Source organism: Haliotis cracherodii, unplaced genomic scaffold (genome assembly GCF_022045235.1).
Source record: "Haliotis cracherodii isolate W230 unplaced genomic scaffold, xgHalCrac1.p SCAF_2, whole genome shotgun sequence".
Lineage (NCBI taxonomy): Eukaryota > Metazoa > Mollusca > Gastropoda > Lepetellida > Haliotidae > Haliotis > Haliotis cracherodii.
This window is the reverse complement of record NW_027266275.1, coordinates 64,620,822-64,692,910: the sequence shown is the minus strand read 5'-3', so window position 1 is coordinate 64,692,910 and position 72,089 is coordinate 64,620,822. Positions and strand designations below refer to the sequence as shown.

The 72,089-nt window shown below is 39.7% G+C and overlaps 3 protein-coding genes across 4 annotated transcripts in view; all 3 read right to left on the bottom strand.

Moving 5' to 3' along the window:
- The window catches only part of LOC139468358 (myosin heavy chain, striated muscle-like), a 10,784-nt gene extending 2,493 nt beyond the window's left edge, over positions 1–8,291 (bottom strand). Inside the window, exons 1-22 of the mRNA XM_071250274.1 lie at positions 8,094–8,291; positions 7,798–7,941; positions 7,418–7,574; positions 6,450–6,477; positions 6,194–6,299; positions 5,976–6,068; positions 5,701–5,764; positions 5,437–5,535; positions 5,087–5,190; positions 4,126–4,527; positions 3,846–4,016; positions 3,383–3,686; positions 3,173–3,246; positions 2,869–2,956; positions 2,609–2,726; positions 2,185–2,442; positions 1,485–1,950; positions 1,162–1,371; positions 860–1,005; positions 610–700; positions 365–421; positions 38–124 (exon numbers count right to left, since the gene is read on the bottom strand). Coding sequence (XP_071106375.1) covers positions 38–124; positions 365–421; positions 610–700; positions 860–1,005; positions 1,162–1,371; positions 1,485–1,950; positions 2,185–2,442; positions 2,609–2,726; positions 2,869–2,956; positions 3,173–3,246; positions 3,383–3,686; positions 3,846–4,016; positions 4,126–4,527; positions 5,087–5,190; positions 5,437–5,535; positions 5,701–5,764; positions 5,976–6,068; positions 6,194–6,299; positions 6,450–6,477; positions 7,418–7,574; positions 7,798–7,941; positions 8,094–8,291 — 3,465 coding nt within the window. The remainder of the gene's footprint in view (positions 1–37; positions 125–364; positions 422–609; positions 701–859; positions 1,006–1,161; positions 1,372–1,484; positions 1,951–2,184; positions 2,443–2,608; positions 2,727–2,868; positions 2,957–3,172; positions 3,247–3,382; positions 3,687–3,845; positions 4,017–4,125; positions 4,528–5,086; positions 5,191–5,436; positions 5,536–5,700; positions 5,765–5,975; positions 6,069–6,193; positions 6,300–6,449; positions 6,478–7,417; positions 7,575–7,797; positions 7,942–8,093) is intronic.
- A 12,838-nt stretch (positions 8,292–21,129) lies between these two features.
- LOC139468357 (myosin heavy chain, striated muscle-like) lies at positions 21,130–32,557 on the bottom strand. The gene is made up of 29 exons (XM_071250273.1): positions 32,360–32,557; positions 31,984–32,127; positions 31,414–31,570; positions 30,966–30,993; positions 30,696–30,801; positions 30,488–30,580; positions 29,927–29,990; positions 29,604–29,702; positions 29,157–29,260; positions 28,561–28,962; positions 28,220–28,390; positions 27,740–28,043; positions 27,515–27,588; positions 27,246–27,333; positions 27,019–27,136; positions 26,574–26,831; positions 25,993–26,458; positions 25,427–25,636; positions 25,099–25,244; positions 24,867–24,957; positions 24,650–24,706; positions 24,056–24,142; positions 23,728–23,894; positions 23,352–23,430; positions 23,020–23,265; positions 22,675–22,871; positions 22,441–22,534; positions 21,826–22,026; positions 21,130–21,282 (listed from the first exon to the last, which is right to left on the bottom strand). Exons 1-29 carry the CDS (start codon positions 32,555–32,557, stop codon positions 21,130–21,132), a joined length of 4,602 nt encoding a protein of 1,533 aa, XP_071106374.1.
- Positions 32,558–42,456: 9,899 nt separating this feature from the next.
- On the bottom strand, positions 42,457–69,438 carry LOC139468356 (myosin heavy chain, striated muscle-like). Of its 2 annotated transcripts, none has more exons than XM_071250271.1 (35): positions 69,375–69,438; positions 67,489–67,746; positions 66,914–67,057; positions 65,423–65,579; positions 65,020–65,047; positions 64,482–64,593; positions 64,305–64,397; positions 63,872–63,935; positions 63,534–63,632; positions 62,885–62,988; positions 62,199–62,600; positions 61,906–62,076; positions 61,461–61,764; positions 60,723–60,802; positions 59,925–60,012; positions 59,643–59,760; positions 59,265–59,522; positions 56,466–56,931; positions 56,084–56,293; positions 55,679–55,824; positions 55,132–55,222; positions 54,787–54,843; positions 54,122–54,208; positions 53,250–53,416; positions 52,442–52,520; positions 51,939–52,187; positions 50,763–50,959; positions 50,200–50,332; positions 49,625–49,841; positions 49,122–49,362; positions 48,479–48,671; positions 47,526–47,786; positions 46,339–46,578; positions 45,409–45,609; positions 42,457–43,615 (listed from the first exon to the last, which is right to left on the bottom strand). In XM_071250271.1, the coding sequence occupies exons 2-35, from the start codon at positions 67,684–67,686 to the stop codon at positions 43,466–43,468; spliced, it is 5,805 nt and encodes a 1,934-aa protein (XP_071106372.1). In that variant the 5' UTR covers positions 67,687–67,746; positions 69,375–69,438; the 3' UTR covers positions 42,457–43,465. The 2 variants fall into 2 exon arrangements, with proteins under 2 accessions (XP_071106372.1, XP_071106373.1); XM_071250272.1 differs by having other exon boundaries at positions 60,723–60,799.
- Between the last annotated feature and the right edge of the window lie 2,651 nt (positions 69,439–72,089).

Sequence of the window (72,089 nt, the reverse complement as noted above, 5' to 3'; positions counted from 1 at the left end):
ATATGACAGTTGTAGATGTATAGATAAGAGTTTGTACCTGTGACTTAATGGTGCTGTTACATTCTTCAATGTGCTGAGACATACTGTCAATTTCAGTGGCAAACTGGGTTCTCTGTTTCTCCACCTGAAATGTATTTGTTTGAGTGATTAAAATAGCTTTACATACTATAACTATACATATCATGGTCTGCCTTTATGTCGATCATACATTATATGCACGTGATAAAAAGCATTAGGTATTATCAATGTATCACATATTTATGTAATAACAGTGGTGTGATTGTTACGTAAGATAATCATATGTTGGAAGAACATTTTACAATAGCTTTCATGGGATCAGCTTTACACATGTCTTTCAACAAACCTTAGACCTTGTCTGTTTCTCTGATTCGAGCCGTTCTTGACATTCGTCAAGATTGTTCTGTCAAGGCAAAAAACAATTGCAATAAAATTCAAAGATCATCTTTAGAATTATTCATTTACTTTTTTCACCATTCCTTGAAGCATTTAAAACAAAGATAGTTATATGAGTCGCGACTATCCATGATAAATGCTTATTTTTTTATATATGGTATGCTCATATAGATGTAAAATGAGAGCATCATTTACCTGCAGATCCTTGTTTTTCTTCTGTTGTTGAATACCATGTGCCTCGGAGTCCTCAAGTTCAGAGGTAAGACCAGTGATGTCTTTTTCTTTCCTAAACAAGGCAAATGATTTGCTTTTATCAAATTAGTTTAACAATACGGAGAGTACCTTGAGTACAATGAATAGTTCATACAAATGGGGAACGTTTTATTTACTTGTGAACATCTTTTCACACAAATGATGTTATATGTCTCTTTCCTTATTTACTTACTTCTTCAGAGTCTCTTCAAGATCGGTCTTTATGTGACAAAGATCTTCACAGTTGTCCTTAGAGGCCTTCAGATCCTGTTCCAACTTCCTCTTGACCTTCTCAACTTCAGCATGAACCTTCTTTTCGTGGTCAAGCATATCTTCCAGCTGCCAATTGCAAGCATATATTGATTTCATCAGATTCGGAATAGTAGAAAATATATTCTGTAGAATTATTTGCTGTTGTACTCACAGCAAATATAAATTTTAAGAATGAATCATTTTAATTATATTATCTCTAAATATGCATTTCAAGATTCCTACCTCAACAATGGCACCTTCAAGCTTTTGTCTGAGTTTATTGAGATTGGCATTTTTGTCCTCCTCGGTTTCTAGACTAGACTTAGTCTTGGCAAGCTGATCCTCAACATCCTTCTTGCCCTTTGTTAGTTTGGCAACCGTTTCATCCAATTTGGCCATTTCGTCGTTGAGAGTTCTGATTTGACCATCCTTCGTTTTGATGTCATGTTGACACTGATGAACAAAATAGTTAATGAATAATTAGCGATATGTCAGATGTTTTAGTGTTACAAAATCAGCGTTATCGGATATATATGTATAATTTAAGAGAAAAGCAATATGAATACCTTTGATACAGTTCCTTCAAGAGATTCGACGTTTGTCTTGAGACCACAGATTTCAGTATCCATCTGTTTTTGCTTTTCAGTTAGCATGGCGTTGTTAGATTCTTCCTCTGTTAAACGATCATTGAGTTCCTTCATTTGGACATCTGTCTCTTCTTTTTGCTTCAGGAGCTGCTCAATCCTCTCTTCACAGTCATCGATGGTATCTTGTTGGGTTTGAACCTGTAAGAACAAGTTGTTCTTGGCCTCTGTTAAGGTAACGCTCTGTTCCTCAAGATCTTTGCACCTCTGCATGATCTTCTCAAGTTCACCCTTTGTTTTACCAAGTGCTTCTTCCTTCTGTTTCATCTCGTCTTCAGCAGCAGCAACACTCAGGAGTGGCTTGACCAATGTGTAGAATCTCCACCAGCACCAGTTCCTCATGGCAAGCCACTTTCGGATGTTCTTTTGGATTAGTTCCAAGGAAACTCTGAAACATAGAATAATATTATATAAAAATATACATATTTAAATGTGATAACTTAAATCAAATCTGAATATAAATATGATTTTTCTCATATACTTGTTTGAAAATATAAAACGTTAATGCAAGTGAATAAACAGTCCTCCGAGGAAATAGATTCGACTGGGCGTAAAAGACAAAGAAATGCATGAGTATGCTAATATGTGATTTATACACATTAAAGAATTGTGTTGAACCAACCTCTTGTCATGAAGATTCTTGAGATATTTCCTCATCAGGTAGCCACGAATGTGAGCTTGGAACAAAGCCACAATAACCGATAGACGTTCATCACGGATTTCTTCCAGGTAACCAAGAACACCCGCCTTGAAGAACACCTTTGTGTTGCCTAGACGATATTCATCTTGGCCCAACTCCAGAGCTTCCAGAATCTTTCCAGATACGACCTTGCCCTCAACAAATCCTTCAGGGATAGCATTGGGAGCCAGGATGGAGTACCTTAAAAGATACGTCATGAATTTCAGAATCAACAATATACAATGAGAAAACAAATTGTTAGAATGGCACCACTGTATTTCAATTAGGTTTTGTAAGGTTCAATTACAGTAACCAGTGTTGACTGTTTTGATGACTCTAAATCAAAATGCAGTATTACTATACACACCTTTGTTTGAATTCAGAGTAGATGATCCTGCTCGGGAATCCCTTTCTGCATATACGAATACCCTCAAGTACACCGTTACACTGCAGCTGATGGAGCACAAGTCCAGCATCAATCAGACCTAAACCAGACACATACATGTAAAAGTTCAAACCGACGTATAAAGGAAGGCTGTAAGATTACACCATTAACCAGAAGGACAAAGTTGACATAGTGTGGGATTTTTCATGTCATAGCAAAAGTCAACCACAAATTCTTCATACCTGGTGTCTTGGTCTCGTTTGGAATGATACACCGCACAAAATGGGGATGTGTGGAGTATAGATTTTTCATCAGCTTGTTCAGAGATTCCTGTAATGAAATGAACATTGGTTTATAATTTAGATCCATATAATCCATAAAAATATACCTATCCTTGAAACTATGTTTTTCTAAATATGACGAGTATCAAAGACATTCGTTGAACATTGTTTCTGTTTTAAGAAGAATTACTACGATTTAGCCACATGATTATGTGCAAGGGGACAGACACACAAGTCATGCAATCTATTGATGTTTACATCATACCCTGTGGGTAGCAGAGATTGTCTGGAAGGCAGAGCTCTTCTTCTTCTTCTTACCACCGCTGGCCTCAGCAGCTTCTGCAACATTCATTTTCATTATATGTTACAGTACATACATATATACCCAATAGCCCGTACAATCAACCTGGTGAGTATTTGGAAATAGTATTCCTTTGAAGTAAAGATAGGGATACAAGATATGCAGGCAACGAACCTCCTGCAGGTGGAGAGAAGAGCAACTGGACAAGTGGCTCCTTAGACTGTTTTAGGAGTTCCACAATGGTCTCATTGACAGGGTCCTTGTTCTTCTCCAGCCAGCCTCCGATGTTGTAGGGAACTGTTCCGGCGTAGTGTTTCAGGGCGAAGTCACCATGTTGGCCACCCTTCATGGATTTACTAGGCTTGAGGAAGTTGGGAGATTTGCCCATGTGGTTCTGAGTCAGTTTGTCCTTGAAGGTCTTGTCAGATGCTTTGGGGAACATGCACTCTTCTTCTAAGATTGACAGGATACCAAGAGGCTACAATGTAGGCAAAACATTGTTGATAAGTTTAAACTAATTCAACAGGAATTATAAGGGATGTCACTGATAAGTTTATTCAGTTGGCAAAAGGATCCTATTGACAAAGTGCATTTGCTAAAGGCATGAAAGATGTGCATTGAAATATGTAATGCTTACCTTCTCGATGAGTTCAATGCATGCTTGTAAATCCATGCCAAAGTCAATGAACTCCCACTCAATGCCTTCTTTCTTATATTCTTCCTGTTCCAGCACAAACATGTGGTGGTTAAAGAACTGCTGAAGGCGCTCGTTGGTGTAGTTGATACACAACTGCTCGAAGCTGTTGAACTGAAAGCAAAATTGTGGTATTGGTTTCGATGGACGTCATGTACCGATTAAAGACAGAATGGAACATAAATGATTAGAGCGGTTGCAACTGTTAAATGTTTTTCCTTACATCGAATATTTCGAAGCCAGCAATATCCAGTACACCAATGAAGAACTGCCTGGGTTTCTTGGTGTCCAGGGAGTGGTTGACTCTCTTGACCAGCCAGTTGAACACACGATCATACAGGGACTTGGACAGGGCACCGATAGAATAGAGAACCTGATCCTTGGTTCGTCCTTGGGTGACGTAATCCATGGCCACCTTGATCTTGGGTTTACACAAAGCCTTCAGGAAGTCACCACAGTTGACGCCCAATAGGAAGGAAACCTTCTCAGCCTCAGCAGTTCCATCAGGCTCAGCCTGTTCACCCTTCTGCTTGAACTGCATCTCACCCATATGTAGGATGGAACCAGTGCATTTGTAGGCGCTGTTTTTCTCATCTTCAGTGAAGCCCAAAACATCAAAGGCAGCCTGTAATCAGGAAAATAACGTTGTTGATTGGGAACTAGGTGCAGGACACATGACAGTACCAGCAGATGTGATTTAAGTAAATTAAACCCCCACTTTATTTGTCAACGAACTCAATTTTTCAATATGTGTATCTGACTGTTCAAAGGCTAAATGTAGCGCGTTTAATCTGCAGGTGACCTTGCTCTACATTGAAAACATGGTATATTTATCTCTCTTCCGAAAGAAGGAAACGCCGATACAAGGCTATTAACAAAGTATGGCGCTGATTGTGCTCAATTATAACGTCACGCCGCTCAAATGACAAACTTACTGTTTCCCCAAAAACAGAAAATATACTCTCCAATACCTGTTGTTTTACATACCTTGAACATTGTGTTAATCGAAACTCTGCCTTTTGTAACTTATAGTTATAGGTATCGGCAATGAGACAATGATTCAGAAAGATATTTATTTATAAATAGATTCGGTCGTCAAATCAGCTGTTTTGATCGGACATGGTTATTGTGATTTGAAACCTGATTGACCAATGTCAGAATTGGAAATAAACAGGGATTATTACGTCTGTCATCTTCATCTCCTCAACATCGTCGATGCCGTTGACTGTGAGAACTCCTTGGTTGATGAAGGTAAACAAACCAGCATCGGGATTGGCCAATATCCTCTCTGAAATAGCAAGGTACTCCTAAAATACACACATACTAATCATTTCTTAATTTGCTTGCCAGAATTATTGCGTTATAGTTATCACTGATAACTATTTGTTTTATGACATGGGCCATAAATAGTTTTCCAAAGACAATATTTAGGCGCTGGAGCTATTCATTAACTCTAATAATATTGTATAACTCATGTTAATGATTATCATTACTATAACTCAATGTTGCTTTGTTACTGTGTGACTGTACGTACCTGCAACTGATGGTATCGCTCCAGACAACATCTGATAGAAGATGTGGTAGTTCCTCTCAACAGATTGCTGGTAAGTGACACGGGATTTCTCCAATAAATCTGTAATGAGATATAGTAAATGAATACAGAGCCAAAAGATTATTAGTCATCTTAACTGATACTACATCATTAATTTATTATATGCTAAACGAGAAATTCAGTTTGAGTATGCCATTAGGGGCCAGTAGTTCTGTAATAGAGAAAGGCAGAAGACATTTTACTCACATGTTTCAATGTCGGCACCAGCAATTTTTCCAGAAGACGCGAAGTGAATCCGAACAAATTTACCCTGTATAAAATAGAACGTTATTTAAAATAGAACGTTTTTAAGCAGCAAGTTCAGGATGAATGTGGATTGTCATCAACAGTCTCATTGTGCTTAGAAATATACATTAATGGGCGCAAGAGGATTAGTGGTAAGGTATAACAAATTAAATTACTCTTAAAATACTTTGTACATTGCTAGTTATTATGACAATTATCGAAGTATGTTAACTTACGAATCTGGAGGAGTTGTTGTTACGGGATGTCTTGGCGTTACCGTAGGCCTCAAGGACAGGGTTAGCCTGCACGATCTGATCCTCGAGAGAACCCTGCAAGAAACGGCAAATAGATTGTATGATCTGTGTGTAATCTGAATGTAATAGACGTGAACATCATTAAAGTGATTTATATATTTTTTGTGACAAAATATAACATTGTGTCCACATGTATATACCTTCGTTTCCTCTTGTTCCCCTTCTCCCTTGGAGGCGGCGGCGACAAAGGCGAAGTAGGCGATGACCTTCTTGGTGTTCTCAGTCTTTCCGGCGCCAGATTCGCCACTTTATAAAGCAAAATACATGTTAAGTGTATCTCTTAGATTTTGTATTATTTCATCTGGGCGTCAAATTGAACTATGAAATGATACACTATTAAAGTGACATATTCACAGGAGTGAGAGACTGTTGCACATTCGTAATGTATATACTTACGTAATCAGCATAGACTGATTCTCCCGATCTGTAATAGAAAACGGTTGCAGCATTATTATAATATACAGATTAAAATATCAAAACTGCAGCAAAGAGGGTTTGGATGGTCCTGGCATGGTCCAGCTGGTTAGGCTCATCAGCAGCTCAGGGCCATTACCCCCTACAGTCCAGACAGCGAATGGGGATGCGCTGCCTGGACGAACACACCCAGAACTTTTCGAAGAACTTTTCGAAGAAGGCTCCCCAAGACTGCAGCCTTCTGCATTTTCATGATTGTCAGAAGAACTGTATTCCTGGCAGCCAACCCGAGTACTCTTCCAAAGTCATGCAATAGATTGGGAGGTACCAAACATAAGGCACAAAACCACAAGCACGGCGAAGACGGCAATAAAAGGATCAAGTCATGCCATCATGTCGCTTGAGATTCTCTGTTTGTGCCAAAGCTGGGCTTCCACTGACAATGTGTTGGACAGTCTCATTAAATTCATTGCATAATCTACAGTTCATATTTACATTTTGATGCAAAATAACACATTGGCGATTTCGAGTGGGAAGTGACTGATCCTGAGCAGCAAACAGAAAGCCTTGTGTTTCACTTTCCAGTGGAGCCGACTTCATCCAAGGGAAGAACTCATCCCTCTGATTGCTGCTCTTTTCGAAACATTGCATATAAACGTTGCTGTTGATTTTATTGTGAGAGGAAGCCCACAGTATGTGACGTTGGTCATTTTTGCCATTTTACACGGACTTTGTTCTAAAACGGTCGAAACGTAGACGTATCTGGAATTCGACCCAACAACCAGCAGGTCCTGGTACAACTAGCGGACGCTACTTATCAAGACAAACTCAAGTGTGTGTCGTCGTCCCGATTAGGCTATCGTTTATGTTGTAGTCTGTTGATCAATTGATCAAGGGTATATTATTTGGATTAAAATCCTTATATATCTCTTAAATTGAAAAGTGATTACCTTGCACCATAAACTGGTAGGCGTTGTCAGAGATGGAGAACAAGTGAGGGGGCATCTCGGTCTTCCTCTTGCCTCTGTACTTGGCAACGATGGACGGGGTGTAGATTGGGAGACGGCGGTAGGGGTTGATGGCGATACAGAACAGACCAGAGTAGGTCTGAAATATATGTCATTCTTCCAAAATCTAGAGTCTTTTCATTGGTGCAACTTTCAATATCTCATAAGAAATTGGTACAAAACAGAATACAAATCACCTGAAAACTTGAATGAACTGTAGGTTGACTTATGAAAGTGACAAAATCCCTTCATTAATCATAATAAAAGTTAGCGTTATATATGATGAGAGTAAGAGCCTATAAGTCTGAAAGAGGGTTACTCACATAGATCAACCCAGAAGTGTATCTGGCTCTCAAGTTGTACAGAACGCAGGACTCATTGAGGAAGGTCATGTTGGCGATGTCCTCGATCTTTTCATACTTGGGAGGGTTCATCGACTGGATGTCGTCCTTCTTAAACGTCTTCGTCTGAAAATGAATGAATAAACTATATATTTGTGACATCTTTTCAAAATGATAGATGATAGTAAAGTAAGCACGATCTGTAATGTTACAAATATCAAAAAGGTCTTTCAAGGTTATTGTGTATTTATGAATTTACAAGAATTGAATGAACGCACCTGTTTGGAGTCAACAAGGAGGACTGTGACGTCGTCTCCTGTTGTGCTCTGTATTTCAGCAGCCACAAATCCCTGCTCTGCATCGGGCGCCCAGCAAGACTTCTTGGCATCAAATGACTGGTTCTGCTCCTTCATCAGCTTCTTGCGGTCCACAGCAAGATACTGCATCTCAGGGTCGGCAGGATCGTATGAAGCCATGTTGACTTGAGTCGAAATACGTCGAAATCAAGAAAGACTGCAGTCGGACAGCTCTGAAGGAAGAAGTATTACAATTACACAACTTAATGAGATTGAGGTAATCTGAGCATGTGATTAATCCTGTTTTGTTTATTTACAGCATTAATTGTTTATTTTTCGGAAAGTTTTTCTATACAGCCTTTGTTATTTGCAACTACGAGCCAACTTGTCTTGCATCAAAACACGGGCTGTGTACTCGCGGGCAGATGACCACGGAGTACGCTGGTCACTGAGTGATTTTTGTAATTTGTTGCAAATTAAGTTTGAGTGCGAGACTGTCGGATTAACGGGTCTAAATAACACTGATTTAATCGGTTCCCATCATTTGTGTCGGATGAAGCCGATTGTCGGATTAACGAGTGTTGGATTAACGAGACTTGACTGTATATTTTTGCAGTATATACGGTTGAACGTGAGTGGGTGAATTGGATTTAACGCCGCTTTGAACAGTATTTCAGTTATATCACGGCGTGTCAGCTTAATTTGGGAGGAAAGCTCGAAGTGATGCAGGTCTCAGACGTTTACCACTTCGGTGGAACCCAAGATCACGGATATGGTGCTGACACCAACTTATTAACATAATCTGGTCGAACCGTCATTCGAACCACGATCATAACTTTCTGGTGTGACCAAGGGACGCAATTCTTAACAGCGAATTGCGGCGCCTTAGACAACTGGGCCACTCGTTCCTCCCGCGGTTGAAGGTATCTCAATTGATCAATTCCAATAAAAATGACTGGATGTGCCAATAGGTTAATCCATGCAACCATAACAATTGTATACACTCTATATTTCCTCCCCTGTACTAAAACCAAAGCCATGCCAATAACTAAAGTAAACCTCCATTCATGCCAATATGTTATTCATATGTATTGTATATAATATGACATGAATCAGAAATAGTTGATTGTTTTGGAGTGTGTATAATCTCTCTCTCTCTCTCTCTCTCTCTCTCTCTCTCTCTCTCTCTCTCTCTCTCTCTCTCTCTCTCTCTCTCTCTCTCTCTCTCTCTCTCTCTCTCTCTCTCTCTCTCTCTCTCTCACACACACACACACACACACATACACATTCACCAAAACTCAGAAATAATCAGCAATAATTTATCTATATCTGAATCGATCGTCACGCGTAGTAAGTGCGTATAGGAAGTACGCATCATCTATTTACAATATTTGTACGTTTTACTTAACCATAGTCGAACGTTGTTCACATGATAGACAAGCTAATGGGTTTTACGAAAGTGGTACACTTCTAAGACCTACGTCCACAACCTGGCACGCCGCAATATAACTCTTATAGTGAAATAGTGCTCGAATACCAACTCACTTACTCATTGAACGTTAATACATATTTTTGCGAGAAAATATGCACAGTTGTAATTTGTTCAAAAACGATATTTGAGTCTGCGTCTTAAACAATAAATATACAAACCCAATGTTTATGACGAGAGCTGGTGTGTCTCCTGTTCTGCTACGGTTAATGTTGATCAACTGTCCTCTCATAGATTCTACCCCTTCATATACCCAGCGTTTGTTGGATCTGTTATGTCAGCTAGCATCTGATTGGTTCTATTCCAATGTGAGACAGCGGAACGTCTTACGGTATATGGTATCACGCAGTGACCAGCAGTGATGGAAGCAGCAGGGCACGTGTATCTCTGAGTGACTTCGTAATGGCATTGATAACCTTGTAACAACTAGTTTCTATTTATTGTTACTGGAAGTATAATGTTATGCATTCCTGCTTCAAATATGTCTACAAATTGTAAAGCGTATACATTGATAATTATAGCACATTATCCTGTGCTTTTTCTGCGAATATTTTAAACATTCATGTAAATTTATTATTTAATTTCATTCGATGAATATTTGAATTATTGTGTTGCAAATGTATACATGTATTTCATTTACTGTTAGCCATGAAATTTCGGCTCTTTCAAAGCCTCTTCGGGCCATGTAAATTTACAAGAATCTGCAAAACTCATGAAGACTTGTATATAAAGAATATTATTTCATATAATATGTGTAATTGTACAAATACGATTTTCATGTTCGTGTCTCGTCAGTGGCCCATTTTTGTTCCATGTTGACATTTAGATATATTTTTTAGTTATCAGATTTGGGGGAAATTAGTTCCAGTTAAAATTTAAAAAGATATTTTTATACTGTATTGAACTGCATGTACTTCAGAGTATGCAGATTATTAACAGATATATAACGCCACATAGTACTGCAGCCTAATGGACAGGTATGCACTTCTTGTTGATTGTGAGCATTGTATCATGTCCAGATAGATGTTTATATGCAAATGAAAGTGACAAAACCCTTTTCATAATCATAAGAAAAATATTTACTGCTTTTCACATCATAGTGTAATGAATTGTTTACGTAATAAATTTGTATAAATATCAAACATTATTTGCATGTATGTACATTTTAGAAATGTGTGTAAGTCCTAAACACAAACCTATGCACGTTCCCCGTCCCGTACTTTTAACGCGTTTCAAGGCCCAAACAAGTTAAGATCCTAAACACAATGCTAAACATGTTTATGCCTCCAAAAGCGTTACAGATATGGGACAAGGATCGTGCCTAGTTTTTGTGATTAGGATCTAAACATTTTGTTTTACATTTTATGGTGTATCGCCGCAAATTAATTTGGTTTATACGATATTATAGATAGTAATGATACAGTATTTAGCCTCGCATCCGTATGATTTGTGTGTATTGAAAATAGACTGATTATATAAAGGCTTCATCACCCACAGAAATGGTTAACGCACTTGACTATTCGCATATAGTGAATTTCTCTACAGAAAGATTGCTAGCTACTATTATTGTATACTACCAATGCGACACTTAGCGTACAATGTCTATAATATATCCCATTCAATGTACATATTTTGAACAGTTTGACATATGAAATGGTTTGAAAAATGTCAAACTACATTTGTGTACAATTGTTAACAGATAAACATGAGCATATAATTAAAAGTGTCATGGCGTTTGTCTGAAAAACGCAAAACTGACGGGGCCACACATTTGAGGAAAGTCCCGAGCGGTAATGAGGCGAGGAGGAGTTACATGACACTAGGTAATAGATGACGCAATATACCCAAGACCCCGACGTTCTCGCTGCAGCAACATGGAATCGGCTGTTTGAGGTAGATATCGTTTTACTTATCCTCCCCAGCCATTGAGAACACGTCATTTGTCAGGTCGTACATTGTAGTGATATGTAAACATCGAAAGTAGGGAAATCATGAACTTTACCCCTTTTACAAATTGAATATAAATGCTATCGCAAAATATACACGAATAAAGAAAGTACATTTATTTTGAAATATTAAGTGCTACACCTTCATAGATTATCATTGTTCAAACATCAGAGAGATTTTAACTTTGATCGAAAGATTGCCATTAATATATTGTGTGTTAATGTAATTTGACAATTCACATGGGAAGATACACGTATGTTAATCATAATAGATTTGTCAGCACCATACCCGTGTTCGTAGGTTTCACCAAAGTGGTACACGTCCAAGACCTGCATCACTTCGTGCTTTCCTCCATAATCAAGCTGACACGGCGTGATGTAACTGCAATATTGTTACATTACAACCAGTTATATTTTTTCATGGACATATAATAAGTAATATGATAAATATTTTAATAAACGTCCATGGGTAATAGACAAAAATGACTTACAGGTATTAAGCTTGGATATTTTCACATATATATCCTCAGATTTAATATGAACAAATAAATAGGAATTGTTTATCGATCTTGCAAGACCTGCTCTTAATCTTAACAGAATGTTTTCAAAAACGAATATTGTAAACATTCATGTAAATTTGTTATTTAATTTCATTCGATGAATATTTGAATTATTGTGTAGCAAATGTAGACATGTATTTCATTTACTGTTAGCCAGAAGACTTGTCTTCATTTTTCTTACATTCAACCGAAGACTTGATAACACGAAGAAGAAATGTTTCATGTTCTTGTCACGCAAATGGCCCATTTTTGTTCCATGTTGACATTTAGCTATATTGTTTAGTTTTCAGATTTTGGGAAAATTAGTTCCAGAAAAATGTATTTAATACTGTATTGAACTGCATGTACTTTAAAGTATACAGATTATTAACAGATATATAACGCCACATGGTGCTCGTCAACATCTGCAACCTAATGGACAGGTATGCACCGCCCGTTGACTGTGAGCATTGCATCATGTCGAGACAGATGTTTATCTGCAAATACAAACGATACAACCCTTTCCATAATCATAAGAAATGTATGTTACTGCTTAACATAAGTTTTCACATCATAGTTTTCACATCTCGTCATTTGTGTCTGCTTTGATATATACAACTGGTTTGGGTTAAACTATTGTGGATTAAACATGTTTTAGTTGTCGAATTTAATTATAAGCATTGACTGTGTATTTGTTTCGGTATACAGTTTGCACATCGGTTTTTCGATTCATACCTCAATGAACCAAAAAAATTACACAGTCAATCCTTAAAACAAATGTAGATCCTAAAAATGTTTTCAAAAAATTCTGTCAGATAAGATAACTTTTAGATTCTATATATAAACAGTAATGTGTGGCGATCATAGTTATCTAAATACACTATAATGTTATTGGCCTTTTTAAATATTATGTCTTATACATTATATATCGGAAAGCAACCTGTTTCTCAATATACTATTTCAGTTGGGATTTGTAATCCGACATTCAGAAACTATTTACACGCCTGTAGATGGATATTGATGTGATAACTCAGAACCATATAATAGAATTTGTTGCATTTGCGTATCGAATATCTTTGAAAATGCCGTAGTTAAAACAATGGCTACATTACATAAAGATATTTTAATTTCAAGGAGTGATGTTTTTCTCTTTATTGCTAAATCTGATAACCTTTTGCTGTATTGAATGAGGAGGAACTAAAGATTAAACAACGATCTCTGTAGCTGGATACAACTTCAATTAATTCCCCTTTATAATGCAAATATTCTCTCTCGAAAAAGCTCCTCCCCGTCCGAATATAACATGTTTTGGTTTTATTCAAATTTACCTTTTAGTTCCACTTATCGAAATGAGTATGAAAAATATTTAATCACGTCTTTTGGCGCTGTCAGATACTGAAACAACGTCGCGAAATATATGAAACGGTTTTTTTAAATCGACTAAAACACATAAAGTTTGCATTTCATTTGGTACCATAGGATGCCATGTACGTATATCCCCGTCTAAAGCCGGCTTGAATTTCTGGTGTTTGATTCATTATGTTTGACCAGAGCGTTATTCTTCTACATAGTGTAGTGATGGAGACTTTTCCTTTAGAACGGGGCGGTCGGGTAGCCTAGTGGTTAAAGTGTTCGCTCGTCACGCCGAAGACCCGGCTTCGATTCCCGACATGGGTACAATGTGTGAAGCCCATTTCTGGTGTCCCCGGCCGTGATATTGTTGGAAAATTGCTCACTCACTCACTCACTTTACCTAAGCCGCTAAGAAGCGAGATACAACGGGAGTTACCTGGATTACTACGTGTGAATTACCTTTGTGTGAACAGAGACAATAACTACTCCAGTCCAAACATCAGGAAAGGGTATAAAGGAAAGTTAAAGTCTGTACATGATTCTCAAGCTTAATGAAATACTGTTCAAAGCAGCGTTAAGTCAAATTCACTAACTCATTCACTCCGTATGGCCGTACACATTAATAGGTGATGGAGGAACATACACACGTAGTGTATACAAACCTGTCAATTATTGACGATGGGATAGAAGAACCTATTGTATATGAGCCTGTGAAGTATTGATGATGTGATGGAGGGGCGTTGTGTATACACATCTGTAAAGTATTGATGATGTGATGGAGGAGCGTTGTGTAAACACACCTGTAAAGTATTGATGATGTGATGGAGGAGCGTTGTGTAAACACACCTGTAAAGTATTGATGATGTGATGGAGGAGCGTTGGGTAAACACACCTGTAAAGTATTGATGATGTGATGGAAGAGCGTTGTGTAAACACACCTGTAAAGTATTGATGATGTGATGGAGGAGCGTTGTGTATACACACCTGTAAAGTATTGATGATGTGATGGAGGAGCGTTGTGTAAACACACCTGTAAAGTATTGATGATGTGATGGAGGAGCGTTGGGTAAACACACCTGTAAAGTATTGATGATGTGATGGAGGAGCGTTGTGTAAATACATGTAAAGTATTGATGATGTGATGGAGGAGCGTTGTGTAAACACACCTGTAAAATATTGATGATGTGATGGAGGAGCGTTGTGTATACACATCTGTAAAGTATTGATGATGTGATGGAGGAGCGTTGTGTAAACACACCTGTAAAATATTGATGATGTGATGGAGGAACAATGTGTAAATACATGTAAAGTATTGATGATGTGATGGAGGAGCGTTGTGTAAATACATGTAAAGTATTGATGATGTGATGGAGGAGCGTTGTGTATACACACCTGTAAAGTATTGATGATGTGATGGAGGAGCGTTGTGTATACACACCTGTAAAGTATTGATGATGTGATGCAGGAGCTTTGTGTATACACACCTTAAAGTATTGATGATGTGATGGAGGAGCGTTGTGTAAACACACCTGTAAAGTATTGATGATGTGATGGAGGAGCGTTGTGTATACACACCTGTAAAGTATTGATGATGTGATGGAGGAGCGTTGGGTAAACACACCTGTAAAGTATTGATGATGTGATGAAGGAGCGTTGTGTATACACACCTGTTAAGTATTGATGATGTGATGGAGGAGCGTTGTGTATACACACCTGTTAAGTATTGATGATGTGATGGAGGAGCGTTGTGTATACACACCTGTAAAGTATTGATGATGTTATGGAGGAGCGTTGTGTATACACACCTGTAAAGTATTGATGATGTGATGGAGGAGCGTTGTGTATACACACCTGTAAAGTATTGATGATGTGATGGAGGAGCGTTGTGTATACACACCTGTAAAGTATTGATGATGTGATGGAGGAGCGTTGTGTATACACACCTGTGAAGTATTGATGATGTGATGGAGGAGCGTTGTGTATACACACCTGTGAAGTATTGATGATGTGATGCAGGAGCGTTGTGTATACACACCTGTAAAGTATTGATGATGTGATGGAGGAGCGTTGTGTATACACACCTTAAAGTATTGATGATGTGATGGAGGAGCGTTGTGTATACACACCTGTGAAGTATTGATGATGTGATGCAGGAGCGTTGTGTATACACACCTGTAAAGTATTGATGATGTGATGGAGGAGCGTTGTGTATACACACCTGTAAAATATTGATGATGTGATGGAGGAACGTTGTGTATACAAGCCCGTAAAATGTTGACGATGTGATGGAGGCACGTAGTGAAGTGTTGATGATGTGATGGGAGGGGTGAGTGAGTGAGTTGGGTTTTACGCCGCTTTTACCAGTATTCCAGTTGTATCACTGCGTGTCAGCTTCATGTGGGAGGAAAGCCTGAAGTGATGCAGGACTCTGCCGTTTACCACTTCGGTGAAACCCACGAGCACGAGTGCTGACAAAGCTAGAAACATAATAAGGGCGAACCGGATTCGAACCCACAATCATAGGTTTCTGGCGTGCCCAAGGGACGCACCTCTGCACAGCGAATCGCGGCGCCTTAGACGACTGGGCCACCCGTGCCCCCTGTGATGGGAGGAACGTAGTGTATACAACCCCTTAAAGTATTGACGCTGTGAATGAGGAAAGTGGTGCATACAAAACCCTAAAGTATTGACGATGTATTGGAGGGACGTTGTGTAAACAAACCCGCAAGGTATTGACGATGAAATGGGGGAGATAAGTGTGTACAAGTATTGACATAGTGTAGTGTTGACGATGTGATGGAGGAACGTAGTGTAGTGTTGACGATGTGAAGGAGGAACGTAGTGTAGTGTTGACGATGTGAGGGAGGAACGTAGTGTAGTGTTGACGATGTGATTGAGTAACGTAGTGTAGTGTTGACAATGTGATGCAGGAACGTAGTGTAGTGTTGACGATGAGATGGAGAAACGTTGTGTAGTGTTGACGATGTGATGGAGGAACGTAGTGTAGTGTTGACGATGTGATGGAGGAACGTAGTGTAGTGTTTACGATGAGATGGAGGAACTTAGTGTAGTGTTGACGATGTGATGGAGGAACGTAGTGTAGTGTTGACGATGTGATGAAGGAACGTAGTGTAGTGTTGACGATGTGATGGAGGAAGGTAGTGTAGTGTTGACGATGTGATGGAGGAACGTAGTGTAGTGTTGACGATGTGATGGAGGAACGTAGTGTAGTGTTGACGATGTGATGGAGGAACGTAGTGTAGTGTTGACGATGAGATGGAGGAACGTAGTGTAGTGTTGACGATGAGATGGAGGAACGTAGTGTAGTGTTGACAATGAGATGGAGGAACGTTTTGTAGTGTTGACGATGTGATGGAGGAACGTAGTGTAGTGTTGACGATATGATGGAGGAACTTAGTGTAGTGTTGACGATGAGATGGAGGAACGTAGAAGAGTATTGACGATGTGATGGAGGAACGTAGTGTAGTGTTGACGATGTGATGGAGGAACGTAGTGTAGTGTTGACGATATGATGGAGGAACGTAGTGTAGTGTTGACGATGAGATGGAGGAACGTAGAAGAGTATTGACGATGTGATGGAGGAACGTAGTGTAGTGTTGACGATGTGATGAAGGAACGTAGTGTAGTGTTGACGATATGATGGAGGAACGTAGTGTAGTGTTGACGATGTGATGGAGGAACGTAGTGTAGTGTTGACCATGAGATGGAGGAACGTTTTGTAGTGTTGACGATGTGATGGAGGAACGTAGTGTAGTGTTGACGATGAGATGGAGGAACGTAGTGTAGTGTTGACGATGTGATGGAGGAACGTAGTGTAGTGTTGACGATATGATGGAGGAACTTAGTGTAGTGTTGACGATGAGATGGAGGAACGTAGAAGAGTATTGACGATGTGATGGAGGAACATAGTGTAGTGTTGACGATGTGATGGAGGAACGTAGTGTAGTGTTGACGATGAGATAGAGGAACGTAGTGTAGTGTTGACGATGTGATGGAGGAACGTAGTGTAGTGTTGACGATGAGATGGAGGAACGTAGTGTAGTGTTGACGATGAGATGGAGGAACGTTTTGTAGTGTTGACGATGTGATGGAGGAACGTAGTGTAGTGTTGACGATGAGATGGAGGAAGGTAGTGTAGTGTTGACGATGTGATGGAGGAACGTAGTGTAGTGTTGACGATATGATGGAGGAACTTAGTGTAGTGTTGACGATGAGATGGAGGAACGTAGAAGAGTATTGACGATGTGATGGAGGAAGGTAGTGTAGTGTTGACGATGAGATGGAGGAACGTAGTGTAGTGTTGACGATGAGATGGAGGAACGTAGTGTAGTGTTGACCATGAGATGGAGGAACGTTGTGTAGTGTTGACGATGTGATGGAGGAACTGAGTGTTGTGTTGACGATGAGATGGAGGAACGTAGTGTAGTGTTGACGATGTGAAGGAGGAACGTAGTGTAGTGTTGACGATGTGATGGAGGAAGGTAGTGTAGTGTTGACGATGTGAATGAGGAACGTAGTGTAGTGTTGACGATGTGATGGAGGAACGTAGTGTAGTGTTGAAGATGACATGGAGGAACGTAGTGTAGTGTTGACGATGTGATGGAGGAACGTAGTGTAGAGTTGACGATGTGATGGAGGAACGTAGTGTAGTGTTGACGATGTGATGGAGGAACGTAGTGTAGTGTTGACGATGTGATGGAGGAAGGTAGTGTAGTGTTGACGATGAGATGGAGGAACGTAGTGTAGTGTTGACGATGAGATGGAGGAACGTAGTGTAGTGTTGACAATGAGATGGAGGAACGTTTTGTAGTGTTGACGATGTGATGGAGGAACGTAGTGTAGTGTTGACGATATGATGGAGGAACTTAGTGTAGTGTTGACGATGAGATGGAGGAACGTAGAAGAGTATTGACGATGTGATGGAGGAACGTAGTGTAGTGTTGACGATGTGATGGAGGAACGTAGTGTAGTGTTGACGATATGATGGAGGAACTTAGTGTAGTGTTGACGATGAGATGGAGGAACATAGAAGAGTATTGACGATGTGATGGAGGAACGTAGTGTAGTGTTGACGATGTGATGAAGGAACGTAGTGTAGTGTTGACGATATGATGGAGGAACGTAGTGTAGTGTTGACGATGTGATGGAGGAACGTAGTGTAGTGTTGACCATGAGATGGAGGAACGTTTTGTAGTGTTGACGATGTGATGGAGGAACGTAGTGTAGTGTTGACGATGAGATGGAGGAAGGTAGTGTAGTGTTGACGATGTGATGGAGGAACGTAGTGTAGTGTTGACGATATGATGGAGGAACTTAGTGTAGTGTTGACGATGAGATGGAGGAACGTAGAAGAGTATTGACGATGTGATGGAGGAACATAGTGTAGTGTTGACGATGTGATGGAGGAACGTAGTGTAGTGTTGACGATGAGATGGAGGAACGTAGTGTAGTGTTGACGATGTGATGGAGGAACGTAGTGTAGTGTTGACGATGAGATGGAGGAACGTAGTGTAGTGTTGACGATGAGATGGAGGAACGTTTTGTAGTGTTGACGATGTGATGGAGGAACGTAGTGTAGAGTTGACGATGTGATGGAGGAACGTAGTGTAGTGTTGACGATGTGATGGAGGAACGTAGTGTAGTGTTGACGATGTGATGGAGGAACATTTTGTAGTGTTGACGATGAGATGGAGGAAGGTAGTGTAGTGTTGACGATGTGATGAAGGAACGTAGTGTAGTGTTGACGATGTGATGGAGGAACGAAGTGTAGTGTTGACGATGAGATGGAGGAACGTTTTGTAGTGTTGACGATGTGATGGAGGAACGTAGTGTAGTGTTGACGATGAGATGGAGGAACTTAGTGTAGTGTTGACGATGTGATGGAGGAACGTAGTGTAGTGTTGACGATGAGATGGAGGAACGTAGTGTAGTGTTGATGATGTGATGGAGGAACGTAGTATAGTGTTGACGATGAGATGGAGGAACGTAGTGTAGTGTTGACGATGTGAAGGAGGAACGTAGTGTAGTGTTGACGATGAGATGGAGGAACGTAGTGTAGTGTTGACGATGAGATGGAGGAACGTAGTGTAGTGTTGACGATGAGATGGAGGAAGGTAGTGTAGTGTTGACGATGTGATGGAGGAACGTAGTGTAGTGTTGACGATATGATGGAGGAACGTAGTGTAGTGTTGACGATGGGATGGAGGAACGTAGTGTAGTGTTGACGATGAGATAGAGGAACGTAGTGTAGTGTTGGCGATGTGATGGAGAAACGTAGTGTAGTGTTGACGATGTGAAGGAGGAACGTAGTGTAGGGTTGACGATGTGATGGAGGAACGTAGTGTTGTGTTGGTGATGTTATGGAGGAAAGTAATGTTTACAACCCCCTCAAGTATTGACGCTTTGGTGCGTACAAGCCCGTATAATATTGACAATAAATTGGAGGAACGTTGTATATATAAGCCTGTGAGGTATTAACGATGTTATGGAGGAACGTAGTGTATACAATGTATGGCACAATGATGTTGTCAATAATACTCGTTTTGATATCTTTTCTTTCAAGACAAATACGAAACACATTCACTAGGAATCACGTAACACTGCTACAATGACCCCAGGGAGTGACGCTATTCCACAATCTTCAACATGGAGTCTCAACAGTCTATGTATCATCAGGAGTATGTGAGTGAGTTTGGTTTTATTGCTACTTTGAACAGTATTGAACTAAACCGTTTTAGATTCAAAAACACAGATCACCCAAGGATTCAAACGCATGACCTGCCGATACTTGGGTTATTTCAAGGGATGGACGAAAACTGTAACACTGTTTTCAATTATGTACAACAATGAATAGCTGATATACCCTAGCTCTTATTGGTGACACTCTGAAGGCAGGATCATATGCTGTGTTTACATACCAGAAGCTGTCTAACATGGGGACTGGACGGCTACAATCTATAACCTGATGATCATCTTACTTCATCAAATCGCAAACAGAATCTTTCGAAGTTGTATTCGTGGATAGTATGTCAACGGCCTGATAGATTGAGAACTTAGAAGCTCATTTGTATACAAGGATTACTTTGTAACAAGTAACGTTTCAGAACGCCACGATGGTGTAATGTACTGCTTCTTATGACGATTATTTCCTATATGTAAAGTGGTAGATCGCAAGTGACATTATCACTGAACGACTTGATGATATTCTTGAGAGATCCCAGATGTACAGATATCGATTTTGATTCTAACATCTGTCTCACCTAAATGTATATTTGTGCAGAGATCAAAAACAGTCAAATAAAGATCGCATATGGCCCTGGTCTGTAGATCGAACCACTAAAATTGTTATCATTGATGAAGGCTGGGCTGTCTCACAAACAACATCACAAGAAGAATGAGGCAATAAATATATTTATTTCATATATTACAGACCGTTCAGTTGCAGAGCAGATTGTCTCATGACACAAATATCTTTGAATATATTACGGCTATTCGATAAGGAAAGAATATTTGATAAGGAAAGATCATTGTCTTCAGAGAAAACGACTCAATACATGAAAACCATTGCTCATTCAAAACCTGGTGAATCATGCATCTTCTTTAGAACGTGATGGGCATTACATTGAGATTCTCAAAGGATCATCTTTAATCATCTGAGCTGGAACCATGACCTAGTACGAGTTGTCGGAGTAGACGGTGTAGGGGCGAGTCTTCCTACTGTAACTTGCCATAGTTTCTTCAGCCATGTTGACCCTGGTCTCAGCATCCTCCAACTCCTGTTTCACCTTGCGGTATTTGTTCATGTTCATGCTCGCCATTTCCTCCTTCAAAGAAAGAATACAAGTAAGTGGGAGAATGCAAAATACTTTTACAATGTATCATTGTATCGTTAGTATTCCAAGCGTTGAAACTGTGGAAAGAATGTAATATGGCTTGACAGAATTTCAAACGTCAACGCCAGATAATACCAGTGTCGATAATCTGCCGAAACAGATTCCTTTAGACGTAAAAGGCAAACTAGTGATAGAAATTATATGAATAGTTCACTGAAAATCGGTGATGACAATCGGTGTTCATGAAAAAGTGAAGCGTGTCCCACGCATCGCTAGCACCCCCCACTCACACACTTTCCCCAAAAATAAGTGTTTGTTTGTTGGATAACGCCGCACCCAGCAATACACGACAGCGGCATGGAAACAATCGAGTCTCGACCAGACAATCAGTATCTAGTGATCAGTATCCTGAGCAATGATCCACGTCTTTGTGTTACCACGTTACGCTGTCAACCACGTTTCCAAGCTTGGAAATTATTTGTTTCTGTGGGTATCGTTCAATTGCGTAGTTTCCGTTTAACACGTGATACTTACAGCATCCGCCACCTGGGATTTGTACATCTTCATCTGGCCGCTCTGCTTATCTATGATGTCCTGCAGTTTGTCAATGGTCTTCTTGTCTTCATCCACCTTGTAGGTCATCTCCTTCATACGACGTTCGTATTGACGGCAGTTCTTGACGCACTCGCCAAGGCGCATCTGTTCCTTCTCAAGCTCATCCTCGAGATCTCTTACCTTGGAATACATAATATTTCCTCTTAAAGAATGCATGAATATTGTTTACATAAAATCCGTCCATACCACAATGCACGTTTCTTGAAGTTGGCGATACATTGCCAGTCACGTTATGCTAATATTGTTGTAAGAAATTCAATTGTTTCATTGTTTGTTTGCTGTTTTACGCCGCACTGAGCAGTATTCCAAGGCAGTCTTAATAATCGATAATAACCCAGATATTGACATCATGAGCATCGATCTATGCAATTGGGATCAACAAAGTCAGCAAGCCTGATACCCCAACTCCGTTAGTTGCCTCTTATGACAAGCTGAAGACCAATTCTTACCGGGATCGATGGTATTTATATTTCAATAAGCAGAACATTTATGTAAACCATGTATGCAAAGGTATTTAACTTCAATATAACCTACCATCTTGGCTTTGCTTATCTCAAGAGAACTGGCCTTAGAATAAGCAGTTGACAAGTCATGTTCAGCTTCAGTAAGTTTGGCGTGGACTCTGCGTCTGTGAAGTTTGATAATGATAATTCATTTACTTATAATGTTATGCACAATCGAGTTATACAACGACAGGTTGACATACTAAAATACTGATAATTTATCAAAACTGTTAATTGAAGCAATTGTTTTACTTTGTGTGCTTACCTTGCTTCTTCAAGCTCTTCGACCCTACCAGAGCCTTCAGTCTCATACTTGGATCTCCACATTAGCATCTCCTGGTTTGACTTGGACAACTGGCGCTGTAGAGCTGCCCGGGCCTCCTGCTCCTCCGTAAGCTGTTCTCTGAGACTGACCATGTCAGTGTTCATGTTCCTCATCTCAGTCTGGAGTCGCTGACGCACCTAATGAGACAAATAGTATATAGTGTTACCCTTAACAAAACACCACAATATTTAGATACCAATATAATCGGAGAAAATATATATGGTTATTTCCAGGTCTTGTCGTAAAGCTAGCTTACACAAACATATTGTCATTTAAGAAACTCACTCTCTGCTCGTCATCAGAGGTACGTCTAATATCTTCCATCTGGACACTGAGAGATGATTTGTCCTTGCTAAGTTTCCCAATTCTGTGTTCAGCTTCTTCCAGCTGACGGGTGAGGTCAGCTGACTCTGTCATCAGTCTGTTCTTCTCTATCTGCATCTCACTGATCTGCTGGACACTTTCCTCAACCTGGGTATTGAGGTCTGTCATTTGGGTTTGCATTTGCTTGGACATCACACCGGAACAGCCCTGGAAAAGAGATTAATAGAGGGAATAAACGTATATGATATACAGATTTAATTTTTTTTTTTTTTTTTTGATGTGCACATACATACCTTGTTTTTCTTGGCGTGTTCCACCTCATTGTGGAGTTCATCAACATCAGCCTTCAGTTGGTTTTTCTCCTTCTCCAACCTGGAAAGCAATTTCAAAATATTTCACTGAAAGCTGATATTACTGAAGATTGATGTTTTGGTGTCTAGACTGCCTCGTAATCACCTCTGTGTAGTAAATGGGTAAGCATGTACTACAAGATTTTAAATTAGAAAATCAGTACTGGATGTGCGGACAGTGGCTTTTACTAACAAATCTCAATATATATGACTCTTCCACCCAAGTATTCCGCTGTGGACTCAAAATTAAATCAGTCATGTTTATCCACATCAGCAGCCCATCAAATCATCAAATCAATTTTTGAAATTGCTACATTACCTTTGTTTGACTTTCTGAAGCTGTTCCATCTGATCATTCATCTCAGTCATGGCGTCCTTCTGCTTCTTACGGAAGCTGACAACCTGCGCCTCATGCTGGGAAGATGCTTCTTCCATGTCGTGCTTCAGCTTTTGGATCTCCATGTCACGCTTCTTGATGACGTCCGACTGTTTATTAGTTAGACAATTTATGAAGTAAATCGTATGACCTCATATATTTAACATTATCGGAATTCAGAGTTAAAGCTCGTTATATGTTTCATAAATTTGACAAGAAAAAAGACAAATCACTACGACTTTGAAATTAAGAATATCAGCGTTTTTGTCACCTGTGAAGCAATTGTGCTATTGGTTTCTTCAAGGAGCTGAGACATATTGTCCATTTCGTTTGCATACTGGGTTCTCTGCTTCTCCACCTGAAATGTATTTATTTTTATACTGTTTTAGATTCTTAAGTCTTTTTTTCTAACATGACCAATATTCATTATGTATGACATATTTTGAGGCGCTAAGACTTGGTGACGAGCCAGGTAGTATGAAATGACTAAGATGGATTAATATACTTTATAAGATGCTGATTTACCAAGCCAGATAAGTTTCGAGCTTAAACATTAGAGGCATTTGCTGATAACTTGGAAATTCGAAGACATTAATTAATGTATACAAGACACTGTTCTGTTTGACATGAATCGCAATGTTGCTATAGAGGACATAATTGCGAATAAGACCATTGTATTATTAAGTATATCAAGATTATAGGGTGCAGTAATAACATTAATAACCCACTGTCGCATTGAAAACGTCATGCATGTCCTGCAAAAAGGGACAGTTGTGCGTTTTGTGAAATATCATACAAAGTGTTTGGTTTGGATCACTGCAGACCCATGTTTAAAATCTATAAATCTATATGTTATTCATCATACCTTGGACCTTGTCTGGCGCTCAGATTCGAGTTGCTCCTGGCATTCCTCAAGGTAATTCTGGTGAGAACATAAAGTAAGTGCCTTAAAAGTTATATGCACAGGGACGACGTTATCATTTGATAACATTGTGTATCTGTAAATGTACATACTAAGAGAATAATGCAATTGATAACTGTTGATAGATCATAATTTTCCTGATCTAGGTTATCTCATTTACCTGCAGATCTTTGATTTTCTTCTGTTGTTGAATACCATTAGTCTCAGAGTCTTCAAATTCAGAAGTAAGAACAGTGATCGCTTTTTCCTTCCTAAACAAGGCAAACAATTTGATTTTAACAGATGTCACAAATATAAAGTGCAACTTATCCAAAATGAACGATGAATGTGGCAGGGAAATAAAACCTTCCATTTGAATGTAAATATATATATCTCTTTCTTTCTTTACTTACTTCTTCAGAGTCTCTTCAAGGTTGGTCTTCATGTGACCAAGATCTTCACAGTTGTCCTTAGATGCCTTCAGATCCTGTTCCAACTTCCTCTTGACCTTCTCAACATCAGCATGAACCTTCTTTTCGTGGTCAAGCATATCTTCCAGCTACCAATTACAGATCCATATTGAACTAACAGTTTTTGATTTCATGATCATTTCAATTAAACTTGAAATTCAAACAATTAATTTAGATTACTAATATGTGCTTTGCTATAGTACTCATAGCTTAATATGTATTTCGTGAACGCTATAAATCTATTTCAAATGTCACATTTTAAGAGTCCTACCTCAACAATAGCACCCTCAAGCTTCTGTCTCAGTTTATTGAGATTGGCATTTTTGTCCTCCTCAGTTTCTAGACTAGACTTAGTCTTGGCAAGCTGATCCTCAACATCCTTCTTGCCCTTTGTTAGTTTGGCAACCGTTTCATCCAATTTGGCCATTTCGTCATTGAGAGTTCTGATTTGACCATCCTTCGTTTTGATGTCATGTTGACACTATTGAACAAAGGATTTAATGAATGTTCTGAATGACATCACAAAATGATATGGTCAATATAAATTGTCAATGCAAAAGAATAAATTACCAGTCTAGATAATGCACCAAAACATATTCCAATTGGCGTAAACGGCAAACTAGCTGTGAAAGTTATGTAAATAGACCATTGAAAATCAGTGATGACACCAGGTGTTCGCGAAAGGGTAAGCATGTCCTGCCCCACAAAGTTTAAACAAAGTTTATTATTTTTATTCTAATGAAAAAAATCAATGTAAAATGAAATATTGAAAATATATATATTATATTTATATTATTTTAATATTTATATATTAGTTGGAAGAGCAAAAACACACACCTTTGATACAGTTCCTTCAAGAGATTCGACGTTTGTCTTGAGACCACAGATTTCAGTATCCATCTGTTTTTGCTTTTCAGTTAGCATGGCGTTGTTAGATTCTTCCTCGGCTAAACTATCATTCAATTCCTTTATTTGGACATCAGTCTCTTCTTTTTGCTTCAGGAGCTGCTCAATTCTCTCTTCACAGTCATCGATGGTATCCTGTTGGGTTTGAACCTGTAAGAACAAGTTGTTCTTGGCCTCTGTTAAGGTTACGCTCTGTTCCTCAAGATCCTTGCACCTCTGCGTGATTTTCTCAAGTTCACCCTTTGTTTTACCAAGTGCTTCTTCCTTCTGTTTCATCTCGTCTTCAGCAGCAGCAACACTCAGGAGTGGCTTAACCTTGGTGTAGAATCTCCACCAGCACCAGTTCCTCATTGCAAGCCACTTGCGGATGTTCTTCTGGATCAGTTCCAAGGAAACCCTGAAACAGGCAATAGTGTTCCGAAATGTTGCATATACATACGACAATATCTAAACAATAAGTATCTTAGGGTTAGATTAAATAGTCGCAGGTTGGTCATCATGTCATCACCTACCTTTTGTCATGAAGATTCTTGAGATATTTCCTCATCAGGTAACCACGAATGTGAGCTTGGAACAAAGCCACAATAACCGATAGACGTTCATCGCGGATTTCTTCCAGGTAACCAAGAACACCCGCCTTGAAGAACACCTTTGTGTTTCCAAGACGGTATTCATCTTGACCCAACTCCAGAGCCTCCAGAATCTTGCCTGAAACAACCTTTGCCTCAACAAATCCCTCAGGGATAGCATTGGGAGCCAGGATTGAGTATCTGAAGAAGAAAATATATAAAGAAACTTCAGGACCAAATTGGGATCTCGTCATGTGCTAGCATAGCCAGAACAGTAATTGTAGTGCCATTTCATCACTCTGCATAAACATGGTAAGAAATACAGCAGCACTTTATTACTTCCAATCGAAATTACTTTTATAAAAATAAGGTAATATTAAAGACAAACCTCTGTTTGAATTCAGAGTAGATGATTCTGCTGGGAAAGCCTTTCCTGCAGATACGAATACCCTCAAGTACACCGTTACACTGTAGCTGGTGGAGCACAAGACCAGCATCAATCAGACCTGGAATAGATTCGTATGAGTTAATATATTTCTTTGAGTAGTTGGCAAATTGATCTCAGCTAAATGCAGAGGCAGCAAATCAATTATCTGTTAACATTTCTTTCCATACCTGGTGTCTTGGTCTCATTGGGGATGATACATCGCACAAAATGGGGATGTGTTGAATAGAGATTCTTCATCAGTTTGTTCAGAGATTCCTAATAGAAACAAAAATGGTGTTATTTTGCCTAAGCTGACATACACACTCATATCCTTGAAACTACATGATTTAAGGCGTTATGTTAATAGAAAATAAATACTGTTTTGTATTCCGAGCATGGGTTGTAAATTATTTCACTTTGTTTTGCTAGGTTAATGGCATTACTGTTTAAATCATACCCTGTGTGTAGCAGATATGGTCTGGAAGGCAGAGCTCTTCTTTTTCTTCTTACCACCGCTGCCCTCAGCAGCTTCTGAAATAATCATTTTCATATTTTAGAATGATCTGAAAATATTTCTGTAATAATATATAGTGCATGTTAACGAGTTGCAGTTTACATAATATTGTTCAAGAAAAGCCAAGATACAGATATATTTTTTTTAAATTTTACAATTAAAACTAACCCCCTGCAGGTGGAGAGAAGAGCAACTGGACAAGTGGCTCCTTAGACTGTTTTAGGAGATCCACAATGGTCTCATTAACAGGGTCCTTGTTCTTCTCCAGCCAACCTCCGATGTTGTAGGGAACTGTTCCAGCGTAGTGCTTCAGGGCGAAGTCACCATGTGCGCCGCCCTTCATAGATTTGCTAGGCTTGAGGAAGTTAGGAGATTTGCCCATGTGATTCTGAGTCAGTTTGTCCTTGAAGGTCTTGTCAGATGCTTTGGGGAACATACATTCTTCTTCCAAGATTGACAGGATGCCAAGAGGCTACAAACAGGCAATACATGCACAAACTATCATACATGGGTGTACAGTGTAGGCAAAGGGTGTAAAGTTATTATGAAAAATTAACTTTGAAACGTCATAAATACATTAGAAGAACTTTTGACTAGATGTATGCAAAGGAACAAATGTTATCATTATTATACGATGCCAATGCCTACCTTCTCAATGAGCTCAATGCAGGCTTGCAAATCCATGCCGAAGTCAATAAATTCCCACTCAATGCCTTCTTTCTTGTATTCTTCCTGCTCCAGCACAAACATGTGGTGGTTGAAGAATTGCTGCAGGCGCTCGTTGGTGTAGTTGATGCACAGCTGCTCGAAACTGTTGAACTGGAATTAAGTTTGTGTACTTTTATAACGATAATGCAAATTGTTTCTTGGCCATCTACAATTGGAGTAATAGAAATAATGTGTGTAACCTTCTGTTATAAAATATCAAAGGGGTCATTTTTGTAAATAAGTAAAATATATAAATACTGACATATAATTATATTGCTTACATCAAAGATTTCGAAGCCCGCAATATCCAGTACACCAATAAAGAACTGCCTGGGTTTCTTGGTGTCCAGGGAGTGGTTGACTCTCTTGACCAGCCAGTTGAACACACGATCATACAGGGACTTTGCCAGGGCACTGATAGAATAGAGAACCTGATCCTTGGTTCGTCCTTGGGTGACGTAATCCATGGCCACCTTGATCTTGGGTTTACACAAAGCCTTCAGGAAGTCTCCACAGTTGACACCCAGCAGGAGGGAAACCTTCTCAGCCTCAGCAGTTCCTTCCGTTTCAGCCTGTTCACCCTTCTGCTTGAACTGCATCTCACCCATGTGGAGGATAGAGCCAGTGCATTTGTAGGCGCTGGTTTTCTCCTCCGGAGTGAATCCCAGGACATCAAAGGCAGTCTGGAATAAGAAACAATTTATATATCAAGATTGACAATAGGTTTGTGAGTGTAGGGAATACTCATAAGAATTTAGAACAATCAAACATTGAGAAATTGAAAGTAAAATGACGGAATGTGTAATCAAGGCATGGTGCATGAAATAGTGATATCTAATGTGATTACAAACTTATTTCAAAATGAATTAGATCTTACATCAGTCATCTTCATTTCTTCCACATCATCAATCCCGTTGACAGTAAGGACTCCCTGGTTGATGAAGGTGAACAGACCTGCGTCGGGTTTGGCCAGGATCGTCTCTGGAACCACATAGAATAATTCGATGTAAAAACAAATAAAGTAGTCCTTTACCAAATGTTTGTTGTGAGAGCCGACTAATTTCTCGCACCCTGACGTCATGGATCATTGTTCATGCCAGGGTTTTACCTAGCCCTGGTTTGATTATTTATGGAACGCCGTGACTTTGGTGTAACATTCATTCACTCACAGGAGATAAACACATATACCATCTGCTAAAAGCTGCGATATTATTGATTTCAGTATGCATTTTATAATATTGTTTTTTATGTTATAAAGTTAATGGCAAACTGCCGTCTTTGTTAGCCTTGTTATTTCGCTATCAAACCTCTGCCTACTACTTACCCGCAACTGATGGCACAGCTCCACACAGCATCTGGTAGAAGATATGGTAGTTTCTCTCCACAGACTGTTGGTAGGTGACACGGGACTTTTCCAATAAGTCTGTTGTTGAAAGACATAAACGTATATGTAATTTGTTTATCAGAAGTGGCAAATATATGTATTTATGTATATATATGCTATATCGACGTATCACAAATAATCCTTACAATTATATATTTTGATCCATGTTTTGAATGCATATTTCGCATATTATCAACTGTAAACCATTGTATGAGTATAAGTATTGTATGATTAGAATACAGATTTAAAGTTGTATTACTTACACGTTTCAATGTCAGCACCAGCAATTTTTCCAGAGGAGGCAAAATGAATTCGGACAAATTTACCCTAAAACAGATAAAAATAAAACTTTGTACGTCACAATCACAAACGAATCGTTCAATGCTCATCATTTTCACCCCAAGATTTATGCGTCTTAGTATAGGAGGGGGCACGGGTGGCCCAGTCGTCTAAGGCGACGCGATTCGCTGTGCAGAGTTGCGTCCCTTGGGCACGCCAGAAACCTATGATTGTGGGTTCGAATTCCCATTCGCCCCGATTATGTTTCAAGGTTTGTCAGCACCATACCCGTGGTCGTGGGTTTCACCGAACTGGTAAACGTCTAAGACCTGCATCATCTCGGGCTTTCCTCCCACATTAAGCTGACACGCCGCGATATAACTGGAATACTTATAAAAGCGGCGTTAAACCCAACTCACTCACGCACTCACTTTGTAGAGGAGCGATCCAAATACAAAGTCTTGTGTTCAAAAGGAAGTATTATATGTTCGGATTTACATGACTATTTGAATAAAAACAACCTTTTGAAATAATCGGCCACTTACGAATCTTGAGGAGTTGTTGTTACGGGATGTCTTGGCGTTACCGTAGGCCTCAAGAACAGGGTTAGCCTGTACGATCTGATCTTCGAGGGAACCCTGGAATCAGACATGACGATTATGAATAACGCTTGCTTTTGCCATCATTTCATCATCAGAAACGGTTTCTTTAGAAACAGTATTAATTATCAATAAGAATAAATTCATTTTTCACCTTATTTTCCTCTTGTTCCCCTTCTCCCTTGGAGGCGGCAGCGACAAAGGCGAAGTAGGCAATGACCTTCTTGGTGTTCTCAGTCTTTCCGGCGCCAGATTCGCCACTTAAGAAAGCAAAATACATAATTCGCCTGAGAGTAAGTAAACAGCAATGGTTGCAGTATAAAAGATTGCATGAGGTCACCGAAAAACCAGAACGGAATGGATAAGTTTTCTTGTCATTTTCTTTTATATTGGGGGGAACCACGACTATTAGTTATATACTTACGTAATCAACATGGACTGGTTTTCACGATCTTAAATGAAAAGAATTATATGGTAGAATGGATGATGGTATAAAAGAAATTTCAAGTCAATTAACATATCCGACGGGGCAGGGTGTCCCAGTCGTCTAAGCGCAGCAATTCGATTCCTAGATTCGCCCCGATTATGTTTCGAGGTTAGAAATCACTATACCTGTGTACGTAGTTTCCACCAAAGTGGTAAACATCTACCCAGGCTTGCATCATTGCGGGATTTACTCCCACACTAAGATGATACGCCGTGAAATAACTGATATACTGTTAAAAACGGCGTTAAACCCACCTCACTCACTCACTCACTCACCCGTATATTTGAAAAGTTAAACTAATAATGCACTTCTATAATGTTTAACATAGGTGTTCAACTACCTGAAGAGAATAAAGAGTATTACTTTAGTGTGCTGCGTTATTTACCTTGCACCATGAACTGGTAGGCGTTGTCAGAGATGGAGAACAAGTGAGGAGGCATCTCGGTCTTCCTCTTGCCTCTGTATTTGGCCACGATGGACGGGGTGTAGATGGGGAGACGACGGTAGGGGTTGATGGCAATACAGAACAGGCCAGAATAGGTCTGTAACAATGCGGTTAATATTGGTGTGATATTTGTCTAGGGGATACAATTGTCTCATATTCATTGTTAATTAATTCACATGTATTAGTTTATGGTTGATGTAGATATGAAAAGAAGCAAACAAACTGTTGAATGTAATGCTCAAATAACAGTATGGCCTGATGAGACTCATACGTGGTACGAGCTTAAAGCGCTAGCCAATTAAAACTGTGTTCGTTCTTAGTCCACTTATTTAATTTTTAGATATTTAGATATTTTGTAGACAACATTGAAACGATATTTCGATAGAGATTCCACTGATGATGGAGACAAATGCAATATAAAAGACAGTGTCAAGGTTAACCTTTGATCAATTTATGATCACTGCATGATCGTTAACGTTCCTAACTGTACACAATACATGGTTTACTCACATAGATCAAACCAGATGTGTATCTAGCTCTTAGGTTATGCAAAACGCTGGCCTCGTTGAGAAAGGTCATGTTGGCGATGTCCTCGATCTTCTCGAACTTAGGAGGGTTCATCGACTGGATGTCATCCTTCTTGAACGTCTTCGTCTGTAAAGCATAGGCATCCTGTACATTTGCACATATATAAAATACTTCCTTCTACAACACATGTTTCAAAGTATTTACCCCCGTAGCTACAAAGTCTCATAAACATACGCATAAAAATATTTAGATAACTGCACATTAAATGTTCCCTCCCTTTGCACGTGAGCTTGTTTTGTGATAGGTCATCATAATTCCATGTGTTGGAGATAAAATAATTTCTGATATTTTTTCATACCTGCTTGGAGTCCACTAGGAGAACTGTTACGTCGTTCCCGGCTGTGCTCTGTATTTCTGCGGAAATAAAGCCTTGCTCTGCATCAGGGACCCAGCACGATTTTTTGGCGTCAAAGGACTGGTTCTGCTCCTTCAGCAGCTTCTTGCGGTCCACAGCAAGATACTGCATCTCAGGGTCGGTAGGATCGTAGGAGGACATGTTGATATTGCAGACGAAGATACGTCGAAAGTAAGAAGAATGACTGTCGATCAGCTCTGCAACTGAAGCGAGAGATCCAATTTGAATACATATTCACTTTTAGATGTCAAGTTTGTACAATATACATATTTTTTAAATATCAAGAAATTCCTGAATGTTCTTAAGAGGCACCAAATTAATCAAAATCAAACAGGTTGTACGTCAGTAGTGTGGGTCGTCGTCGTAGTCACATACAGAAAAAATGAAGAAAAATGAAAATTAAGAAGAAGGAAGTAATAGGTTGAATGAAATCTTGAGATGCATCATATTCACTTCACCATGAACACAGAACAGAAGAGTTGCAAGACTTACGATTAGAGCCGTTCTGTTCTCCTCACAGATTCTACCCGTCTATATACCCTGAGCTTGGTTAACGTATTATGTAAGCAAGCACGCGATTGGTCCGGTCCCATTGTTAGACCAATGACATTACCTCTTACCGAAAACGGTATCATGCGGATACCAACAGCGGTGGACACAGAAAGGTATCAGATTCCACATCCTGAGAAATTCGTTTTGAGTAGTCTGTTCTGCGAGATATGAGAATGTTCATTGCATCTATGAATTTTCATCTTGGCAGATTCTCTTCCTATTTCATCTGTCTGTATAAGAGTGTTCTATCGAGCCATTATATCATCTGAGCGTTATGGATACTTTCCCTGATTAATTATTCGTCAAAAACATAGTTAACAGGGATATATATTGTAAAGCGTTGATTTGTAAGAAACAAAACATGTGACATTTCCGTAATTCCCCAAAACAAACCGTCCACGTTAATGTTTGGAAAGCATTCAATAATATCAATAATATATTTTTGGCAAATAAATACCCAATATTCACCCACGACTGTATTATTGCATCGGTTAGTATTTCTTTTCATTGAATGTCAAGATAGTGTGCGTCTTCGTGTGCATTAGTTCGTTCATTGGTGATGTAGGGATGTCAGAACGACTGACAGGGAAAGGAAGAAGTCAACGCTGGATGTTGTTCCTGTCGCTGCGTCTGTCTTGCTGGCACTCGGTGTATTGTATCGCCAAATCACAAGGAAAACAGGTAAGTGAATGAAAACCTGTTGCACTTTTTGAATCCTTCTATCAACTGTACCTGTTCTCACCTGTGTGCATAATACGACTTTATTATACAGTGAAATAATCTGAAATAGTGGATAAAAAACTGTCTATTAATGTATTTATACATGTTGAAGAAGCAATACAATTAGGTTGTTCGCATTTTAGCAGTTTTTTATGGAAACATGTACATTTAGAAAAGGAGTAGACGGACGAATATATTACATAACATAGTTGGTGAGAAAACGTACCCTTGGAAAATCGACAACGAATATGATAGTAAGTGAAGATTATATAGTAAACCATTTTGCTCGATATTTCCAACATAGATCTTTTTAAACATTAAAAAATCGTCATAAGTTCATATATGTAAAACGCACATTAATTATGTACATAGATCCTATCCGTTTAAAATATTTTGAGATATTTTATAAATGTCACAATCAACTTTTCATTTATATTAGATATATTTACATTACATGAATTTGTTAAGCCGTGAATATTGCTAATGTGGCTATAAACAACGCTCACTTGTACACATAGCTAACGTATTCAGAAGAACATCTTGTTCATTCGGGTTACCCTATTATTCTTATTTGAAATGTTTAATCGAATGCGACTTCTGTGTCCGTTATTTGTATATAATTAGGAGACAAACCAACTGTGTTTACAATGTAGAAGTTTCGAACGTAAAATCGAAACTTCCACATTGAAAGCATAGTTGGTCCTTTTCCATACTACCATGACGTAATGACAAAACAAACGCGAAGTCTTTGATTATAGCCTAAATGATTAGTGATATTGCATTGGTTAAGCTTTATATTTTCTGAAGATTGAAATGGCGAATTGAGGGATCGGTAAAGATGGGTTGTAATCTGCATGTATGATCAAAACTATAATTTGCACCATAAAATCACGCAGGCAGATTAGCAACATTAATGAAATAAGATCAGTATTTGAAATTGCCAACCATGCGACTTTGCCAAGTACTTCTGATCAAATGTGTTCTTTCGGGGGTAATGCGGTCATCAGTCAAGTCTAATGTAAACAGTGGACCAATCAGAATGCAGGATTTTAACAATTCATGGTAGATTTCTATTTACTTTCTGCAAAAGTGGAAAGTAGAAGTTTATTCGTGTAACATTTTTATTTAATAAACATATGGGTGCCTCTTACAAGTCCCGGTTCAACAGGAAATGAAAAGTAGAAAGAACACAATCTTTATATTAATTCTAGTTCTGCTCTAAATGCAACACAATTCTTATAAAATTCATTCAAAAATATTTATGCACGCGTTTTAATATCATCAACGGATATGCATACTAACGTATGTTAGGGCATGCTTTAACTCAGATTTGCTGAACACATGCATCGTTAAAGTCGAGACAATGCAGTCTGAGTACAACGTGTTTGTTTCTATTCAAAGGCTACGTTTGTTTATAACGTCTTGTTTGTTTGAATACATGCATTTATTATAAGGGGTCGTTTTCGCCATAATCCGATAGCTGTGCTACTTCAAAGCAAGTCTTTGATAGAGTTTTAGAAGCTGGAATCACATGGCGATACGAAACTTATTATGTACGCCAAACAATGTAAAAAACAATAAAGAAGTTGTTATCCATAAAAAAAATTCATTTGTTACAAGTATCACGCCAATATTTATTTCATTAGAATTGAAGTAACTGTCTGTATTTTACATTTAGTTGTCGGTAATCAATACGTCTCTGGGTGTAAGTAGTTTTTTTAATTGGTTGATAGTTGTTTTTATGTCGAACGTTATACCCTAAGCTGCCAACCGCTGATAATCAGTTCAAATAATAGTGTGGACCAGAATGTGAACTGTGTTGTGGGGTAGGGGTGGTTTCGGACTCTTCTCGTGGGTTTATCCGCCGAACAACAAGCAGTAAATGGATACGTGTGAGAGGCATAATTTGATGCCAGGAGACCCGTGAAGATCCGGTGTAGAATAGGTCGTCAGCAACCCTTGCTTGCCGTAAAAGGGGACTATGCTTGTCGCAAGAGGCGACTAACGGGATCGGGTGGTCAGGCTCGCTGACTTGGTTGATGCATGTCATCGTATCTCAATTGCGTGGATCGATGCTTATGTTGACAATGACTGGATTGTCTGTTCCAGACTCGATTATTAACAGACCGTCGTCATATAGCTGGAATAATGCTGAGTGTGGCGTTAAAAAACAAACAAACAAATGATGTCAGTAATATCAAACCGAACTGTCTAAGCGTTGGAGTGTTCTCAGTATGACGATATCAAACTGAATTGTCAAAACAAAGGAGTATCCTCAGTAATACAATATCAAATTGAACTGTCAAAGCCAAGGTACATTCTCAGTAATACTTCTCTCCCTGCAGACGTACCCTGTGTCGTGTAATGGATTGCAGCTGTATCACCCGTGAATACCCCCTGTGAGCAATGCGCGTGTGGTCTAAGTGCAGTTTCGGTATCTGGTCATAACCCCTGACGTAACGATGGAGGCAGCTACTGTGTAATGACTATTTGCTGTCCTGCAGGCTAAAAGGATAATATTAATGCATGCAAACAGGTGAGCACATGCTGCTTGTGGTAGCTATGTCTGGGGAAGGAAGGCGATATGCACATACCCCGTCGTGTTCATGTGAAAGTGTGCAATTTCTTCGGAATCGAAGTATTGATAAAAGCGTCGTAAAGCCATACTCACTCACTCATTCATCGATTCCGATGAAATATGAGTCTAACGAGAACTTGCTTTGTTATCTACATGTATGCCACATGGACACTCTTCTGTTTCAGCTATGTTACGACAGAATTGAATTGTTGTGTCATATCAACACGTGTCGGGGTATGCCTTAGAGAGAGAGAGAGAGAGAGAGAGAGAGAGAGAGAGAGAGAGACATACATACATACATACATACATACATACATACATACATACATACATACATACATGCATACATGCATACATCCAACATACATACATACATACATACATACATACATACATACATACATACATACATACATACATACATGCAACAGTCCATGGACGTATCATCATTTATGATAGTTGTATACATTCACCATTATACAAGCGATGTCTTTACCAACGATGAATGAATAATATTCAGAGTTCATCTTAGATAAATTGTAATAAAAACAAAGTGTAACGGGGACTTGTTTAGTTATCTACATGTATGCCACATGGACCTTCTTCTGTTACAGTTATGTTTAAGAATTAAATTGTTGTGTCATATCAACACGTCGGGGTACGCGCATATTCTCTTAAAGAGAGGGAGAGAGAGAGAGATGGATGGATGGATGGATGGATGGATGGATGGATGGATGGATAGATAGATCGGCCTGTAAACAAACCAGACAATCAAGTGATAAAAAGATAAGATTCAGATTGTACATTTAAAACCTCAACGCCAGGGAATAACCAGTCTCGATTATCCGACTCCATTGGGCGTAAAAGGAGAAAAAGCGGTGACAGTTATGTGAATTGATAAGTGAAATGTGTCCTGCCCCATCGGTACACCCTTCACTCACACAATTTGCATAAAAAATGTCTTCAGTGGAAAACTGTAATCATTATTTTGAACTCGGTTCCGTGTAGGCGAGAGAAGTTATGTCATGTTGGCTCTGCGATTTCTTACGAGCCTGCAGATGGCTTATATGTTATGAAAGTTGTTGCAACTACTGTTATGCAACGCAAATTATCATGCATCAATATTTGGGATTTGCATCGACTAACACGATGAGGACATTTCTGAAAACGCGAGACCTAGTCCAAGGGAAGCTACTCTGCCACACGAAGTTCAAGATCGTGAGAGGACAGCGGAGATGAATATTACGATGCTGCTTCCACGCAATGGTTTGCTTGTGAGTGATGCTCTTTAGGATAAACAACGACCACGGGTCACTGATTCGTATATGAGATATTAGGATATTAATAACATTTGTACGCTTCAAAATATAATTACCCGTATTTGAATAACGATGATTCCCTGAATACAATCTAATCTCGGCAATGTTGGACAAGTCCATTTTATGAACGGGTGGTAGGGGGTGGGGGGGGATATGTTTGGTATTTCAGAGCTGAAAATTCTCACAAGTCTCGCGTCGAGTATCTGTACCTTTTCCCCCAATTCAAATTGCCATATCCCGCCAACTTGTGGATGTGATCGTTCGGTCATTGCGTTTATCATGACTCACCGCCCTCTAAAAAATAAAAGTCATCAAGTTTCGAGCGTGTGCTCGAATTTCCAGAAATAATGTCATGATAAAACATTGTTTTGTGTCAAATAAACCACGCCTCGTTCTTCATTGTCCTCTGCGATTTATCATGTAGCTATATCATATAATACAACGATGTTTGCAATTCTGCAAAACTCTATTTCCAACGTTCAAGTACTTGTTCTCGATACTTGCAACAGGTATGCACCCGCAAAAAGTCACGTAAAACATGTCAATAATAAGATTATATATATGTATCGCTGGTATTGATATATATGTATTGAGAAGTAGAAGTGTCTATAGGGAGTAGGATATTGGATGTTGTGTGGTATATGTGGCACAAAATGTAATGTAAGTGTACATTTGACATAACGTGTACATTTGCCATAGTGTATACGTGCGACATAGAGTATACGTGTGACATAGAGTATACGTGCGACATAGAGTATACACGTGACATAGAGTATACGTGTGACATAGCGTATATACTTGTGACATAGAGTATACGTGTGACATAGAGTATACATGGGACATAGAGTATACGTGTGACATAGAGTATACACGTGGCATAGAGTATACGTGCGACATAGAGTATACATGTGACATAGAGTATACGTGCGACATAGAGTATACATGTGACATACAGTATACGTGCGACATAGAGTATACACGTGACATAGAGTATACGTGCGACATAGAGTACACACGTGACATAGAGTATACGTGCGACATAGAATATACATGTAGTATAAATGAACCATGGAATGTACATGTGGCATAGCATATTCATGTGTAATTGGTTATACACGTGTCACATACTTAAGCACAGCACAGAGAGCATACGTGACATTCAATCTGGTCATCGTAACATTGCATGATGAATATAATGTAACAGATGCCATTTATTGAACTTCCCCGTTTTGTTATTGGGCCACTGTTAGATGCTGTGTACGTTGAGATCATGCTCATTATGGAAACTCCCAAAATTCCCTTTCAAGTGATATATACTATTAGTCACTAAAGATATTGACGAAAATGAACTGAATTGATATCGAATTTCTAAATATCTTAATTCCAACCGATCGGATGATTAATCCTCCTGTCATCATATGTGAATCATGATACACCCAAGTCCAAAAACAAACACCAGCTATGCGCAATGCACATATAATATATCAAACTGATAATGTTTTCTAAACATAACTAATTATTGGATACGTATTTCCATTTCTTCGCATCTAAATGCATTCACATAACCATGACTGTGATGCCCTTAATGTCTATTTGGTAGCAAAGCTTGGGGAAACGTCAAATACGAAGAACAGCAGGCATCCCGAGTGTTACTTAAGGTTGTACTGGTATCCTGGCAGGGAGCCAAGCAATTGGAACGAAGTTGTGAATCTATATATACCGTGCACATACCCGCTGGTATTACATACACGCTACTTATAGCGTCACACGCTCACACCATGGGGGACTTGTGCTGATTACTGTGCTGCCATCCGCATACAGCCACAGGTTATAATCCCCTGCCATGTAGACACATTTTCTCAAAAACTATCAGATTTAGAGAAATGAAATTTTACACACTTATGTTACTAGTCCTGATCTCAAAGGAGTCCGAAAATTAGAGTCGTACATTCATTTTTGTACAGAGTTATGACCCTTGCGCAATGCTTTTCATCTTTGTACATGCTGTGTGAAATGGGGACGGATTTTCACAGAAACTACTGAAGTTGCAGGAATGAAAGTTTGCATGCTTATTTAAGAGAAACCTATCAAGACTTGTAAAGAAAGTGTCTGCATTGGGGACAAGTATTTTTAGAAACAACTGAAGTTAACTTATCTAAAAGACGGTTATCAAGACAGGGTTATTTTTCCAGAGAAAGGGCATTTTGTGTGCATTAATTTTACTTTTAATCATTTTTTCTGATGACATAAAGCGGCCTATGTGCCTACATCATCTTAAGGCTTTAAAGGACTCTTTTTATAGTTTTTATTCACTACTATATGAGGAAAAAACATTCTGATATGACCCATGGCGGGGTATAGTGATAACGCTGTCTTCTTGTTATTATTATGACGGAGAGGAGAATAATACTAATTGACACGAGTACTGACAATGTTAGCCTTGTGAAAACACATAGGCCCAAAACATTGGTATGATAATGTATAGTTCCTCTGTGACACTGTCTATGTGTACAGTGTATTGTATCGTTGTCTTGAATCTCTAATTCACAAGTACTTGTTTCTATAGGTAAACTCACGCAGGGTGAAATTCATTAACTGGTATATAAATATACGGGACAACTATGTGTGATATGTTGTTTTCATAGCAATAGTAGTATAGTGAAAGACTATACAACATTCATTCAATCATCATATCATATTGTATTTCCAAATGATACTCATCACAGTGGTAGATACAGGCTAGGATATTATGTGAATAATAGTTTATTCTCATTCAAGAAAATAAGTTTGTGCAATGCCGTAATATGGGAAGAAGAATACATGCTACCCCCCTCCCTCTATAACTGTCCAAGAACAAGGCGATTGCTTTTTCATGGAGAACTAGTAAATCGTATATCACTTCATTCAACACTGGTGGGAATGCATTTTCCCACCGCATAAACATTTCATGGAGTCAAATGTAATTTGATTTTCCTTTTTCGAAGTCTCAGACAACTTAGAACTTAGAATACCGTCACCGATTAACCCCCACCCCCCACCTCCCACTCGAAAAAGAGCTCGAGTCTTATGGGTTAAACATGCATCACGTACAATTCACACTGCTAAGAATGATTGTACAGGCGCACGAACAAATAAAGTTAAAAACAGGCTGTACGTTAAAATATAGGTTAGACCCACGCACGCAGGCACAGATGGTGGGTATGATGTCATCAATGACAAGTCTCTCTACTATTCATGACATTTGTTTTCTTTCTTCATTTTTTATACATGGATGCCATACCTCGTATACATGTATATACAACTGTATCTTCTTGTACAAAACACAGATGTAGTCAATATGAACAAAACTGTGCCCGGGAAATGTCCGGAATGTATCTGTCACTGGCCCTATATTCAATAGTAAAGAACGTGTGAAAGTTTAAACAGCCGTGATGCTTGGTGCCCATCGCCACCAACGCTCACGCCCACAATCGAAAACTTGGATATTTATTTGAGGATTCTTAAATTGATATTGACTTAAACATTTACTACCTGTTCTCTAACATTATATAAACCATCAGCTAATTTAAATTCGACAATTTTTGTCATGTACCATATTCTTCAACAACTGCATACTGAACACACTGAGATATGATATCAAATTTTCTTCTTCATCCTTACTAACATACCTATGAGTACAAGGTTTCTGTTTAACAAAGCTGTATTAGCATTTTTCTTTACGCGCATATGAATGTGTCGTTGGACAGATAACTACAAATATATTGCCAACCAAACTACATTTACCCATCAGGCAAAAGGTTCAGCACTATAATGTCTGAAGAAGAGCGTTGTGTGCAAATACCACGATAGAGTAAGCGAGTAAGAGAAACTGTTTTGCCGCGTTCATCAAATTTGGCAATAGAAGCGCGGCAGGGAACCTCAAGAATCTGTGTGAAACTGTGCTAGCGAACCCTCTTGGAATTAGCAGATCCGGATACAGGTTGCTGTGGTAACTACTCAACACTTTTGTGCACTTAGGTTTTGCCACGGTATTTTTTTAATACTGATTGAAAGTAATTTCATCAGTATATTCAACTCCTATCTGTCATAAAAAGAGAAAACCAAAATTTGAACAGACAAATGTGAAAACCAACATTCATGAATCATTGCAATTGCTAAATGGGCAAGCATGTTCCGATAGGTCATGCATGACAGTGGCTATAAACATTGGGGACCCCAGAAATACATTCCAGGAAAAATAATTAGTCATTTCGCTTTTATACGAAATTGCCCTGACAAAATATTGTTTATTTTTTGTTCATTTTGATAAGACTGCAAGCAATTTTTTGCAGCTATCACCCAAATGACATAATGGGGTGATGGCATAGTATTACGGAAATGTTCCAGCTCTCTAAAATTAATTTATGCATTTGTACTTAAACAGAACATATATACATCTCATTGTCAATAGAGACTAAGCTCAGTCAGTGCCTTCATGGAGCTAAACACAACCAATGTTGTATATGACCTCCTGGCAAATTCTGGGTTAGAGTCCTCCTATTATACGATGCATGTAATATGTTAACCCGTACACGTAGTATGTGCCGAAGTCTGTTTCCACTTACAACACACCAAAGTGTGTGTTATGTCAAGGATGAAAACATTTCCCGGGCCATATAGTCTGTCTCATCGATTTTGTGTGAAACCAAGTTCCCAAGGCCGTGATGAGACTATAGATATTCTCAAGGACAAATGTGCACATGAGAATATCTTCCACAAAAAACTTCTGTGAGGAATTGTGTAGGCAAATAAAATATCAAAAACATTGATACCGAAGACGCCAAAGAAACACGTTAATGCATGAGTGTATATTGATATATTTTATTCCAGGTTCTGAACTCGGGTTCAAGGATACTGGATAATGTATATACAAACACAACACAGTTCCTAATGAATAAGACATGATTTGATCTTTGATGTTTCACGCTCTCGTATAAACCATTTATATATTTTCTACTTATAAATGTTTAGTTCCCATTTGAGATGATTCATTTAGTGATGTTCTGTGAATCATTGGTCACGAACGCTCGACCAAGAGGTTGTCCTACCTCGATCAGGGGCTACAGGCCTGACATCATCATGTCAGTGTTTCTAATGGCTCCTTTGGAGGGAGTAACTGTTTGTCTTTATAAACAAGCAGACCTCGCGTACCTGAGTACACCGATGTTTGTTATTTTTTACAATGGCACAGAAGAAGGTATAACGTATAGAATATCAGTATTATCGGTGCTGGACGGCCCATCTTTACGAGTCTGGCTAGACGACCTTTCATTTTCTGTACATGTCAGATTTAAAGAATATGCAGCTTGGACGGGTCAGGAAGGCCCGGCAATGCCGCCCTAACTATGTGGTGCTTGGTCGGAAATAGCAGCATCACGGATTATGCAGACCACCCGGACCCGTCTAACAATCAAAGTGTATTTTGTCTAGTAGTAGCTGGAAGTCCCCGTTTTCCGTCCTGACCATGTGTTTTTCATTTGGTATAAGACCATGGAAGCGTATGCTGTTGCGTCTATGCAACAAAGCCCAGCATTACGGCCATGGACGCGTATATATCAGCATAATGGAATATACAGCTCCACCGGTCCTTGGGAATCTCGTAGCAAATCACTGACCGAGGTGACAAACCATATATTTGGTCTCGCTGTAGATATGCATGTTGTCAAGTCTATGCATTCAGAGCGCTTGGATCAGATCCAGAGCCTTCCTACCCACGTTTACAGGTTTGAGGGCTTGAGGTCACGAATGATGAATCACTAGAGTATGGCTCCGCCTCAAGTACGTGATTATAGGACCTTCATTATCACGCAGTGGTGGGGAGGTAACTGCAGATCTGGATGTTTATATATCATAGGACATGCTGGTCACAGTGCGACTCTTGCTTCTCATCTTCTCCAGGGCCCCTTCGGCAATGTTGGCTCTGGTATCACTGTCCTCTAACTCCTGCTGGGCTTTGCGGTATCGTCCCATGTTCACTGCCGCAATCTCCTCCTGCAAAACAAACATATATATCCACTTTATCATCCCAAACTGGCTTCAAGCGATATCTCCATCGCTACAATGTAATTGCACCACAATGCTTTTGCAGACCAATGTGACATCATGGCTACTATGAGGCCACAATCAAATGACATCACTAATTTCTCTGCCACTGAGGTTGATAAGCTCTTTATTTTACACCCAAGACACTGGTTATTATTGTTCACAACTGAAACGTTGGAAAAATATTTTAGATGATAAATAGAGGGATAAGATTCTCTATGTATCGTGATAGACTACGTTTCATAGGACAGACTTTACATTTATCTCACCTAAACTCAACTTTTATATATTCTTCATGCACCCATAAACATCATGTACATGTAAATCAGTTAACGTGGAATTGTCCTAAAGCCACATGTAAACCTATTTTAGCTCCTCCGTAATAGTTAAAAACCTATGTGTTGCTATCTTATGGGAATCCATTGTCATCACTGATGGCCGTGGTTGTTTATAAAGAAACACAGCATATACGATTGATCAGAAGACAACAAAGGGAACAGCTCAGGCGTGCCACACTTCTTAACTTGTCTTATCAAACGAAACTGTAAGGCATTAATAGAAAGACATAAACTGCACTATTTTGAATGACACCATTGAGTAAATTTGATCATACACAAAATAGTCAGTAAAGGATTATGAGAAAAACTAACAGGATACGAGGAATTACGGGTTGTCGTTACCATGGGAACTGATGTCAAAGATGCACAGTGAGCCAAGCTACAGAAGGCTCTATGACATTAATGAAAAGTTTAACTTCAATTTCGAGTTTCGAATTGGTTATTCTTTCTTTCCCATTATCAAATATACCGCAAACGTGCCGTGAGATCCATCCCTAACCACCTTCAAAATTTCTAGCGAAATGAATCCCTACGCAAAAGAGACCTTTTCACAACACATCGGATAGTGTAAAATAGCTCGCTGTTACCAGTAGCACTTAGTACATTAATAACCTGCAAAACGTTAAAAACGTGCCGTGGCCTTTAATCTATTAACTTCAGCAAGTGCAAGTTAACAATTGTAGAAGTCAACATCGGCGAGGGCGAGAACGTCAGTTGTAAGTGGGTCACACGTGTTGACGTAACGTTACAGTAGCTTACTGAGCCATTTCTAACGTTTTTAAACATCAATGAGTTTATACCAGACATGCATACAGCCACTGGATTATGAAACGATGTATACGAACTAGTTTGTAGTTGTAGTTATTTATTTGGAATCAGAATCCAGAATTATGCGACGTCTCATTCCATATCATCACGTGGATGATAGACTGAATGAACAAACGAATGAAACATAGTTCCGGCGGCCAATGAAAAGCCGAGTTATTTATAGAAAAACTGTAAAGATCATAACAGAACATTTAATACCCTCTGTCCAGTTTCCCTTATGGGTAAGACATGTTTATACTGAACTGATACGGCTAATATATGAGATTGTATCTTTGTCAGTCGGCAAAATCGTGACCAAAAAGTATTCAACCTAAGAGATCAAAATTCCACATATGAAATATTCAAGTCCAGTGGAGGATGATAAAGTCCCAATGAGGAGATATCAAAATCTCATGGAGGAGATATCAAAGCCCTCTGAGGAGATATTAAAGTCTCACTGGGGAGATATTAAAGTCCCACGGAGGGGATATTAAAGTCAAACGATGGAGATATTAAAGGAGATATTAAAAATACTTGGGCACCGGTACCACAGTGGTCTATTCTGTCTCGATTAGCTATTTGAGCATCATAACTTACAGCCTCCTCAACCTGTGTCTTCATAGATCTGATTTTAGCGTTCTGTTTGTCCAGGACATCCTGCATTCTCTCCTGGTTCTTCCTCTCCTCTTCGATCTGGAAGGCAAGCTCCTTCATGCGACGCTCGTGGTGTCTGGAGTTCTTGGTGGTCTCGGCGTGACGTTGTTGTTCCTTCTCCAGGTCGGTCTCCACGGTGCGTACCTGATGCAGTTAAAACATTATGACCATACCATACCATACCAAAACATAATTTAACCATTACTACGCCACGCCACGCCACGCCACGCCACGCCACGCCACGCCACGCCACGCCACGCCACAACACAACACAACACACTAAACTAACCATACCATACCATACCACACCATACCATTCTATACCATACCAAACCAAAACATAATATAACCATGACTACACCACACCACACCACACCACACCACACCACACCACACCACACCACACCACACCACACCACACCACACCACACTAATCATACCATAACATAACATAGCATAACCTTTATTGGACTAGACTAGACAAATATCCAGGTGTATCGCTTGTACACTTGGCGAAACCACTTTCTACATATTTAACAGTTTTACTATTACTAGGTGATTGCACATTTCTCAACCACATGGCGGTAGGAGCCAATGTCAGACCTGCACACAAGTTGGTCCGTAAGAGTATCCGAAAGGTGATAAACAACATCTTCACTTGTTGGTCCCGAGCTACGGTACAACCAAATAGAAGTATAACATGGCAACCCTCTTCATGTTTTCTCCATTCGTATTTTAGCCTCTGCTTTCAAACTGGAGTTGGATACGGATTTCATGAAAGTGATTCAGAACCACAAAGACATTTTGGTAAAACGAACTTAATTGTGAAATCAATGATGTTTGTATTAACCGCGTAGGAAAGTTGAGACATACCCGCTGTTCCAGTTTCTGAATGGTCAAAGCGTCTCCCTTCGTCCTATGGGAATCTGAAGTATCAAGTCTTGTCTGAAGTTCTCGGACCTGATTCTCCAAAGCCTTCTTCACCTTCTCAATGGTGCTACTGTGTTCCTGTTCTGAATGGAGCTCATCAGATATCCGGGTAGCATCAGCAATAGCACGCTTGTAGTTTTCTTGGGCGGCTCTCAGGTCGGAGGTCATCTCATCAAGATCAGACTGAAGCAGATGACAAATCAAAGTCTTATTGAGGTTAGAAAGCGATTGGCGTTTACCATTCGGTCAATGCCTCTTCTGTGGCAGTGGATGTTATACTTACATTTTTATGCTAATTGTATGAGTGGTGGATGTTACTGGTCGAGCAGGACATGCTAACTTCCTTTCGCTAACACCTGGTATCATCACTGATTTTAAGTTGTCCAGTCACATTATTTTCACCGCTTTTTTGCCTTTTTACGCCGAATGGATTTGTTTTGGCAGATAATCGAGAATGATTATTCTCTCGCGTTGATATTCCGTTTACCTACCACTATAATGCACACCGATTTGTCATTTATTATCAAATTGTGTCACCGAGAAGGTGACAAGTTAAATTTTGGAACCCGACACGTTAAATTTACGAACATGACATAAAAGATAAAATGTATACATTGGTATGTTATTCCTCATGAGCAGTGAAAACCCAGTTATCGTTTTCAATTTGAAATAGTTCACATTATGACATTATTTCAGTTTTGGGGGCATTCTCGAGCATGCTGATGTATCAGCTGATGGTGCAATATTTTTTTAACATATTGAAGTAATAATATAAGAGATCAATATAAAAAATAGTTCCAAAACTAATGGTGAGTTTCTGTCCAGAAAAATGAATCATTGGTACACTGTAACATCGTTTTAATCATATATAGACGTTCCAAATGGTAATGTCTGGAATGCAGTGTTTGGACAAATGGTTCCGGATATAACATAACATACCATGCCACCCCTTCAGTGTTTGAATAAGGAATGTCATCGCATCTTTCTTAAATGAGTTATTGGCCTACGTTTAATGATAAATCGTGAGCCTCCTCTTTATCCAAATATTTTAACGTGGCTCGCCACTATACGCTTTCCTACTGCTGACTACACGCACGACACAATCACGCCCTGTCAGGTACACCACAAACCTGCATAGCGGATATGTCGACATCCTGTTTCCTCTTCTGTGTACTGACGGAACTAAGCTGGGCGCTCAATTCGTTCAAACGGTCGTTAATCTCCATCAGTTCGTTTTCAGTCATTTTTCTTGCTCGCTCAGAAGACTCGAGAGCTGTACGCATCTCATCATTCTCGTCCTTAAGGGTCATAGAACGACGCTCCACTGTCTGGAAGGAGTCCCGGGCCTCCTGGAGGGCCCTGCTGTCCTCCTCAACCTGCATCTGTAGATCCTGCCAGGACCAAACATAGCTGCTTGAGATACAGTATTTAAATGTAGGACTGTAGGCATCTGATCATCACATCTCTTCGTATTACAAACATCTGTGAAAATTATTTCTGAAATAATATTTCTGAACTTCATGTCCCTTCCCTTCTTATTACGAACTGGTGTATGAAATAATAAGCACTAACCTAAAACTTAGACTGCCTACACACTTTCCTTCCTAAAGATGCTATCTGCCTTAGCTGTATTTACGTGTAATATTCGTGAATCTTCGGTGGCTCTTGCAGTAAATGTCCTCAGCATTACATGCTTGTCAGAAGAACCGACGACAGTGATATTTTTCGTCTGTTTGTTGTTTAATGCAGCACTCAGTAATATCACCCCTATAGGACGGCAGACTGTAATTTACGGAGTCTGGACCAGACAATCCAACGATACAACGAGCCTGACGACTCGAGCCCTAGGTTGTTGAAGACTAATTCTAACCCTGATCTTCACGGACTGAGGTGAGGATCTGATGGTAACACTATGAGGCCTGGCTCACTTTGTGGCATCATTTCCCTACGGTGTGGTTCGTTGCCAAGGCTGTAACGTGAAAGCGCCGAGTATGACATTCCTTGATGTTTAATGTCAGGTTTGAATTACTACGCCTCGTTAATATTTCCTGAGCCATTGATGTTCTCAAGTCGAGTTGCTTACCTTCATCTGAGATTGATATCTCTTGCAGGCATTCTCAACCTCGCTCCTGGCCCGGTTAGCATTGTCCACAGCTATCTCGAGATCACCGATGTCGCTCTCCAGCTTCTTCCTGATCCTCATGTACTCCGCCTTGGACCTGCCTTCCGCATCCAAGGAGTTTTGAAGGTTATCCAAGGACCGCTGGAAGTTACGACTGAAATACAAGTCAGAGTTTGAGTGAAACGCAAGGAGTAGCACTGGAGCATCTCACGGCTGATCGTGTATATCTCGGTATACGGAGAAAACTTATATGTAGTTGTTTCATCCGACACACAGCTGACAAGGTATAGCGTATTCCAAGGACCTCAAACAGGACATCAATATATTCGGCTATTCACAAAAACTATGGGTTAGACTATGATTTGTAACGACTTTTGTTATTGAAACCGCCTCGATGTCTAGGCATACAACAAAGCATCAGCTTGAGACATGAACACCTAATTAATTGTTCAACGTCACGCTATGTATTTCTTTGTCATCCCTTACCTGTGCGAAGAAAGAACTTGTGAATGAACTAATCTTCTTAAGGACCTGTGATTGGGAACAGACCAAAGTATTTTAATGGTACACGAGGTGGAGTACTGATGATATACTGATATGTTACCGGTGGTTCTCAAATTCCTCTTCCTTCTCAGCAACGCGTTTATCAACTTCAGCGCGGACCTGAGAGATTTCAAGTTGTGCACGGACAATCTTGGCCTCCTCCTGCTCCAGGGCAGCCTCAGCCTCTATCAATGCAGACTGAAGGTCGGTTTTCTCTGTAGAAATGCGTCGGTTAGCTTTCTCCACATCCGCCAGAGTCCTGGTATTGTCACTGAGTTGGTTACTGAGAATGACCACTTCCTCTGGAAAAACGATCAGCTTTCATTATTACCAGTGATCAAATGATCACGTCTTTGAGATTATATTTCCTGAAGAACGAATCAGGAGTATGAAGAACCCTTGATTAAAATTGTCGTCCAGAAGGAGTGGACTCTCCCTGACAGGCGGTGGACTAAGTAGGAATTAATGTGTACGCAAACAGGAAGAGGTTCACCATAAGCTGAGATATCATGCATGATCGCCGAGACTCTTTATATTTGCTAAGATTCAGCTCCGACTATTCACCTGAGAGATTCTTGTTCTCTCTCTTCATTGAGTCAATCTGGCCATCCATGTCCTCCACCTTGCTTCTGGTGCGGTACAGCTCGGCAGAGTAGCCCCGTGACTCTTTCTGAGACACCTCCAGTTCAGCCTTGACGTCAGCGATCTTGCTCTGGTACTCCTGTACTAATCTGTCAAAGTTACGCTGCTTCTTCTCAAGACTGTTCACAGTAGTCTGGGCCTAGATTAAATACATAAATCTATGTAACAACTGATTTCGTCACCATTTTCGGTAAATAATATTGTTTGAACTTCTCATTCATAAATTCAAATTTTCAAAATGAAGCCTACTTCATCTTTGATTAATTTAGATTTCATTGGAAAGTGAATGTTGTCAGCAGCTATGTCACGGCCGGCGATAATATTCGAAGCTAGGTCAGGCTAACGAACGATCCACACCATCGCAGAACGATGACATTCAGGTCACTCATTGTACCCGTCCGATCTCCATAAGTCGGAAGCTAAGTCGGAGGGTAATCCGTCTCCGCCTTCCCACTGCCCAATAAGATAGGCATGCATAACGGAAGTAATCGTCTTACCCTCTGGTATTCCATGGCTAGGTCATCAATCTCGGCTTGCATCCTGATCTTCACCTTCTCATTCCCGGAACAACGGGCACGCTCACTCTCCAAATTCTGTTCAGCCTCGTTTAGACGGGACTGCATGCGACGCCTGAAGCATCAATTGTTCCAAATGTAACTTACATAAAAGAATATCACCATGGTAATGCCATTTGACCATGTTATATATTGGTATTTGTAGGTAGATATCAGTGTTACCAAATACGGTGATGAGATATTGGGTTGTGGAAAGTACTAATTGCAATTATTTTCCCATAGTCATGGTCACATTTACTGCCTTAACGATGGCCAATTATAGTAACCAGTCGTCTAATGCGCTGCAATTCTTTGTGAAGTGACGTTCTGAAAGCTACGGTCGTGGGTTCGAATCACAGATTCGCCCTAGCTGATTATGTCTCTGGAATTGTCAGCACCAACTCGTCCTCATGACTTCGCCATAGTGGTTAACGTCTCATACCCGCACCACTTCGGGCTTTCGGGATTTAACCCAACTCACTCACTCACTCCCATCGTAACCGTACCTAATATCCTCCAACTCATCCACCTTGATGCTGCCCTCAGTCTCGAACTTGGACCTCCACTGCAGCATCTCACTGTTAGATTTAGACAATTGTCGCTCCAGGCTGGCACACCTCTCCTGTTCCTCAATAAGCTGATCACGAACCCCTCCCATCTCGGCGTTCAGGTTGCGGAACTCTGCCTGGAGTTTCTGGCGCATCTGTTGGAGGATCATAACGAGACATGTTGCATTGTACGAGAAAACGTTAACTATGTTGTGTCGTACGAAAATGCGGGTCCCTTGTGTTTTACAATAGTTCGTGTCCAGTGTTATCTAGTACGACTATACCTGTCCGATGGTGTAAATAGTACACTGATGTTTGTCTCAGGTTCTAGAGGTGTATCATACGTGTCTTATTATGCAAAATACTACGTGTTCATGTCTTTTCTTTGATAGTATAAGAACATGTCTTATGATGTTCATTAATATATATCCTAAAACGTATAATGCAGTATGTTTCTGGTGATGTATAGTACCACAATACAAATATTCAGTTCTGAACAGAAAGACAACTTGTCTCATGGTGTAATGTGAGACTACGTGTCGTCCGTTTCGTTATGTCGTTGTTTTTTTAACTAGAAACAAAAATAGATAATATGTTTGGTATTATGAAATCCACAGAAGAAGTAATAACGTGAAGCATATACTAGCCGTTTTGTAATAGGACTAATAATAACAATGGATAATAGGTAATGATATAATGGGTCGAAAAGGGGAGATCTTTGGAGAAGAGCTTTCTAATATCTGAACATGAGCAAGTCTGATTTTCCTAAGTGATGTTATAAACAGTACAAACATATGGCAAAACAATCATCACGTTCACGGACGTGGATGGTCGGCCTTTTTCGCTCATCTTATCCATTACGTCTGAGTTTGATCATGGCACCTTGCAAGTGACAGAAAGAAAAATGATTACTCGTCCACCATTTGAATATGTGTGACTGTTTTGTACCATTATTTCTACGATTCCCATAACACTAACGTTGGACATTTCCAGCGGCCCAAAGGAAGCACTTATCCTTCCCCGTTCTGTGTTACTATAGTGATTTCTGCCATACCACCCTAGACGTAAACCCTATAAGTAACAGTAACGACCTCTGGACCATCAGCTAGCCAGTGGTTCTCATCACTTCCTCACCCTCTGTTCTTCATCTGCACTGCGTCTGGACTCCTCCACCTGAGTAAGAAGTGTCGCCCTCTCCCGAGACAGGTGTTGTGCCCTACGTTCTGCGTCTTCCACCTGGCGGGTGAGGTCAGAGGTCTCACCCTGGAGTCTGTTCCTCTGGGTCTGGAGATCAGTGATGTTACGAGAAGACTCCTCCAGTTGAGATGCCAGGTCGGACAACTGGCCCTGCAGCTGTCTGGAAGCTGCGTCGGACATTCCACCCTACAAAGTCAGGTATTGCAATATAAATATTTCAATAAGAATACATGATAAAATTAGTAATTGGCTTTGATAAAAAAAAGTAAATGATCAAACACTCCATATCAAAATTCAAACGTCAACTCAGACATTGATTTTGCCAGATAAAGATACATTCTTGACAATTCAGAAATAGGGGACCCAAAGCGGATATTGTGTAGCCCCAACAAGGGTCACCCGTTTACGCACTAAAGTACCAAACAACCGTAAAAGTGTACCTTGTTCCTCTTAGCATTCTCCAGCTCTGACTGTAGATCATCCATCTCTCCCTTCATCTGGTTCTTCTCCTTCTCTAGTCTGAAACAGATCCGCGACCATGATTCAGGTAGTGTGATAATTTCTCAAATATGCAATGGTAACTGATTAGCCAAGCCTAATGTTGGATCGGGTGGTGGTCCTAAGCAGAATACACTTTAGTACATGTACATCGTATCTGTTGTGAGGGCTTGCTCTCGTGGTGTCACGATATTTCAAGCGATAATTTGTCTGTGCACATCTGATTGTTTACCGACATACTCCGATGTGAAACAATAATAGTCGATACGCTCACTCTTATCATAAACGATTTGGCGAAGACCTATGTACCTAGATTATATTCCTGATTAACTTCCTTGTTGGTTTAGAGGCTGTCTGGTTTTAAAGATAGTCATTGGATAATAAATAACACTCTGCCTGAACACGTCACGATGAAATTCCCTTTCTTAAAACGTCAGTATTCCAACATATTTCGCAAAACAAATATTTAAGTCCAAGAAACACAATGGTAGCTGGTGTTAATGTTGCACCAAACCGTTTGTGACATGTTATCTCGATAGCTCTATTGAATGGTTCATTCATAAATGGTCTCCGAGGTCCAGTAGATACAGCGTCTGCCCGAGAAACTGAAAGTCGATGGTCGATTAGCATGCACGTCGCTATACATTTGCAGCAATCTTAAACGCCACGTTAAATCCCATTTTACCTCACCGTATATGTAAAATTCATTGTGATAATCAAATCTAAAAATCTAATATTCTCTATATATACCTCGCCCTGTGCTTCTGCAGTGTGTCAATTTGGTCACTGAGATCATTGGAAACGTCCTGGTTCTTCTTGCGCAGAGCGGCGACCTGAGCTTCAGCCTGCATGACGCTCTCCTCCAGGTCTCTCTTCAGCTTGTTGATGTCAGCCTGCAGGCGCTTGTTTGCATCAGCCTGAAAGCACCGCAATATGAGCATGGCACATTTGTGATCGTATTGTTATAAGGGCTTCATCTTGATGTGTAGACCGCCTCCGAGGTCTAGTGGTAGAGCGTCCTCCCAGAGAGCGGAAGGTCCGGGGTTAAATCCCCGTCCGCGTCATACCAAAAGACGTTGAAAGATGGCACTTGTTGTTACCCTGTCTGGCGCTCGGCATTAAGGGGCTAAACAAGGACTGGTCGGCTCGGAGTCAGTGTACTGTGTCTGAGTGGGGTATTCATGTTAAACTGCGGCATGGTATCTCAGTGAGCTAGCACTATAAATCGGCATCAGTCCGGACTAGTACATGCAGCCACACAAACATACACATGTACATGCACGTCGCTATATAAGTGTAATAATCATGGACGCGACGTTATACCCCATTTTACCTCACCTCTTGATGTGTAAAGTCACTTAACCATACCAGTATCCATTTGTCGTGAATTCGAATCCCAGATTGCTGCTGGTTATGGTCTTTAGTCTGTCAGCAACATACCCGTGCTCCTGGGTTGACAGGCTGTGCGTAACCTGAAATACTGGTCACAGCGTTGCTAAATAGTAACATAGCCTCACATAGTAAAGTAAGGCTTTCACTACAAGTGTTGCCGTATATGAAGAGTTGTTTTAACGTATTAACCAGAAGGCAACCTGTGTTATCATGCAAGGTTGTGGACATACATGGTTTGCAGTATCGTCACCCGCCTCTTCTAGGCGGACAGACAGTTCTTCGACCTCTCTGGCCAACTCTTGCCGTTGTTTTTCGACCTGTCAAAAATTGCAATAATTGTAATATATTCTGTAAAAGATTCAGGCCTCTCACGAAAATGAATGCTAATGCGAAAAGTATATACTCATGAAAAGATGCATGTTCTAAACTGATTGAATAAACAATACCCATCCGCCACACTGGGTTCGGACAGGTTTGTGTGATAGTGTCCTTATCATCAGCTATCATATTACAAAGGAGCATAAATATGCAGAGTATGTTATTGACTAATATTCTTTCTATTTGCCATTTAACATGTACGCATTGTTCTTATTTCATCTGTTAACGCAATATCAGTTGCTCTGATATATTGGTTAAACCAATTTCAATTTTTCCACGCATAATTGCAAATGCATAGTGTTTGACATATCTGTGTGTTAATTGGGCATTTTGGTTGTGATTTAAGATGTGAACATGTATAAATCGTATTAATTTCAATTCTGCAATATTTAGGATGCTTTAAACGCTGTACTGTTTATTTCAGAATGTGTGTATGTCATCTTCTGTTATATCGAAGACATTATTGAAGATCCTAGAACATTGTGTTTCATGCGATCAATCTGCTAATTTCGCTTACCTTGGATCTGTTTTGTCTTTCCATCTCAAGCTCAGCAAGGCAGTCATCAACGTTCGCCTGCAATAGAATCAGTAACTGGATGACTTCCTTTGCATTCATTTAATCATATTCATTTTTAATATAAGTATAGATGTTGAAAACATACAACGATCAAACTACACTTTGTCTTATTTCTCAAACGGAAACATGTTTAAGAATAAAATGTTGGCGACATAGGTATTGTTGGAATCCTCTTCCAAAAGGAAATCGAAGTATGGGAGATAATACAGGCGCATAAACTAGGCCGAGGACTCTGAAAACCCACAGACAAGTACTAGTAGTACTACATGTATTTGATTAACTGACTGTGAGGTCCTTGATCTTTCTCTGTTGTTGGCTGCCCTTGTTCTCGGCATCATCCAGGTCAACCTTCAGGCTGGACAACTCCTTCTCCTTCCTGATGGAGGCAATAACAAGTCATAAGAAGGATGTAATGTCGTTTCAATCACTATTCCAGTCAATAAAGACAATGGTTTCACACATTATGTCCATACAGTGAATCGAACCAGATGTTTCTATGTAAAGAGCCCGCCACTAGCCTTACTAAACGTCACATTAGATACGAATGTTTTTGGTGGCTACTACGGTGGCAAGTATTAAACATGAAATGAACTAGTGAATAAACAATAGTGAACACTCCAAAGTTCGGGGATGGTGTGGACCCGATCTTTTAGGAGATGTGAAGAGTTGCCTCCATTAACCGTGTCCGATTTGGTTGGTAGTAGGTTAAAATCCCACATTCGTCACATTTGGCTTTTTTTCCACAATAGGATGAAGTATTGTTAAAAGCGGCTTTAAACCATGCTCACTCGCCAGAAGTATCATTAATCTGCCCCTGATTCCATTAGCTTACCTCTTAACCGTTTCCTCGAGTTCTGTCCTTACATTCTGCAGCTCAGAGCAAGCGTCTTGGGAAGACTTGAGATCTTGCTCCAGCTTCTTCTTGGCCTTCTCCACGTCCGCCCGGACTCTCTTCTCACGTCCAAGATTCTCCTCAAACTAAAACATGTAGAACAAAAACCTTAGAAAGTAACATTTTAAAAGACACAGAGAAGTATAAATTCTGACGACAATGCACCCTGACAATGACAACTCATATCTTGGAGCCATCACCATTGACAAAAAAGTACCTCAGAGCCTCTAGATTACGAGTTAGTAACTACAAACATTAACCCTTATCAACTGCCCCTACAGTATGCTTATCAACACACATATATTACTAAAGAATACCAAATAAACGACATATTAACAATCTTACTTCATCAAGAGTTGTTTCCAACTTTTGCTTGAGTTTGTTGAGCTGTGAGTTCTTATCTTGCTCTGATCGAAGATCATCCTCTGTCTTCTTCAACTGGTCCTCAAGGTCTTTCTTACTCTTTGACAATTTGGCAATGGAGTCATCTTGTTTTGACATCTCTCCTTGTAAGGTCTTGATCTGGTCTCCTCTGGTTTTGAAATCGTTTTCTGCCTACGATGTAAATCATATCTACTGTGCGTATGAATTGTAAACTGTTAGTTTGATAGGACAATTTAGAATGTAAATGCTCACAACTTGAAAACATGATAATCCAACATATGTGCTTTAAGGTGATAGGCATTTCTTTAATAATACCTAAAAAGACATATTTTGCTTTATATACCTGGGTAAGACTGTTCTCAAGGTCGATAATGTCTTTTTCCATTATTTGCATTTGATTCTCCAGCTTTGACTGTTTCTCAGACAGTTTGGCATTTTTGGCTTCTTCCTCAGCCACCCGACCATCCAGTTCCTTTATCTGTGATTCATTTTCAACCTTTGTCTGAAGCAATTGCTCGATTCTTTCCTCGCAATCATCTATGGTATCTTGTTGGGTCTCAACTTCCACTTTCAAGTCGTTTTTGGCATCATTAAGAACAACATTTGCTTCTTCAAGCTCCTTGCACCTCTGTGTAACCTTCCCAAGCTCTTCCTTTGCCTTTGCCAGTTCTTCTTCTTTCTGTTTCATCTCATCTTCAGCGGCCTGAATGCTGAGGAGGGGCTTGACCTTGGTGTAGAATCTCCACCAGAGCCAGTTCCTCATGGCCAACCACTTACGGATGTTCTTCTGGATCATCTCAAGGGCAGTTCTGAAAAAGGTTACCGATATTTTCAAATCAGAATGCATGTCAGATGATGTCTTTAAAGCATGCTTTCTATTTAATTCTTGATTTGTGTAGTTATTTAACAAATTCAATTGTCTTCAAATTAAATACCAGATATGTAGTTAATGTATTATCAATAGTGACGGTACGAGGGGCGTTCAATAACTTTTGCAACTTCAAAAGACCAAGTCGCAGAATATCTTATGCACTTTTATTTTTCAATATAATCTCCTGTAGGGTGGGTGATTTAACTTTTCGAACCAAGACTTAGACCAGTGACTATTTCCTGTTCCGGCAAATGAAATCTGCCCTACGTGGAAGACGCTTCCAGGTTGACGAGGACATTAAGGCTGCCACAGAGGCGTGGTTAGAGGACCAATCTGCGGATTTCTATTAAAATGGTATTAAAAGCTTGAAGGACAAATGGAATAACTGAACTGGGTTGAATGGAGATTATATTGAAAAATAAAAGTGCAAAAGATATTCTGCGACTTGGTCTTATATTGAAGTTGCAAAACTTATTAAACGCCCCTCGAATATCATCGAAATGAAGATCCATATGTCCATGTAACACTGCTATTGACATATACTGAACAACAAAAGTTCCCGTGACATTGAATACGATTTAATGCAAAGTGATGTTTTTTACTAAATCTGAATCAATTTCGGTTTGCAACAGATAAAAGACTCCTGTAAGTGTTCAAATGGTTTAATTTGCCATACTGACTTCAGAAAATACGTGATTTCATAATAATAAAATCATGAACATGCCAAAAGGTCAATTCACAAATCAATAGCGTGTGTGTCCACCTCTTGTTGCGATGCAAGCAACACATCTTCGTCTCATGGAATGGACCAGGCGTCGCATAAAGTCCTGTGGGATATCTGTCCATATCTGCTTGTGCATGTTTCGAAGTTCCTGGAGTGTCTGTGGAACACGTGGTTGACGTCGAAGTCGCCAATCCATCTCATCCCACATGTGCTCGATTGGTGAGAGATCAGGGGAGCGAGCCGGCCAGGGGATGACTTTCACGTTGTTTTGTTGAAGAGATTCCTGAACAAGTCGAGCAATATGAGGCCGGGCGTTGTCATGTTGAAAGGTAATGCCTGGGCCATGACGACGCAAAAACGGTAGAACAACAGGGCCGATGATCTCGTCGCGGTAGCGCTGTCCATTGAGATTTACCTCTACCACTATGAAACGGATCCTCTGTCTTGCTGTTACACCACCCCATACCATAAAGCTGCCGCCCCCGAACCAATCATCTTCCAAGACACAATGATTGACGTAACGTTCACCTTGACGTCGGTACACTCGAATCCGTCCATCGCTGTGGCTGAAGTGAAAACGAGACTCGTCAATGATTAGAACTTGTCCCCACTGCATAGCCGTCCAGCGTAGACCCTGTCTGCACCACTGTAGACGTGCTTGTCGGTGGTTTCCTGTCAAAATGGGACGTCTGGCGGGTCTTCTGACGCATTGCCTGCACATCTGAGGCGACGACGTACAGTTTGTGAAGATATTGTGAAGCCAGGGATGCTTCTTGCAGTCACTGTTGCTGGCTGGAATCGATTTCGTAGGTGCGTTGTTCGAATCCAGTTGTCTTGTCGATTATTGGTTACGCGTGGCCTGCCTCTCCGAGGATGGTCTCTGACTGCATTCGTCTGTTGCAAAAGTTGCCATAAACACCAAATGGTGTTTCTGTGGTCGTTAAATTGTCTTGTAACATCACGTTGACTGCTTCAAGCATACCAATGGCTCGCAGACGCTCATTTTCGGAGTGAGTAAGTATGGTTTTACGCCGCTTTTAGCAATATTCCAGCAATATCACGGCGGGGGACACCAGAAATGGGCTTCACACATTGTACCCATGTCGGGAATCGAACCCGGGTTTTCGGCGTGACGAGTGAACGCTTTAACCACTAGGCTACCCGACCGCCCTCATTTTCGGACAGGCGTGGCATTTCGTAATGTTGAATAATTGCGTAATTTTGTTGTTTTTCTGAGTGATTGTTGTCAGCATGATGCTAAACATTGCACATGGAATCCGGTTAACGCACATGTTTTTATACCCATTCTTGGGTCTTGAAAGGCATGGGGCTTGCATAAAAGATAACTTTTGCATGGAATGCATGCTTTTCTGTAGCAGTTGCTTTTTTGTGAGTTGATTCCATACATGCACTATAATATTGGAAACCAAACTTTACTTGTTTGAAAAATACATTAAGTGTAAGCCAGCAAGTTGGCTGGGATCAATGATAAGGTCGAAGCATCTTTGAAAGATATTTACTTGCAACGCCGGAAATACATAACTTACCTCTTGTCCTGAAGCATCTTGATGAATTTGCGCTTCAGGTAGCCCCGAATATGGGCCTGGAACAGGGCTACAACAACGGACAGTCGCTCATCACGGATTTCCTCGAGGTAACCCAGGACACCAGCCTTGAAAAACACCTTGGTGTTGCCGAGACGATATTCCTCCTTATTGAGCTCCAGGGCTTCTAGGATTTTTGCCGAAACAATTTTTCCCTCTACAAAACCCTCAGGAACAGCGTTAGGAGCTAGAATGGAGTATCTGAAATTAATAGTATGAAATTAGTTTCTTTCGCCAATGAAACGGCAATTTTGGGAAGCAGTTGTATGATATGGTCTTTTTTCTTTTAACAATCTAATTAACTCAGCGATAAACACTTACCTCTGTTTGAACTCTGAGTAGATGATCCTACTAGGGAAACCCTTTCTGCAGATACGGATACCTTCTAGTACACCGTTACACTGAAGCTGGTGGAGCACAAGAGCAGCATCAATCAGACCTATCAAAGAGGTAAGAGTGTGGGGAAACAATGTGGTGATAGCAGTAATGTCACACAATGGTATCAATAAGACAATGTCTGATAAAGTAAATTGATATGAACCATTATTTTCTACTGTCATACTATGTTCATTGCAAATGAATATGGATACTAATTAATAGTACCTGGCGTCTTTGTCTCATTGGGAATGATACATCGGACGAAGTGAGGGTGTGTAGTGTACAGGTTCTTCATCAGCTTGTTTAGAGACTCCTAAAATTCAACGTTAACATGTGTTACAACAAATGTAAAAAAGCTCTATCTACGCAGTTAAAGTACATGTGCCATCTATCAATTTGCATCTTGCCGAAGCAAGCTAGTCAACTGAATGTAAAAGTCTAGTTTCCACCCTTGACGAACTAGGCGTCAATTATGAAGTTATACTTTGGCTGGACTAACGAGTCTATGCGTAGTCGAATCAAAATCGCGAAACGAAACTGACAACATGGCGACTGCCGTGCAGATTTCGGTCGATTGCAGGATTTGCAGAGTATGTGTGCCATCAACTGGACGCCGACAGATATTTTCAAAATCTTTACATGTTTTTTCAACTAAGGTACTCAAGTGATCTGATGCACTTCGCGAGGTAAGACCCGTTTTATAACACTAAAGGCCTTGATTAACGATCAGCTCGTCTTGACTGGGCGCCGCCATTTTGTGTGAAGTCATATGAGAGAAGTAATCTGATTGGTCAATAGGCGGGACATATAAGGGACATAACTCGTAATCGCCACTGGTGGCGCTACGATCGAGCCTTAAAATTCCAGCCAAGTTCGGCAAGGGTGCAAATTGGACTTATAAAGTCAGTTAACTCCCTTGCCTCGGAAAGATGATCAACATGATGTATAAAGTAAGAAAATGCTTCATAAAAACATGTAGGGAAAAAAATATCCTACTGTAGTCTGCTTTGATTCACTTCTTACCCTGTGAGTGGCAGAAATGGTCTGGAATGCAGAGCTCTTCTTCTTCTTCTTACCACCACCAGAAGCTGCTGCAGCATCTGCTAAAGGTAAAATACATACACTGAGTATATTGAATGATATGAATATTGCATACAGGTCATATCATGAGAACAGTATTTTCGGTAAATCTTACCGAACACGATTATATCTTCACGCTGATAACATCAGCATTGTCCAACAAGAGAGGGCGTTTCCTACCAACTACCATGAGTAAATTATTTATGACTCTGTGTCGCATCAGTAATTGTCCTGATATATAGAGATGATGTATCGTGTAGAATGCACAGAATTATGATATATCTGTCCCTCGTGAACTGCAACTGATGGGTAATAAATTAGCATTATAGATCATGAAACCTATTTTTTGTTTAAATGGTGGATCTGTATGTATCTATTGTCACTCTACATGAAAAGCATCTTTCTGTTGTTCATCTAGGTTATATTGAATCGGTTTAGAATTCACTTATTCCTGAAATACATGAAGATCTAACTGCTACCAAACAATCTAATAGATATTGCTTTTAGCCATTTATTCTAAATCTATTCAAACTGAATTTGTTTTTGCTATCAATTTCATGAAGATGTACTTCTGTAAAATATTATTAATAAACTGTTAGCCATTTTTGTTATATATATATAATATATAATTGTTTATATGCGGCAGATAAGGTTAAATGAACTGTGAGTAAATATATCTACCTCCTCCAGGTGGAGAAAAGAGCAGCTGAACAAGTGGTTCCTTAGACTGTTTAAGGAGCTCCACAATGGTCTCATTGACAGGATCCTTGTTTTTCTCCAGCCAGCCTCCGATGTTGTAGGGAACTGTTCCTGCATAATGCTTCAGGGCGAAATCACCGTATTGACCTCCTTTCATAGATTTGTTTGTCTTGAGGAAATTGGGTGATTTGCCCATGTGGTTCTCAGTCAGTTTGTCCTTGAAGGTCTTGTCAGAGGCCTTAGGGAACATGCACTCTTCTTCAAGAATTGACAGGATACCCAGGGGCTAAAACATTTGAAGTGTTCACGAAGATATATCTCTGTGATATCGAGAGTATTGTATAGACGTTACGTGAAATATGAAATACACGTCGTTTCGGTAAGTATCATTTAATGCCCAGATTTAGATTAGCAGCAATTAACCTACCTTTTCAATGAGTTCAATGCAGGCCTGTAAGTCCATGCCGAAGTCAATGAACTGCCAGACTATGCCCTCCTTCTTGTATTCTTCCTGCTCCAGCACAAACATGTGGTGGTTGAAGAACTGCTGCAGACGCTCGTTGGTGTAGTTGATACACAGCTGCTCGAAGCTGTTGAACTGTTTGTAGTGAAACCATGAATGTAAATTAAAAAATATAATACATATTTATCAACACGATTTATAACTAGAATTACCTGCTGCAGAAAACCAAACGTAATAGTACAAGGCACTTTGCTCACCTCAAAAATCTCAAATCCAGCAATATCCAACACCCCAATAAAGAACTGTCTTGGCTTCTTGGTGTCGAGTGAGTGGTTGACTCTCTTGACCAGCCAGTTAAAAACACGATCAAAGAGAGATTTAGCAAGGGCACCAACTGAGTAGACAACCTGTGCCTTTGTCCTGCCCTGAATGACGTAATCCGTGGCTACCTTGATCTTGGGTTTACACAGAGCCTTCAGGAAGTCACCATTGTTGACACCCAAAAGGAAGGAAACTTTCTCAGCCTCAGCAGTTCCATCAGGCTCAGCCTGTTCACCCTTCTGCTTGAACTGCATCTGACCCATGTGTAAGATGGAACCAGTGCACTTGTAACAGCTAACTTTTTCATCCGGAGTAAATCCCAAGACATCAAAGGCACCCTGCAACATATCATTGCAACTTTATTTTTGTTTTAATCTAATCATGAATATGTTTTACACCATTTACCGATGACACATCAAATTCAGAGGGCTTGTAGAAACTGACCCAAGTGTCATTAAAGCATCTGTCGCTAAAGTCAGGACATTAAAATGTAGGTTGCTAATACATTATTGTCATTATATAGTCACTTGTCATATGAACTAAGGGAGTGTGCACATATTTTTGCAGGATGATTGAACGTTCAAGAAAGTTTTGACTGTTTTGGCATTTGAGGGATACCTACATGTGTCATGTTCATCTCCTCAACATCATCGATGCCGTTGACTGTAAGGACTCCTTGGTTGATGAAGGAGTATAGACCAGCGTCATTCTTAGTCAAGCTAATTTCTAGAAACAACACATTGAAACGTTAATGACTTTATTTGCATATGCATTATATATTTGCATATGTATTTCGTATCTCAGTTACATACAGTAACCCACTACCAAGCAAATTTATATCCTACTGAGTATATTCACTGAGTAGTTTAATATTGTTCAGTTGCATTTATATTTTAGCATTGTTTCACAAAGCAATACTATAACTTAATTTATTTTCAGGTTCAAAAACTATTCGTAGACATAATAGTTAGGTGACTGTTTTGAACAGGTGTTTGCAGTGCAACACATGTCTTTAATATACTTCATGTAACAGTACAGAACAAAATATCAACGAATATCATATGAGAGCTGACAATGTAGTATGTCCATATATAATACATCAAGGTTGTGCAGTAGATTTACGACTGGAATTTGTTTTCATCGGTGATCGCACGATGCATTCAGCGGAGGAGGCTGGAATGCAATATGATACCGTCTTATCGTCGCACCATTTGCGTCAATGAGTTATGCAAGGATAACTTCTTACGATATTGATTTCAAGACCCACTAACCCAAAATCTCTGGCACCGCTCCAGAAAGCATCTGGTAAAAGATGTGGTAGTTCCTCTCAACAGACTGTTGGTAGGTTACACGAGACTTCTCCAGCAGGTCTGGGGAGATAACAGATATGCCTGAGACTTTTTTTCAATGTTTTCTTTCTTTGTAGATGCATATTATCTCAATAACATATTGGTATATCAGAGAAGACAGCGTTCACAGTGATCTTCATGCACACTCAGCATGACACATTCTTGTTAGTATAATGCTAATATTCTTATATGATTACCCAAGTATCGAGTGTGCACAGAAAATGAGGTAGAAGCTTGACAAGCCTTGCTGTAGTACTTACATGTTTCAATATCAGCACCAGAGATTTTTCCAGAGCTTGCAAAGTGGATACGAACAAATTTACCCTGAGAAAATATAGAAGCACATATGATCACTTACAACATTCTGGTAGTCTAACTTTAGTAAGGTGATTTATGACAACGTTCTTTAGCTGAAATGATCTTCTAAGGGATGTTGGTACGTCATCGATTACAGGTCTAGCTAATATCTGAGAGGAAACAAACCGGAATTTTCAGCATGATTTAATTTGAATTTGCCTTTGATTTTGAAGTTTGTTTACTGGATTCAATTTATATGTAATCAGTTCAGTCGGTCTTCAATTTAATTATTAAGGACCAGAATAAATGAAACTCATTGGTGTTGTTTTTGTCTTGAAATTGACCCATTATAACATTATATGTATGTCTGTTATGAACATCTGTAAAACAACTTACGAATCTGGAAGAGTTGTTGTTACGGGATGTCTTGGCGTTTCCGTAGGCCTCAAGAACAGGGTTAGCCTGCACGATTTGGTCTTCAAGGGAACCCTTGAATGATTGTAAAAATCATATTAGAATAAGTATACACACAATTTGGCAAGTATTGTATTCAAAGAAGGAAGCGTATATCACCTTCTTTTCTTCCTTCGGAGTTTCTTCCTTCTTGTCGCTTGCGGCAGCTACCAAGGCGAAGTAGGCGATGACCTTCTTGGTGTTCTCAGTCTTTCCAGCTCCAGATTCACCGCTGACAAATGATTATTATTGATTGATAATTATAAATACTGCCAACCAACAAAGGGTACAGTGAGTGAGTGACATGAACAGTATTACTGTTATGTCACTTGTCAGATTAATGCGGTAGGAGAGTTATGCAGATCGTGGACGTTTAGCACTTTGGTGAAACCCACGAGCACTGTTATGGTACTAAGAAACCATATCAGGGATTTTTGGGGATTATATTCCACAATCACTGAATTTTGAAATGCCTTAAAACGCAACTAAATCGAAATGCTGAACCAAAGAGGGCCAATGGTGCTTTTCCATAGCAGATACAGTGTAAATATGATATTCCCGTAAAGCATTGTGGATGTTCAGGATCTGAGGACGTGAACATAGATGTATATGATGGTAATATTTGTATCACTTAAATAAACACTGTCAAACTACTCACGTAATCAACATGGACTGATTTTCACGATCTGAAAAGTGAACAAAGTACAGTGAAATTAACATTACAGCTGTAACATATTGAGTATATATCTAATATAGTTATTAATCATATTTCATTAATATCCGTTGCACGTAGATGCAGTTGGCATCAGTCATTAGACAAATGGGATATTGTGGGAACGACGCAACATAAAAATGTTTGTGACATCATCAACAATGTATGACGTCATCTTCAGTTATCAGAGGCAATGCGTTAACATGACGTCACTTAGGAATGGGTGTCTTCGCAGACAATAACAATGGAACAAATAGGGCGAATCAGACAATCGGTATGAAACATAATTACCGAAAATCGATTCACCTATACTCTTGCCCCTATGGCTTATATTACTGTGTTAGCTCACCTTGCACCATGAACTGGTAGGCATTATCGGCGACGGAGAACAAGTGAGGAGGCATCTCGGTCTTCCTCTTCCCCCTATATTTATCTACAACTGACTGGGTGTAGATGGGGAGACGACGGTAGGGGTTGATGGCGATACAGAACAGGCCGGAATATGTCTGGAAACATATGTATATATGATATGAAATACTCGAAACCAACGGGAGGATGCCATATGAAAAAGAGAATGTTAGTGGACACTATACAGTTTCACTAAACCTTATGGTTCGCCAAATATAAATTTTTGTAGGGATTTGCAATAGATCCCAAACAAGACAGTCTTTCAGCTTGTGTTCATTGAAACTCTTTCAGAACCATGGCAATAGCAACCAGATGTTTAACTGTTATTGTGCATATATATCTCCGGGCGGACGCTCTACCACTAGACCACGGAGGCGGCCGTTGATGATAGGAGATTGGATATAGTGGTAGTATAACCACCTGGTACTACCATTACCTTAGGAAATACAATACAGATACAGGTGTACATATTCTGAGTGTGAATGGGGCAATGTCTCACAATTCAGTCACTTGGTACAACAATACCATGACGACAGGGACCTTGTTGCTAGTCACACAGCACTGTTTCGCGAATGCACGTTGCAACCAAGTCTTCCCAATTACGTCATAGGGTATTGTCACATGTGTGCAAGCCGTTTCTATTACTGCTGACACACTCCGGCGCAGTGATGCCTGTGCATTTGATATAAGTTGTTTTACCTTTATGCCGATCAGAGACGTTACTACCAAAATATCAGTTTTCGGATGTGAATAGACAAAGGTTTTCAAAACGTAACTTCTCAATTGCCTGATGAATGTGTTGTGTTCTATCACTATATTGATCATATGGGCCCCGCAAGGTAGGAGAAATCAGTCTTGCCAAGGTTAAGTGTTTATTATTTTACGCCGCTTTTACCAATATTCAAACAATTTTAATGAGGGAGAGTTAAAGAAATGATATCGTTAAAAATGTATAATTAAAAAAGGGTCAAAGTGAACACAGTATTATTATTGAATTGTACTGTCATTAATGTAGGTGAGGTGAAATGGGGTTTACCGTCGCGTCCAAGATTATTGCACTTATATAGCGACGAGCATGCACGTGTATGTATGTGTGTGGCTGCTTGTACTAGTCCGGACTGATGCCGATTTATAGTGCTAGTTCACTGAGATACCATACCTCAGTTTAACATCAATACCCCACTCAGACACAGTATACTGACTCCGAGCCGACCAGTCCTTGTTTAAGCCCCTTAATACCGAGCGCCAGACAGGATAACAACAAGTACCATCTTTTAACGTCTTTTGGTATGACGCGGTCGGGGATCGAACCCCGGACCTTCCGCTCTCCGGGCGGACGCTCTACCACGGAGGCGGTCTCCATTAATGTAGACATACATGTACCCCGGTAACCGGAGGTATATCACTACTCTAACAACACACGCGTACTTACATAGATCATGCCAGAGGTGTATCGAGATCTTAAATTGTAGAGGACGCTGGCTTCGTTCAGATAGGTAAGGTTGGCGATGTCCTCGTATTTCTCAAACTTGGGTGGGTTCATTTGCTGAATCTCATCAGCCTTGAATGTTTTAACCTGAAAAGGAATTCGGTTTAGGAGCAATTAATATAAAGACGGAAATTGAAGAAAACACGTGTTTGATACCAAGAAAGACATGTGCTGTAAAGTTATGATTAAAGAGATTATGATTAAAATGCGTTTGCATTGATACAGATACCATAAAATAAATTGAATCTGGTTAATAAAATGACTATAACTTTCTAAAATAATCAAATACAATTGTTTTGTTCCTTTGTTATTAACGTCACACGCAGAAACATAACAGCTATATCACTGCGGCCTGTAAATACGGGCCAGACAGTCCAGTCGCCTCTTACGACCTGCATAGGTTGCTGTGGACTTTTTCTACCCGGGACCCCTTCGGGCGTGATATTGATTAAATGACAAATGCTATACGATACAATGATAAATGATAAAACAAAATAGAGATATCAATGGCGACGAACCTCATTCGTGTCCACTATTTTAACGGTGACTTTTTCTCCTGAGGTCTCCTGTATCTCCGCAGAAACAAACCCCTCTTGCTCATCTGGGGCCCAACATGCCTTCTTGGCATCAAAGGTCCCTTTTTGTTCCTTTATCAGTTTCTTGCGATCAACCGCAAGATACTGGAAGTCGGGGTCGTTGGGATCAAAGGAGGACATTTTCACAGAGGACGTGAACTAAAGAAAGTCCGAAAGGTGATGAGCAACTCTGTTCTGTCCCTGTAAATATATACACATTCATATAAATTCAGAACACTGACGCGCCATTCTGATTAAAAAATAGCGTCAGCCATTTTGTTGCAAAAGGGAAGTAACACCGCCGCCATGTTGGCGTTTTCCTTGGCGGACATTGACGTTGCCATGGAAACCTTTTATGATGAGGATGCTTAAAATACTATTTGTCATGTCACAAATAGTCTTACAGTGGTTGGGAGATTATCAAAGTTCATACAAACATATTTTGCCGATGGTATCCCTTTTAAATTAAGTCGTTATTAGCAATCAGTATCGTTATCTGTGAATTCCACGTACAAAACATGTATACAGCTTTATTCATATCTACAGTAATGCAGCGTCATGTGTTTGTTTATTCACACACATTTCCATTATAAATCAAAGACATCGCCTCATCATTAACACGGCTACTTCATTATTACTATCACGCGCTCTTCATTATCCAGAATAGAACGACATTCCAAGGGCCGTGGGCTCCCTGCCATACATATAAGGCTAAGGAAACACTACACCTTAACGCCGGGGTCGTGTATCGCTGTCGTGGTACCTAAGTCCATGGAAGTAGGCCAAACGAACGTTATTACTATCATACTGATGATGGCGAAAACCCCTGGCAACTGCCCTAGCTTCACACTGCTGCTGCATGGCGCTCACGGCCGCCAGCAGCAGCACCGGGAACCATGAATGATGGTAACATTTCGGATTTCAGAAACGGGACGTTTTGAGGTTTATTAAATTAATTTGAGAATGTTTTATAGATTAATGGCGGTGTTTGAACGCGCCTAATTTCAGAATAATAAAAAAGTTGCTACTCAAGTAAATTAATATAAAACGAATAATTATGAATAACAACCTTGGCAACTGAACCCAAATGAAACCTATACTGTCTGATCCAACAAGTGGAATCTTTCGTCACATACTTTCAACGTAAGCTACATTGAACTTTATCTATAATTTCATCCTAAGATTTCTCGTTAAATCCACTGAATATAGTCCAATCTCTATAGCATTTTGTGAAAATTGTTTGCAGTACATTTAATACAATGATCAAATTGATAAGGATTTCCAATGAATCTTCTTCCAAGGTACTAGTAACCGTTTTTGGTATCCATAGCAACGGAAAAACACAAATCTCCTAAGGAATATATTACGCATAAAACATACTCATAAGTCTATAGCAACGTGAAAAAATCATTGTCATAAAATTCAAAAGTTTTAAGAGGCACAGAATTAATGATGCACCGGAAAGATGAGTACAAACGGATTCGGAGTGACAACAAAGTGTTTAGCTGGAACATCTACGAGGAAGGTATTGGTAAATCTGTTCACACATGTCAAACACCAAAACACGGATATGTATTAATAAGATTTCCCATACGGGCATCAGTTGATCAGTGAAGAAATGAGAGTTCTACTCCAAGGTAGGAAGTCCAGGACAGGCACACTATCACTCGGTTGTTATGTTTTCTGGGATGGTAATATTGAGATATTGAGTAAAGAGTAAAGGTAATGGTAGGGCTCTGAGAGACAGTGCAGGGTGTAGTAGGGTCGGTCTTGTGACAGGGAGGGAATATATCCGCCAGTGCACGGCACAAGGGGGTTCTAATACTCACGGCCAGAGCTGGTCTGAACAGCTACTGCCAAGCTCACTTCATATATACAGCGGCTTATCTTTCCCGACCAATTATGTAAGGCGTGCTTTGATTGGCTGAATGGAGCATGTGATCTTGGGTGCCCATGCTGCTTCCTGCGTGGTCAAGCGTTTGATTGAGGGTGAAAAGAAAGGTCGTATGGTAGCGATAACCTTGGGTGAGAATTTACAAGATTTAATTGACCAGAACACAACAAGAAGAACCCTTTTAGTATTCTACGCTTTAAGAGTAACGTGGGCCAGGGACTGTAGCTTGTTTCTGTTTTGCATTATGATGTTATATGCCAAAGTTTTGCCATGTGGTCTGAATCATGTTATCGAGTAGATACATGTGGAAGTATTCCGTGACAAAAACCATTAATGGTACTGATAATGTGCTGTCATGTCACAGACATGTTTCCATATATTTTATTCTAGTATGGTTGAACGTTGTTACCAATGAATATACCATCATTAAAATGCCACAACACTTTCAAAAGACCTTAGTGAACAACCGCAGAGGTGGGTGAATTACCATATATTACGTTGTTATAAGTTCTGATTGAAAATGTTCTTGCGTTTACATTTACAATGTCCATTTTTTTCGCAAAAAGCCTGAAATATTTCTTATCTTTTAACATACGCTTTTTCAAAATAAATCTAACATCACGAATTTGTAAACATGAATTGCTCATGAATGATAGGAACTGTTCTTTATAAAGACGTACCATGTAAGTGGGTGAATTTCCTTGTTGCACAGTTGTGTACGTATGGTAACGGATATAAGGAAAATGTAAGGAAGGTATTAATAACAATGTCTATTATTCTCCTGTCGACCACACAATCCCCTTGTGTTGTACATATCAAATAACAAACCGTACATCATATTTAATATGGACAAATGATTTCGATGTATGTTAAATGTGTTATGTCAGAAGTGTATATTGACAACATTGCCAGTTTGCAGTCATAATGTGTCGAATAAGCAAAGCAGATAAAGGACCCTACATCCAGGAAATTTGAGAACAACACGCTAACCATTGGACTACTGAACACGATGATGTATACACAACACACACAGTATGTCGTCCCTTAAAATCCAAATGCTGACCCTTACTTTAATGGATCGGGTGGTAATGCTTGGTGACTATGTTACCAGCGAAGCTTAGATCGTTGATCATGATACTGATCTCTGGTTGTTTACGGGATGCCGTCCGGATGGGGGGCGGTCGGGTAGCCTAAAGGTTAAAGCGTTCGCTCGTCACACCGAAGACCCGGGTTCGATTCCCGACATGGGTACAATGTGTGAAGCCCATTTCTGGTGACTACGCCAATTACGTGATAATTGATATCATCATTATTGCAGTGTTTCTGGTACTCTTATTAGAAAAAGAAAGTATTACATAAAATATTATGTGATCAACTACCATTTACACAAATTACACTATTCCCTGGCGTAGGCTGTCTCCAGGACGACATCACATATTCTCTGCTACCCCGTCGAGTGTTACATTCCGGTTTTTGCATCTTTCTTCAAACATGTAATTCCCAATATGCGTTATACATTCTCCTGAATGTTGCTGTAATCATGACGACTTCGTTATATTTATTAGTTACTGATGTTGCATCTTATCTTTCCGAACAGTCACATTTTTGTAACGATAATGAGCGCGACGTCTTGGATAAACTGGTGAATAACATTGCATTTATTAGTTTCTGCCGGATGTAAAATAATAAAGTGTATCTGTAATTACGCTATTGTTATTGTATGATTATGACTAAGGTTTACGTGACCAGTTGATGGTTTACGATTGGGTAGAACATTCGTAAGGATAAATGCCACATTTGATTCCTAATTCGTTCCTGTTACTATGACATAATAGTTTGGATATATATTTAAAAGTATAGTGTACCTATAACAAATGTTGTGGAAGTGAATCAGTAGAGCTGACATATGCTGACATGAACATGAACCGAGCATATGTATTAAATCCTCTTATTTTTGTTAATTCTAAAAAATGTTTTCTGAACAATTTAACTGCATTGATTTTTACATATGATTAAACCATTTTATTGACTATTTTGAATTGCTGTTACAAGTTGATATTTAACCTTTCTCTCTCCGTTATGCGGACCTTGTGTTCTTCCTTTTTGTCGTACCATGCGTATTTAATGTCAAGTTGTTTACACCATCAAATGAATATGATTCACTTTTATGACTATTAACATGTTCAACACTTGCAATATTCATTCATCTAATATTTAAGTATTTTGAATCCATGTTTGCAAGAAGGTTCGTATAGACAGCTGTTTTATATATGCTCCCACAACGAGCGTCACTTTTTACATTGCGTTGGGCGTACAAGAACATTATTTGTTGTTTTTTCTATATTACATTCCGCCAACCATCTGGCACAGTGTTCCCCTCTACCAGCGTGTGCTGTTATCCACAGCAATTCGCTAACACCGTTATAATGGAAGTCTCCCCGATGGAAGCCGACAGCAGAGCGTGCGAACGCTGTCACCTTGAGTCTGTAGATGAGGGCATTAGGATGCAGTTCACTATCTCTGGTGCATGTGTAAAGCAGCAGTAGGAGGATTAAGGATCAATCAGCTACGTCCCTGGACAGAGATATATGGGCTTATAACTTCTGTTTTTGTAAATACATATCGCAATAATCCTCTTAATATTTGTTTG

Coding starts and splice junctions, on each gene's coding strand:
- LOC139468357 (XM_071250273.1), bottom strand. CDS start 32,557: ATGTCCTCCTACGATCCTACCGACCCTGAGATGCAGTATCTTGCTGTG. Junction 29,261..29,603: donor AGCTGTGCCATCAGTTGCGG/GTAAGTAGTAGG, acceptor ATGTGGTTCCAG/AGACGATCCTGGCCAAACCC. Junction 27,589..27,739: donor CTTCTCTCCACCTGCAGGGG/GTTAGTTTTAAT, acceptor TGATTATTTCAG/AAGCTGCTGAGGGCAGCGGT.
- LOC139468356 (XM_071250271.1), bottom strand. CDS start 67,686: ATGTCCTCCTTTGATCCCAACGACCCCGACTTCCAGTATCTTGCGGTT. Junction 63,633..63,871: donor TGGTGCTGATATTGAAACAT/GTAAGTACTACA, acceptor TTATCTCCCCAG/ACCTGCTGGAGAAGTCTCGT. Junction 43,616..45,408: donor AGACACAGGTTGAGGAGGCT/GTAAGTTATGAT, acceptor TTTGTTTTGCAG/GAGGAGATTGCGGCAGTGAA.